Genomic DNA, 72089 nt, shown 5'->3' with positions numbered 1-72089 from the left:
ATATAATACCAAAGACCTATTTCCCATATGGACCAAAACTATCCAAAAATCAAAATACATCCCACAATCATCATTAAGCACTCATATTACCCTGATATAGGACATTGAGTCCCTCAACCCCAAGACGGTGAAATGCTTCATGTATAGGAGCCTCAATGTGTCCCATTCTCCCTTCAAAATTGTCTAGCCACTTCTGGCCTTTGCGAAGGAAGAGTAACCTTTCTAAAGTATTGCACTATTTATGTTGAATATCGTTAAGGAAACTGATGACCTCATCGCGATCATTGTGGTGATCTTTAGCCAGTTGTTTTATTACCATTTCCACTTGATGAATTTTGGCTTTGAAGGAATCGAAAGCCGGAGGCAGGGCCACAGGTCTGGAGGAAGTAGCGTGTTGCTTCTCTAGTTCCTCCCCATCGTCTTGCGGGCCCACATATGCACCACTCACTATCCACGAGGGCTTGCCCCTCTTCAAGACCAACCTCACTCATGGAGCATTGATCATCCGATGAAAGCTTCGTTAGACCCACAACATCCCGCCCGACCAAATCCCCAAGTTCCTGTACAGTTGAAACTCCCCCATGTCTAAGGGTCTATAATCAATGACATGCTTGCACCCAACTCCAAAGACCCATAAGCCAAAATTTCCCCAGCCGCCGAAGGTGTGTGCTTCATAAGCATAGGGACGATCAACTACCAACCCTATGTTCTGTGGAAATCTGTCCAGTAACTAGACCACCACTCACTCACCTATCCATAAACTTTCTCGAGGAGATAGCTATTGTCAACTGTAGCCATAGGTATAAGGATACCTTATACACCAACCTGATTCCACATCACCACTCCAAAGACAAAAGACCACCATTGGATAACTCCACCACCCCCTAAGTCTTTTACTTATGAAATTCCCTACCTCGTCCTGACCCTTGGACTCATTGCACTTCCAAAAATTCCTTCTAGGAACATAGAATTGCCGAAACCAAGGTTTAAAAATAAGACAACAAGAATATGAGACCAACAAAATTAATTGAAATGAGTCTAAAGGGACTCCTTCACACACACAAGAACTGATAGTAGGGCCCAACCCATATAGCGCAAACCAAAAAATGAAACCAACAATGCACAAACTAAACAAAAATTACCTACACAAGCGCAGGGGATGTTGTCCAAAAAATCCAGTGGATGACAATACCACCTTCAAGCACCACCACACACCTCACCCATTCATAATTGTCCATTTTTGCATCAAACCACCTCGAACTAGGGTCCCATATGGCATTTTGCATTACCTGCGGATCTTGTACCACTGCAATCTTACCCCATACATTGTTCTCATTAATCAATGTCTTGATAGGAGTAGTGATTGGCTTAACCATAAAGCCTCCTTTTGCACCTGGAAAGAATACACCCCTAACAATCCCATCCCTCACCTTCCAACACCTGCAAATGATTTCCACCATCAAGCTCACACCCATTATACCCAAGACCATCTTGAAAAGCTTCACTCATGAAGCACCAGGCGAAACTTGCCAAACACGATTTCGCTTCATTGATGATGTGTCAAAGGCCAAGATGTTTTTTAAATTTCTTTGAGGAAAAAAAGGAAAAATCCCCCGAAAAAATGGATGAGTGAAGATTAGCTGTGCAAGGTTTAAGACGTCAGGGAAGGGTAAACATAGAGATCAATGCCAAGAGCTTCCTCCTTCTAAGTTTAGTTTTGTTCATCTATTGTAGCCGAACAACAAAGATTTGGCTGCAAACTCGATTATGGATGTCGGTCGAGGGCTTGACAACTACTTGTCCCAACTTTTAGTTGTTGTACTTTTCCACGACAGGACTTCTCTCCAGTTTTCTCAAGGTATGTTCAATTTCTCTTTGTATTTTGCATTTTTTTCCTGTACACACTGAGCTTGTGGTTGGCGTTACCCTTGTTCTAAATACACACCTTTCTTCTCTCTGGAGAAGAAAACAAGATAAATTAGATTTTAGTCAGATAAATACAAGTCTCAGACCCACTTTGTTGGGGATCTTGGGCTAATAACAACAAATTATTTAGAGGGATACTTTACTTTTTTGTAGTTTGGAAAAAGTGAGTCTCATTACAAATTTCATGTTAGAAGACTAGGCACCGTAATCTGAATCATTGTTGTACTTTCCAAGATAAAGCCCTTTGCAGCTAGTTATAGTGCAAGTTTTCCCAACAAACCCATGAAACGCAAAACTTCCATACAAACACTTTAGTTACCTTTAAAGTTTACTCTTCTTTTGGAAGTGTGGCGTTTCCATATCTCTTTGGAATGGCATCTCATCATATTTTCTTGCCCTACTTTTCTGTCCTCTTCTCTTGAGGGTAAATTGTTCTTGGAGACTGAGCTTTTTAGTCTCGGAGAAGGGATTTTATACAACGACATTAGCCAAATTAAATTAGTTCTCTCCTTCCATCGATGAAATGATGTACTTTCTATGGAGAAACCCCTTAGCAACCACTTGTATTCTAATCTCACTCATTAGCCCATGGAACACAAAACTTACATAGGAACCCTTGCAATATTCAAATCTTATTTTTCTTTGGTAGTATGGCTTTGTTGGATCTCTTTGGAAGTATGATTTATCACAATCCTGTGCCTTTTTTTCTTAACTTTTTGCATGACACCCTGGAGGGAAATCCTTCTTAAAAACCTGGCTCTATGTGCAGAAATTTACCAACCCCTTTGATCGTGCTATTAATTCTGTCCTGGAGGTGGCTTATTTATCCACCAACACTGATCAATTTAAATCAATATGCTCCTTTATCAAGATGCAACAATGAATTTTTAGCAACAAAACCCTTATCAGCTACTTAAATTGCAAACTAACTTATTATCCTATGGAACACAAAACTTCCACATGAACACTTACTAACTACAAAACTCTCATATCTATTGGGAGTGTGGTTTGTTATTCAACCAATGCAATGGAATGAAATCATTGAGATTTTTTCCCAAATGCAAATATAGTATTACGTAGCTTTCTCAACAAATAGTGAAAGTCCTTAACCATTCCATTTTACCCAAACAACTACTAACTTTTTCTTATAATATTACGTGGTTCACTAAGTCAATAGTGAGAGTTCTTAACCACTATATTTATCATACCAGGCTACTTCCAAGAAATTGGATACTTGCAGCGAGATAGGAATTCAAATAAATAATTTGAGAGTTTCGATGAAACATGCAAAACAGGAATCTTACTTATTAACCGTGGAATACAACTTTGGAATGTAAGACTTCCATCTAAACACACTTGCCTCCAAAACTTCAATTTCTTTTGTATGCACACTTGCCACTTTCAAAAATTCCATATGAACACTTGCCACCTTCAAAACTTTTCTATGATCATTTCTCACCTTCAAAACTTACCTTTCTTTTGGTGGCGTGGATTTTCTAGATATATTTTGAAGGGAAACTCATTTCATTGTTGTGCGTTGCTTTTCCATCCTCTCTAGTAGGGGAAATCCTTCTTGTATACTTGGCTTATCAACCCTATATTTTTAATGGAAACTTATTGCATTGCTCTGCCTTGTTTCTCCATCCTTTGCACTAGCAGGCAATCCTTCTTTTATAATTGGCTTTATGTGTAGAAATTTATCAGCCTTGTAGGTTGTACTACTAATTCTTCCTAGGAGTTCGCATATTTATCCAACTAACCAGTTAAATTAAATAATTTTGATCCTTTATTATATGCAACATAGTATTACTTGGTACACTCGTTACTCAGTGAACAGTGCACGTCCTTAACTGAGACTTAACCGTTTGAGTTATCATAAAAATCTACTTACACAAATAAAAAAATTTACAGCTTCGGTTATCCATGCACAAGAGGAAGTATATATATTTAAACTATGGAACACAATTTTTAAAGACGATACTTCTATATGGACACTTTCTACCTTCAAAAATTCCCTTGTAGGTTTTCCATATCTCCTTGGAATTACAGGTCAACGCACTCTTCTGTCTTATTTTTCTGCTCTCTACACTTGGGTCTAATCCTTCTTGTAGAGTTGGCTTTATGTGCAGAAATTTCCAAGCCCTTTTGGATATATCACTAATTCTATCTCGGAGCAACCTTATTTATCTAGCTACACGAGCTGAGTCAAAGCATTGTGATCCTTTCTAGATGCAATATAAAATTATGTGGTTCACTCAGTGAATGATGCAAGTCCTTAATTGTTCCATTTCTCATTAGAATGTGCTTCCTAGTTTATGGATGTTGTCAATAAGACAGGAATGAAAGTAAATAATTTGAGAGTTTTGGTGAAATATAAACAAGTGGAATCTTACCCATTAGCCTATGCAGCATGACTTAGGAAGAAAAAGTTTCCATACGAGCACTTGCTACTTTCAAAAGTTTTTTTTCTCTTTTCTTTCTCTTTTGGGAGTGTGGATTTGCTAGGTATCTTTGCAAGGATAGCTCATTACACTATTATGTCTTGATTTTTCACCCTCTTCACTAGAGGGTAATCCTTCTTTGAGATTCAAATTTATGTGCAGGAAATTCCCAACCCTTCTAGTTTCACTACTAATTTTATCCTAGAGAAGGATTTTTTTTATCGAGCTACAATAATTGAATTAAATCCATGTGATCCTTTCATAGATGAAATATAGTATTATCTTGTTCACTTAGCAAACAATGAAAATCATTAAGAACTTCATTTATTACAAAAAAGTTACTTCCAAGTAGATAGATACTTAAAATCAGACAAGATTGCACCTAAATAATTTGATAGTTTGGTGAAACATGCAATAGATAAGATAAGATAATTTTATTAATGGTAACCCAATGACGACAAAAGTAGGTGAATGGGATTTAAGAGTACAGCCAATATTAATACAATGTGGTAGTGGAAGCATAACTCCTAGATAATTTTGAATATAATAGAAAGAAAGAAACATGTAGAAGTACATCGTCAAAAAACATGTAGGTAACTGTGAAAATAATGAGTGAGTTTGTCCAAGATAGTGGACAAATCAAGAGCTTGGAGAGAGAGAGAGAGAGAGAGAGAGAGAGGTATTTGATGATGAAGCCAATGAAATCAAGGTCTCCTGGGTTTGATGGCTGAGGGTGAACATTTTATTTTCATTTACCAGACCCTTGTTGTCTAGACCTTTGTATTATATTGCCACATAAGCTATTCCTTTGTCAAGGTTCCCATAGTCTTTTAATATATAACTTTCACGACGTTCTCCTCAATCGACAACCTCAATAAGTTCTTATTGTTATCTCTCCACCTTGCCTCTTCCCTAATTTGTTTTCATTTCTGACAAAGTGTCTCTATGAGAAGTCATTTAACTACCATCTTTATGATACTTGCAAACTGTGATGTTACCAAACCCTCCAAGGATCTCAAAATGGTAAAATATAATTCATGCATTCTTTGGGCATTCCAGTTATTACATTGTATCTACTAAAGGAAAATTTCATCCACAAATTTCTAGCATTTCCATTTCCCTCTTATAATCGTTGTTCTAACTAGTTTCGCCTCATGGTTTGGTGGTTGTGGTTTTAGGATTTTTCTATTTTTGTCTAAATTTTGTTGTGAGAAATATTTGTTCTTACCAAATTCTCATGATGTACAACTGCATTATTGATACAAGGATCAATGCAGATATACAACAAAAAGGTCAAATACTTGTATGCTCTTGTCCTACAGGCTTACGAGTTCATAGCCCAAAAGAAGTGGCTGGTCACTAAACTTTCAATTATTACATCTTATATGATGTGTAATGGTGATGCCCTGCAAGCTTGATATGCATGCCTTCATACCCTAGAAATATTAATTTTTTTGTTTCTAGTTGCTATTGGTTAATGTGAAATGCATCTCAGGAAAGGTTGCATACAAGGGTATATTTTGGAAGACAACAACCCAACTTTTTAGCATCTTGGTAGTTTTGAGATGAAATCTAATGGTTTTCAATGATACAGCCAAAGTGATAAGTGAACTTTTTAATAAAAATAAAAATATAATGTTTATATGAAATGCAGAAGGGTATATTTTGCAAGATCACAGACCAGCAGATAGGCCTCTAAATTAAACATAAATTGAGGCCCATGACTCTAAATTAGACATAAATGAAGGACCATATTACCATCCTTCAACACATTAAACCTCTATTTTTGCATTATATAATTTATTTTTAACTTTAATATTTTCACTAGGAAGGTTTCTGGATAATTGCATAGTTGTGCCTAATACTATTTATTTTTATGGAATATTGTGAGAATATTGAGTAGATTATGAAGATTTAGAGGAGGATATAATTTAGGAACTTTCTCCCTACTTTAGGAGGATCCATATTAAATATTAAATCAACAATATATTCTAGAATTATGGCACACATTGTTGATCTCCAATGATTGAGAAAATCTAGGAATGTGTTCCCTACCATTTAATGCAGATTCCTAGTATTGCGAACCAGATCCACTAATCAAGGTATTTTGGTGGGGAAAGCTCCATCCTTCCATGGGGAATTATTGCTAATCATTTTGTATAAGTACCATGTCGAATTTTCCTCTAAGTGTTGATTTTTATTAGTCTTCTTGTGGAGAGAACTCATATTTTTGCGGCTCCATTGTCATTTCTTGTAGGGATGTAATTGTTTTGTTGGAAATAATGAAGATTAGTGTCATGTTCATATACTAAACCTTGGTATCCTTCATATGAATCTGATTTTCCTTTTTCTTGGCCATCCCAGGAGCCTTAGAGGCCTTTTATATCATTTACTTTTCTTAATTTCACTTCTTATTCACATGCATCTATTGTTCTTGTGCTTTTTGTATTTCTACATTTAGTGTTAATTCTTCCTTATTGTAGGATTGGGTTAAATGTTTGAAGTAAATTATTTTGCAGGATCAAAAGTGTCATTTCATCCTTGGAGCAAATTTGGAAGGTCATAGTAATAATTGAACTACTTGGATTAGTTTACTTATTCTCAAATCTAGATTTATGGAAGGCTTTTGTGGCAAATAAGAGTAAATTTTTGCTATTTTTTAGAGCATGCTAACAAGCTTCAATCGAGTTGATTCCACTTGCATTAGATAAAAAAAACATCCTAGTAAATAAAAAATAACCCGATTTCATTTTCACTTGATTAGGTTAGGCACTTGATAGATTTATTAGCTCACTAGCTCTCGAATTTCTAGATTTTAGAATAGTAATTTTCTTCCATATTCTAGCATGGGTTAACAGAGGTCTCTTTTAGTGATTCTATTTGGAATGGAGACCTCAGATATGCTATTCAATAAAAAAAATTGTCCCATCCATTTTGGATTTGATTTGGTTGGTCATTCGGTGAATTATAACTCCCTATAGCAAATCTGTTGTTTTCTGTGGTAGCCTTCCAATATGCATATACTTGCCCAAACTCACTCAAGAATATTGGTTATTTCCCCTTAGGGTCGAATCAAAACTCCAGGATATAAATCAACAATTATGGAATACTGAAGACTGCTTAGGACTTTCCTCTTTACCCATGCAAAACATTTCAGCGATTTGGGTTAATGGACAAATTTATGAACTCAATAATACAGTGATGATTTTCTTGATTGCCACATCCAATGAACTCTATTAATGGATCTAAAATCTTTGAAATGTAATGGTTGACATTTATTTCATGATCTTTACTTTATGCAATTAGAATAGGTTTCTTTCTTTGTACTTCCTTATTGCAATAGGTTAAGGTTTCTATTCAAGCATTTCATTTTCTACACTTAAGTTAGGATTTGATTTCAGTACATGCACTCCATTACATCATGACAACAAAGGAAGGATGCATTGTATGTTGCACATATAGTGCCAATACCTCTTAAGTTTGTATAAGCCTCAGGTTGATAATTAAATTGGGTAGCCTTGGGATTTGCAGCATTCCTATTGACATACCAAGGCTCTTCACTTTTTGGTGTCATTTCCAGGAGGTGTCAAAGTATGCATTGTTTTCTTCCCTAGTTGATTCATTTCTTTCTACTTTCTGCAAAAACCAAAAAAATTGGATTAGGCACATTTCATTTCAAAAACATAAAATTTCATTGCATTATTGTTTTCATTCAATCATAAAAACCACCAAGAATTCTCCAACACCAAACCCCCCCATTTGATCACGTGGTGCAATAAGAGCCACATCACCATTCATTTTTGCAGGTAGAAGAAGAAGACATGACAGAGAAGGTAGAAGAAATGGATAGAGATGATGAAAATGATTCGGATATTCTCGTATTCCCCATTCAATATATTAACGCTAGTCTGCATATGAATAACATCCATCGATCTTTTCTTCAAAAATTTCATGGTCTAAGGTCAGAGGATCGAGAAAACTTTCTCTTTGAATTTGAAATCCTTTGTAGATTTTGTTGTAGCTTCAATTCAGAACAGCAACATAAGTGTTGCATAGGAGATATAAATCCTCCTAGAGACATCCTCTGGGTTGATTGTAGACCAGTGCCTAGGACATCTTAAAGATAGGAGTGCTTAAGAGATAATTTGTGAGGGGTTTTCAATGCTCCAATTGTCACGTAAAAAGGAAATAGGGTGGGCTTGGTTCAATACATGGACATGTTTCACTAAGCTAGTTTCAAGACAACACATGGATCCAAATGTTGGGGGTATATTTGGGGAAATCTCAAAGATAAATGGCCTCTTCTTCTAGTGGCCGACACACAACAATGAGAAAACTTAAAACTGAAGTTGTAGAAATGGAGGAGAGGAGGAAAGGAGAGAGGGAAGTAGATGCATAGGGCTGTAACAAATAGAATCCTAAGCAACAATATTCTAACATAAAATGGAATTCAATGTATACAGCTGCAAAACAACACAAAATCCTAAGCAAATATTTTCCAATAGAAATGTGGGAGAGGGAGGAGGTGGAGTGGTAGAAACAATGGAGTACTTATTGAGATTTCATGCCTATAACATGGGTAACTCTATCACCAAACAGTGTGAGAAAGGTTGTGCTCATAGAGGTACTGCAGGCTAATCTAATAACACAAGTGTTAACATTTGGTATGTTCTATGCTAGAGCAATTTATTTTAATTTTCCAATATCTTTTCCAGATTAGCAATAACATCAGCATTAAAGTAGATTGCAGATAGAACATAAATATAAATCACAGAAGACAAGCCAAGACAAGAGGACACAAGATGCAGCACTAGCCAGGGAAAAACCCGAATGTGGGGAAACCCTTGACCAATTCTTCTTTTATGTTCTTCAAAGTTCAACAGAGAAGGGGAGAGGGAGAGAGAGAGAGAGAGAGATAGTACATTTACAACAGAAGTCAACACTTTGACTTTCTATATCTATATGAGATCAGTTGAAGACATATTGGTTCAACTGGTTCTCCAAGGTGGCTCCACCTATTGTCGTGTTGCATCTGGTCCACTTGCGGCACCACTGCATACTGCACCATGCTACACTAATCATGATTATCATCATGCTGCCCATGTCCATGATCTTATTCATCATCATGCTTCCCTCTATGTCTGTTTTCTGCACATAACCATGTGACACCATGTTGTACAAGTCCTCCTCATTGTTGCACCAATGAAGCCATCACTAAAATATCACTGAGATCAGCCTTGACATTAAGTCAACGAGGTCTTCTTCAACATGATGGCTGTGCCTTATGCTTCACCATCATTGAGACAGTGATCCTCATTAATGTTTTTTATCAAGTAGTCCTAGTTATTATATCATTCCTCCATTACTAGTTTGCTGGAGCTTTAGGACTGTTTCTCCATATGGACTGTGATACTGCTCCTTGTGCTGAGACAGTGAGATGGTCAAACTTTTTAGATCTTAAGTATGCTGAGAATGACATGCCCAGACTTTGCTGCGGCTTCAGATCTTAAGTTTGTTGCAGAGAACTTATTCATTGCTCCATGCATCGAGGTTGTGACAACACCTAAAACCCAAACCAGGTGCAGTCAAACCCTGCGGTTCCTCTCTTCATGACTGCGTCTACTTTCTTCATGACTATGGCAAGATTGCGGCTTCATGAGTTGACTACGGCTACACCTCCTCAAGACTGTGGCTCCTCTTCTTCATGCATGTAGCTCCACGCCTTAATTGCAGCTTCACCTCCTCATGATTGCGGTTATGACTGCGGCTAGACTGCGGTTTCATGCATTGACTACGGCTACACATCCTCAAGACTGCGGCTCCTCTTTTTCATGACTCCAACTCCATGCCTTAACTGCAGCTTCACCTCCTCGTGACTGCGGTTATGACTGCGGCTGCTCCATATGACAATGGATTAGGGTTAGGGCATCACATTGACTATCTCTGCCCTGCGTATAGTTCAAGAACAACGTATTAAGTGTATAGTGTAAATGTCACCATGAACGTCATATAAGTATCTTCAAGAACTATGTATAAGTAGTCTTCAATTGCTGTGCATATAGTTGCCAATGCCCATTGTTGTGCATAGTTGCTCCATTGCCAACATTCATTGTTGTGCGTAGTTGCTCCATATCTATGTGTAAGCTAAGGCATCATACGAGGCCAATGTATCTTCATTGTGTCTCTCCTTCACCAAAAACCCAAAACATGGAGAGGAGGAGATCCTATGAAGTATGTGTGTCTCTTAAATGTCTTCAAGTCCTCTCCTAGATGATGAATAGACATGACTATTGGGCTTCTAAGCCTACATAAGATTCTGGTTGACATGACAATTTGTCTTATAATACAAATAAATTCATAACTCCATAAATACTTATTGGAATTGGATGATCTTTAGATCAATCCTACACCTCTCAATGAGAGGGATCTAATAAAAATATTAGCTACCATAAATAAGATGACCCACTTGGAGTTTGGCCTTAGTTTCCAATTTTAAAGCTCCCTCTCAACTAGGGAGAACTCCATCCATTGATCCGTATATCCAACTGTACTATTTCTTCCATCAATGTCTTGCACTGCTCTGCTCAGCTCTTCTATGCTCAGCTCTGCTTTGCTCAGCTGTGCTCTGCTAAGCTCAGCTAAGCTTAGCTCTGCTCTGCTCAGCTTAGGTATGCTCAGCTCTTCTCTGGTCAGCTTTGCTGCATCTGCTCTGCTATGGTTTGCTCTACTTAGCTCTACTCTATGAAGAAGAATAATTGATCGAGAATGTGTCATACCATTCTCCATTGACCCAAAGTTAGTCTCAGAGTGTGTACCACTGGTCCCAAACCAGTCCTCAACCGACTCGAAGTCAGTGTCATAGTGGCTACAACTCCTACCACTGGTCCCAGACCAGTACTTTACTGACTCGAAGTAAGTCTCAGACTATGTACCACTGGTCCTAGACGAGTCTCAACCGACCCGAAGTCATCGTCATAGTAGGTACCACTCCTACCACTGGTCCCATACTAGTATCATTGATCCCAGATCAATGAAGGTCATCCTAGCGTAGGGAGTACAATAGATACAGTGATGCATCCATCGGTACTACTATGGTCCCTATCTTCATTTCCCTACTCATTGATCAGATGAGAGGTACTTCCCATGAGTCCCTAACTTCATGGGTAGGATGCCTCGACAGGAGAACTTAATCAATCCCATTCTGATAGGAGAACCAATCATCCTGCTACAATTGTCATGGAGAACGCATCATCCAGACCTCACAGGAGAGCTAATCATCCTGCTACATTTTGTCATGGAGAACACATCATCGAGACCTCATAGGAGAACTAATCGTCCTGCTACACAGGAGAGAAAATCATCCTATCCCACAAGAGAGTGAATCATCTTGTCCCACAAGAAAGTGAATCATCTTGTTCCAGTGCGCATCACCAGGGGAGGGTGAGTCACCTTATGGCCGTATGTTTCTCCAATAAGAACCACAAGCCCCCAGAGCTCTCAAAGCTCAATGTATGCAACATTCAGGACCCTTTTACAAGGGTCTATCGACGACTCCAAGTTGTTTGGGAAAATCACAAATTTGATCTTTCCTCGGGGCTCTGACAAAGTGTAGTGACCCGTACATCATCTCATTGTGATGGAGCCTCCTTTCTCATCGACTTACCATATCCTAGATAAGGTAGCATCTGATGTCCAGCTGCTGGAGCAATCATTGAATACAGGATTCCTCAATAATCGAATCCCACCTCTAGTTGGCATAAAGAATCACAATGGTATTCATCATGTGTACTCACTGAAGAGTTTCTACAACCAGGCAACTTCATATGAGGTCATACTTGTAGTTAGATATCCGGTCTCAGCGATACTTATAACAATCAACTTCTGCTTCCAGCTCATCCATGATATCGAAGCAAAATCCAAAGAGAACCAGCACTAAAAAGTGCTCTAGTGATCCTCCACACTGCCTGCCCCAGTCAACATTCGAATAATCATGCGGTTTTCATATTTCCAGCACTGTATCTCAATCCATGAGAGATTGTGCCCCAAATATATCTCAGAATATTTTAGGCACCAATCCAGTGAAGCTCAACCAAATATGAGCTCACCATTTCCCAAATCTGGTTTGACATCACTACCATGTAACTTCTGAAAGTTAAGATCCTCAAGGTAGTCACAGGCTTGTAGTTTATCATTCCACATCTGGAATCGAACTCCCTCTTACTTCTACAAATGAGAGGTTCTACACCTGTTATACGTAGGTCATCCTCATAAGGTGCCAGTATGAGAGGTCTATCATCCACAACCTTCGGGTAATGGTTTGGATCAGTTTCACTCCTAGTGAATCTCAGCTTCATCTGACATCTATCAATCCTCTCATAATACGCCTGGGGAGTTTTGCTTGAAGCCATAGAGGGATTTCTTCCACCTGCATACATGATATTCCTCATCATCAATCTCAAATCCCTCGGGTTGTTTCAAACCTGTGGACCTTTCCATCAATGAGTGCCACCTTGTAACATTAGACTTCCATTGCTGAAATGGACACCAGGTTCTCCTTGCGATCATGTACATAAAAGAGATTCTGTAAATGAATCAAGTTACCCTAATTCACTTGAGGGGTAACATTCCCTTAACCCTTTCCGGGATAGGTTGCATTGGCTCCAAGTATACTTCCACGGTTTTTTCCATCTCTACCAAATTAGAGAGTGCACCCATTTATCCGATGAAGTGCCTTGAGGCACTACAATCAATAAGCCAGATTCCCAAAGAATCTGAAGGAGAGGGAAAATACAAGATAACACTTCTTTATCATAAAAAACAATTGATCTTTCATACCTGGGGTTCCTTGTTTTCTCTAAAGAGTGGACCATTTCCTTGATGACTTGCATTACTTGTCATTCCTTTGATCATTGAAGCTGTCCCTGGAATGATTGTCATCTTCATCAAGAGATGTGTCTCTGCCATTCAGAAACTCCTTCGCATAATGGCCAAACTTCTTGCCACCAAGGCATCCGCCTTTCCTTCTACCCTTAGATCCAAACTTCCCAATGAAGTGATATTTTAGGTAGGCCATCAGAAACTTCCACTGCACCATTCTGATAATATACTCGGCTTTGGCTTCACCCTTGGTGAATTAGAAGAGGGATGAGGAACCCATTGATCCTTTTGTTCTGTCCCAACTTTCCTCCGTGATTTCTCTTTCACTCTTGCTTGGGCACTGTCCTCACCTCAGCTCTAATACCATGTTAACATTTGGTATGTTCTATGCTAGAGCAATTTATTTTAATTTTCCAATATCTTTTATAGATTAGCAATGACATCAGCATTAAAGTAAACTATAGATAGAACATAAATATAAATCATAGAAGAAAAGCCAAGACAAGAGGAAACAGGATGTGGCACTAGTGAGGGACAGACCCCAATGTGGGGAAACCCTTGATCAATTCTTATTTTATGTTCTTCAAAGTTCAACAGAGAAAGAGTGAGAGAGAGAGATAGTACATTTACAACAGAAGTCAACACTTTGACTTTCTATATCTATATGAGATCAGTTGAAGACATATTGCTTCAACTGATTCTCCAAGGTGACTCCTTCACCTATTGTCGTGTTGCATCTGATGCACTTGCTGCACCACTTAATACTGCACCATGCTGCACTAATCATGATTATCATCATGCTGCCCATGTCCATGAACTTATTCATCATCATGCTACCCTTTATGTCCATTTGTTGCACTTAACCATGTGACACCATGCTGTACAGGTCCTCCTCATTGTTGCACCAATGAAGCCATCACTACAATATCACTGAGATCAGCCTTGACATTAAGTCAACAAGGTCTTCTTCAACATGATGACTGTACCTTATACTTCATCATCATTGAGACAGTGATCCTCAATAATGCTTTTCATCAATTATTCCTAGTTATTATGTCATTCATCCATTATTAGTTTGCTGGAGGTTTAGGACCGTTTCTCCATATAGACTGTGATATTGCTCCTTATGCCAAGACAGTGAGATGGTCAAACTTTTCAGATATTAAGTATGCTGAGTGCCCAAACTTTGTTGCGGCTTCAGATCTTATGTTTGTTGCATAGAAATTATTCATTGCTCCATGCATCGAGGTTGTGACAACACCTAAAACCCAAACTAGGGGCAGTCAAACCCTGTGGTTCCTCTCCTCATGACTGCGTCTGCTTTCTTCATGACTACGGCAAGACTGTGGCTTCATGCATTGGCTGCAGCTACACCTCCTCAATACTACGACTCCTCTTCTTCGTGACTGCAGCTCCACGCCTTAACTATGGCTTCACCTCCTCATGATTGCGGTTATGACTGCGGCTAAACTACGACTTCATGCATTGACTGCAGCTACACCTCCTCAAGACGGTGGCTTCTCTTCTTAGTGACTGCAGCTCCACGCCTTAACTACGGCTTTACCTTCTTGTGACTACGGTTATGACTGTGGCTACTCCATATGACACTGGATTAGGGTTAGAGCATCATGTTGACTATCTTTGCCCTACGTATAGTTCAAGAACAACGTATTAAGTGTACAGTGTAAATGTCACCATGAACATTGTATAAGTATCTTCATGAACTGCGTATAAGTAGTCTTCAATTGTTATGCATATAGTTGCCGACGTTCATTGCTGTGCGTAGTTGCTCCATTGCCAACGTTCATTTTTGTGCGTAGTTGCTCCATATCTGCGTGTAAGCTAGGGCATCATACAAGGCCAGTGTATCTTCATTGTGTCTCTCCTTCACCAAAAACCCAAAACGTGGAGAGGAGGAGATCACGTGAAGAGTGAGTGTCTCTTAAATGACTTCAAGTCCTCTCCTATTTATACTAAAACGTAGATGATGAATAGACATGACTATTGGGCTTCCAAGCCTACATAAGATGCTGGCCGACATGACAATTTGTCTTATAATACAAATAAATTCATAACTCCATAAATACTTATTGGAATCGGATGATCTTTAGATCAATCCTACACCTCTCGATGAGAGGGATCCAATAAAAATATTAGCTACCATAAATAAGATGACCCACATGGAGTTTGGCCCTAGTTGACAATTTGAACAACAAATAAATCTACAATTACTACAAGTACTGTAGGCTATTAAAAAAAACAAATAAATATGTAATACACACAAGAACTTTTCTCTATTTAGTAGCCAAGGTAAATCCATAAACCAAGGAGAAACCAACAATCTCATTACACTATTTCAAATAAGGAAGAAACACAAATCAAAATTAGATTACCGAGAGGACCATGGAGCACATTAATCATGCTTGGAATTAACAGGGAAATGTCATTTATCTTAATGAGTCCAAATAACTAGTACATACATTCGACATGATATCAGTGAAAACCCCATACAAAAAAAATTGAACCAAAATGGCTTCTAAGAACTCAGTCCTTGCGCGTGAGAAATTCTGGAACCAGCCAATGCCCATTTAAGTTTTGCTTCCCCCTTTTTATAAGAAGAGGGAGAGCTGAAATTATTGTTTACAAAATATCTAAGCCAGAGCTCTAGCTGTCTGCTAGACTAGATATCTCAACCCATGTGAGGCATTGTTGCGAAAATATTACAATCATGATCTACTCCCTTTCTGGAAATAAGAAACTACAAAAAATAATAAGAAACGAGAGAAATATGGAGGAAGAGGTCCTTTGCAATTCTTGTGAAGGCTTCTGATCAAGCCACATCTCTATCATCATGCTATTTCCTACTTTTGAGGTGGTTCACTATCCATTCTGCCTTTACTACATGAATGACCAGTTCTGTGGAATTGGGAGTGTTTCGCTACAAGTGCCTGCCTTGGCGGTCCTTTGCTATGTAGAGGAGTGAGGCTGCATGCCGAGTCATTAAGTTTTTGTGAGCCTCCCATACTGGTTTAATGCTACCCATACTCTATTTAATATCCCAGTTGCTGACCCATCTGCCTTTTAAAGCTCTGCACAATCCTTTTCGGCACTCTGATACAAATGGGGATGCCTTTTATGATGTAACAAGTAGTATGTCGGGTCCAGGCCTTTAACACAGAAATAATATGAAACAAGCAAGTTCCGACTTCCCTTTAAGCCCTCATGCTTTTAGTCCCTTTCTACGACTTCCTTCATATCAATGGGGGCTTGAACCAAGTGCTTAGCCCCTTAGGGGCTAAGGCTTTCCACTACTATCCGAGGGACGCTTTCCTTTGTAACATGGAGTGCCTTTGATAACTCTTTATACTACATCGACTGATATCTCAGACGCAAAATCCTTATAAAATATAACCTATGAAACATTGCATCTGGGGACCCTTTTTCTTATCTCAATCGCAGCCGGGGAGGAGTATCAGCTGGGGAAAGAATCTTACACTTTGTGCGATCATTGATCGCCGATCTGCGGGATGACGTTATCACTACCACGTGTCACCCGGTTATTGGTGATACATGTCACTTGGAAATGGTCCCATAAGACCCCCCAAAATTTCAAATTTGAGTGACATGTTTCCACCTGTATTGCCATGCCATCGTTCATTTTCCACATCAGTAATGACATCAGCTGCAATGTCAGCCCTGAGGACCAATCATAGGCCACCACATGGCATGCTAGATGAGAGAGAAAATGGCCTGCCTTATCCTGTTTTCGTAGGAATTTCCTTTGTAAGATGATATAGGCCTTCCCCAGTGATTTAACACTGCAGGGCCCAAATTATCAATGATTTTCATTATCGGCGTGTTCCAGCCCCTGCAATTCCTTAAGGGGGCCCTTCGCACGACTGCGGGACTGCAGGCTCGCGATGTCACCAATATGTGGGATGCAGGACTGCAAGGTCAACGATATGAGGGATGTGGGATATGGGACCTATGGGATACGGGATGCGATATGGCCGATATGAGGGCTTGCGGGAATGTGGGATTTGTTGTGGCCGGGGCCCTCCAATGAGCTCCTCTCTTTCATTCTAAGGCCATAGATCCCCCATATTCAAACTGCCCTAACTTCTGATCTAGAATTCCATTTTGGGACTTCTATATATAATTGGAAATATCATCACAAGAACTATGCGGTGGAGAGGGTTTGATTTGACTTTGAGAGCTTTAGTGTCTTTGGAAATGGCTTCAAGCGTGACTTATTTTTTGCATTCTTGTCATTTGATAACCTTATAAAGCAGTGAGTGACAACATTGGCTCCAAATGGGGATAGTGCCTTACGTGAAAGGTGCTGAGAACATCTAGGCTGGTATCCTTCATCATTAGGCATGGTGTTAGAAATACATAAATTTTGTAGCTATAAAAATCCCCATGGGACTTTCCTCATCAATCTAAAAATGTAGAAATTAAAATTTTAACAACTGAAAAGAAAATGCTCAACTAGTGAGCTTATTTGTGTACATTCCTACTTATGCACCAAAGCTTAATCCACCTAAGTGAGTTCAACCATCCAACGGATCAAGGCTAGCATTAGAGTACTAGGCCTTATACCTTCGCACTACTAAAAAATAAAAATTAAAACAAGAATGCACCATGAAAAGTCTTGAAATAAAGAACCTGATACATGTTGATGATACAACCTCTATTGTTGGCTTAAGAATAGGATCATGTACTTAGCCACAGGGTCATGGAACTCACAAGGAAATCTTGTAGCTGCCACTTTTTCATGAGCAGTCTACTGACCACTATCCCCTAGGCTAGGGAAACCACAAACACTGCTTGGATCTTATCCTTCTTCACAGATGAGCCAGGAAGGGGAGGGTGACCACTCTTCTTTGAGGACTTTGGGCTTAAGGCAATTTCGATCTAAAAGTCCCTTCCCCTTGTCAGCTGGCCCAAGAGGCTCTTCGGAGGAAGTGCCTTTGTTTTGGTCGTGTCCCATTGATGTCTTTCCAGATGAATGAAGAACATTTCTCTTGTGCAACTCAGCCATTATGAATTCGAAAAACTGCTTGCAGAAATCATCCATCTCATCATCATTTAGCATTACATCAAGCTCATCCTCCTCTTCTTCATGCATCCTGACTTCTTGCTCTTCATCTGAGGAAGAGGAATACTGTCATTGAAGGTTTATATTTTCTAAATCCATTTTTATCAGTCTATATAAGAAGTTCTTTATTGATCTTTCCATCTCTTCCATTTTATCTTCCATTTATTGAGAAATTGTTGTAGTGGCTACAACCACACTCCAAAATTTTCTCTTAGCTTTGTTTTGGAGCCTCCCTACCAACCTTCCACTTCAGCATGTCTTTCCTTGTCAAGTAAACAAGCTTTAGCGATTGTTTTGCAGATTGCCAGCCTGTGCATGATCGCTTGTTACACCCCAGTCATAGGTTGTTTCTCTAGACTTGGTCCAGTTGTAGGCTGAACAACTCCCTCAAGAAATTGTGCAATTCTAGAGGGGAACCAACCTTCCCACCAAAAATTGCACAATTTTGTCTGGCAGTTTGCTAGGTTCCAAAATTGCACAAATCTTCCTGTCACCCTTCACTGAAAAATTTGTGAAATTCCTCCCAGCAAGGCTGCTCAGCCTAGAAATTGTGCAATTCTAGGTAGCAGTCCACTACTCAACACAGAAATTGCACAATCCTTCTGGGCAGTCAGCCCAGCTCTCTCCTAGAAATGCACAAATTTTCCCCTCAGCTGAGAAGGTTGTTGCATGCGCCATTGAGTTGACCTATTCCACCCGAGACTGAGAAAAATTGACTTGCATGATTGGGTTGATTTTCCTTGAATAGCAAAAGCAACATGAAAAAATCATCCCTAGTTTTTAGGGATCTATTTTTAGTAGCTGCAGGTTACATGCAAAGATTGTTTCTGAATCTTTCATACAAGTGCCATTTTTTCCTAGATTTGTGGCATGCACATCATGAGCCTCAAAGTTATTTATTCGCTGCATTAGAGCTCATTTCTTCACATCAATCTTGGAGCTCTGACATCCCACAACACATCCAGGATTCTTTGAAACATCCAGCTCAACTATTCACAGGTAAGTCCTCTTAACTTGTCTTTTGCATCATTTTTGTCGCATTTTTTGTTTTCGCTTGGGTGAGTGTTGTTTCCTTGATTCTTATGAATGCTTGCTGTCGTTTACATGCACTGTTTTAGTTATAATTAGCATGTCACTGCTATCACATGCATGAAACTATTTTTCCTGAATGGTTGTCGATCAACTCGCTTCACCCACATGCATGTTCTTCCACTTTCTAAATCTTTCATTTGCTTTTTTAATGCATGATCATTCACTTCTTCTTACACTTAGTATCACCATGCATTCACATCAACATTTCCTTTCAGTTTCCCGTCGATGGGTTTGGGCAGCCTTGGCCTGAACTCTACATCACCAAGACAGAATTGCGCAATCCTAAGAGGGAAGGCTCTATCCTCCTCTCAGAAAATGTGCATTTTTGCGTAGTGACTATCCTCCAATCTTGCATAGCACAATTATGAGGGACAGTGACTGTTGGCCCAAAAAATTGTGTAATGCATTCCTTGGGCCTACAATCATTGCCGATCGAAATTGCTTATTGCATAGTTCCAGCAGCCAGCAGACTAGCCTGGATTGCGCATTGCATAATTCCAGTAGCCAGTCAACCTCCCTAGATAGCCCTAAGTTCTTTTTGAGTAGTTCTGGTAGCTAGTCTATTGCCTCCCAGGAAAATTGGCACAATCCTTACCAGTCAATCCCCATGTATGTTGCATGTCATTCCTTAGTTTTCTTTGGTTTAAGCTGACAGATTTCTTTCCATGGATGTCATTTTGTCTCCAAATCTAGGAGGTATCAATCCACCTCTTACCAGTTCAAGATCAATGGCCTCCAAGAGATCAGGATCAAAGGACACTGACAGAAGTGAAACTAGAGTAGCAGTTGAGTGAGTGTCTACAAGTTGCCAATCTATGAAGACACCAAGATGATTGTATACAAGGACATCAAGATGAAATGGAAAGAGGTCAATGATGCATTTGCAGGCACATTTGGGGAAGACATTGAAGACCACCAAGTCTATGTGAACATCCACAAGTCTGGCTTATACGCGATTTCATGCAGGGATCTCTTGCTCCCATGCGCATACATCATAGATTGGATCATCTCGCACACTGATCCTAAGAGGATGACATGGAGAAATCTCAACGGGATGGAGATTGCTACCCTCAGGGTGTAGGATTTTGATGAGATGTATCATATGTCAAGGCCCATGATCACCATGGAGACACCCTTCATCATACCAAGCAACAATGCCAACTCCAGAGATATCTTGAAGAACTGGGTGAAGGAGTAGGCTAAATTCAGGATGACGCCCAACTAGGTCTACAAGATGAAGATACTGCGAAAATCATATCAATACTTGGTCATCTTTGCATGTCATCTGTATGGCCAAGAAAGCATGGAAACCTTCCCACAGAGTTGGGTGATTGTGTTGGATCAATTGGCTAGAGCAGGAAAAGCATGCAACTGGTCTAACATGTTGGCTCACTAGTTGAAGGAATAGTTAACAAGGGCTCGACAAGCGCCCAATGTTATTCAAGAAAAAATCTTGGACGCAATCTGTGGCCATGAGGAGTTCCCGAGCTTTAAGTGGGCATGGACACCGGTGGAGACCTCTGTGAACACTTATTGTAAGATGTTGTCTGAATGTAGCCTAAGAGGAGTTATCACACAGATGTCCAATCATTTTCTCACCCTGGTTTACAACATGATATTCGAACAGGATCCACCCTACATGTCAAAGGAAACAATGAAGGCACTGATTGATATAGTAGATTGGTATGCCTCACCATCCAACACCTTCATATGGATGTACAATGTGGAGAAGCCTCTATATGTTCTACCAAATTTTTCCTTAGAAAAACTCGTCATGCAGGAAGTAGCATATCACATCTTGACACGGTTATTAGCTAGGCTACACTGGAAGAAGAAGGTACCTTGGCCCGCTCTTCCGTTGCAGATCGTGTTTTACGAGATATGGACTTTCAAGCATGTGGATGTCGATGCAGAGGAGATGAATAAATATCCATTCAATGCCCGAAGTTACAATCTGTATGACCCGCATTGTCTTGTAAAAGGCCACTACATGAGAGTACAGTTTAACTGGATCCACGGGTCATTTCATTGGGCAGAGGAGGACCCATGGAGATATTGTTACAACTCCTCCAGACTCAATGAACTAGTCGGCCTCGTTGTGGAATGGATAGAGAAGTAGTGTGAAGAAACATGTTGGAGAGCACTAGAAGCAGCAATAGCAGAGGTAAACATACCAGTGCATGACAAGGGAAAGAGGAAGATTGTAAACAACATGGAGGAAGAGCAAAGCTTCAAGTTTTGAGAAAACCCACTTGTGAAGAAAGAAACTTTGGCAATAGAGGTAAAGAGGCAATAGCGCAACAAGAGAAATGCACAAAGGTAGAGAGAAAAATGGAGAACGGAGGTAACGAAGAAGGACTTGAATGAGTTGAAGGAGAAACTATGGAAGGAACAAGGGTTGCATAGACAGGAGAAGGAAGCGCAGTAAGAATAGGTATAGCAGGGGGCACAACTTTTACGGATAGATGAAACTATGCCCACACAGGTAGTAGACTCATCAGAATAACTAGCATCAGGAAAACAAGGTGAACCATTGGAGGAGTAGGACTTCGCTAAGGATATAGAGAAAGCACTTGAACAAATGGATATGGATATGGAACAATAAGAGTTAGAGCAAGACATCAACCACATTCCTCACCACCAAGAGTTGGATCCACCAGCTTCAGTGCATCTAGAAGAGGAGCAAGTCCCAAGTGACCAAGGAGACACTGAGATCCTTGGAGATCAGCCAAAAGGAGAGATACACAACATCTCATTTGACAAGTCTCAACATAGAGTTGTGAAATCTTGCAGAGTGTTGACTCTAGAGGATGATACATCTCTTGTGAAGTTTGAGGAACGAGTGATCATTTCTGACGTGTGCAAACGTCTAGTAGTATTGGCTAATGCTAAAAGAGCATATGCCGAAGCCACTAGCGCGAGCATTCGCTTCCTGATAGCTGAGAACGAGTGAATGGCTAAGAAGCTACAGACGACAAAGCAGGGAGGATAATTCATTATAGCAACCACTTGAGATGAATTAAAGAAGGAAATACTAGATGAAGTATTGTCCCTTGGCACAGTCCTGCGGGCATTGTATTCCAAGTTTGGTAATGTGCATAAGGTAGTTTTCCATCTCAACGGTTGGCAACAATGATGTGCTAGGAGAGCATGTATCTTGTCAAACATGCATGTTGTTGTTGATTACATGCAAACGTGGATGATAAGATACAATGGAGCCCTATTATAGTTGCCTAAGATGATGAAACCTAGAGCGATCAAGTCAAAGGCACGCATCCAGAGCTATGAAGATCTTCCACCGCTCATCACTAGTCTACAAGCTTCCCATGCACGTGTATTCAAGAGTGCGGAAGTTTTTCTGCATGCACATGTCATCCCATCAATTGGGACACCCACCTAGGTGAAGAAAACGACATAGGTCCAACTAGAGCTTGACTCGTACTTTGACGAGTTGATGCACATAGCCACCTGTTACACAATATTTTGTCATGCCTCCTCCACTTCCCTATGACATATCCTAAAGTGCCTGAAACATGATCATTATATAATATACTCATTAATGTATGCAACTTAGATCCCTCCTTTAACTTTGCCTGGAAAATATCTAGAGCTTTCCCTAAAGAAATAGCTCATGAAACCCTAAAATGAGAATCATCACCCCTATGGCCACCTGTTGCACCTTTTTAATATAGCGATGGCATCACTTTATTCTCTCTCATACTTGTGATGGTCTCAAAAATGAAGTTTTCCCAAAGAATATGAGAAGCTTCGTGATCTAGAAGCTTCCAAAGCAATGAACTGTAGGTTGTTTCACATATATGAGGTTGAATCCTCCTAATTTGACCTCTTGGTCTCATCCCTATGAGATACCTCCTTAAGATGTGGGAATAATCCTATATTTGGACGACGTATAACTCCCTCTCCCAGCGTATGAATTTTCCCTCTACCATTCCCAAATGGTTGATCTATGTCCATTTGCACCCCTATGCTGAGATTGTGCTTAGAGGTTATTCGTTAAACTTGGAGAAGGAGTGTTAGAGAGTTTCTTAGCTTGGACTTCGATTACCACTCAAGGAGAGCCTTTCAACATCAACGTTATGGTTGTAAGCCTCCCCTTTATTCTTTAAATAATAATACAATTGCTGCTTCATCTTCCTAATATATATGTTCATGTATGTATTTGTTTGGCATTCCTTGATCAACTAAATATATTATTATTGGATTTTCTATTGGTTTTGGCATGCTTTGTTGTCTCTTGGTTGTTTGTGCAAGTACATAAGAACTGGAAGAAGCAGGAACAAGATCTTGACACAAGCAGTTCGAGGATTTCAACGAAGGAAATCGGATTAGCATCAGAACAAGGTAGGCCTTCTCTGTTCTATTTTTCAACCATAATCTAGGGATATGTCTAGTTGATTATCCTCTCAAGTTGTTACACCCACTCATTGGGCTGGATGGATGATATTTGTCTGTAGAGAGGATTAACCTTGTCAAAAAAATGGTGACTCCACTAGGGAGCCTATGACCCTTTCCTTCCTTTCCTTCACCTTGTCTTTTGACAAGTTTGGTCAACCATTGATTTTTAGATTTCATTGCTTGGTTGCAGTCAGTGTCATTGTCTGGAAAATTTTTGAAGATTGTTAACTTGAGCTATTTTTGAAGATTTTAGATCTCTTTGTCCTTTTCCTCAACCATCATAGATATGAGCCTGACAGTCGCAATGATATTCCGAGTTTTTTTGTCACAGTAGTGATGATCACTACTTTACTTCTGATAGGTGTGATTATTGCAGAAAACTTACAAATTTAGGGTTTCTCTTTGATTTTTGGTTTCAGTTGTCTTCTCCTTGATATTTACCATTGTGTTTTTTCATTGACTCTCTCAGTGTCTGCTTGCAATTTATTTTTGAATTGTCTTGAGTGTTCTTGAAGTTTGATTAGCCCTTTAGGGTTTTAGGTATTCTAGGTCAACCTTAGTACACTCGTCGGTTTTCCAATCAGAGATTGATTTCCTACGTTAAAAAGTCTTTGTGTGTTTAGAATTGCTTGCAAATTACTTTTGGTTATTGTGCCTTAAGTTGTTTTCATTAGTGTATATAATGAAAGTTTCTTAGGCATCATTTGACAAGCGATAGATTATAAATTGATTGTCTCTTTGGAATCAAAAGAAAGTGTTTCCTTTGAAGTTGTTTATGTTTCGAACTAAAAGTGAAAATGCAATTATTTTCCTAGTTTTTGAAACATTTTGCATTGCATTTGAGTCATTGATGTGAAAGTGATTTTCATACTTCTTGAATTGCTTACATTGTCTTGCCCTTTACACTAGATTGTGTTTGTTGCATTTTGAAAATAGAAGGAAAAAAATCATCATTATGTCTTAGATATTTTGCTTTAAGATTTTTTCTGACATTGCATTTTCTTATCATATGAAAGATTATATTTCATATTTTTGCATTTGAAGATGGTCATAGATGTGTATTGCATTCGGTTTGATGCATGATTTGAGTGATTTTATTCCCTACATATCTAGCCTTCATCGAATTGAAGATTTCATTTCATCATCTTGTTTGCATTTTAGGAAGAAGAAACATTGTTAGGGCTTTGAAATTGAGACATAATTACAAGCTAAACTTGAAAATCTATCAATTAACCTATGGAGCATTTGAAACATTAGCGATCATATCTAGTGGTCTAGGTTAGAGACATGTTCCAACATCTTTAAAATTTAACAGTTGTCGTTAGCTTTGGTATTAGACAGCGCTAGCACAGACTTGTGCTTCTCATACTGTTGCATATATAAAGGGAGACCCCTCTACATTGCAATCCTTTATCTATAGGAAGTCGAGTTTGCCACCCTATACATTGTGATAAACGGAACAAAACATTCGGGGAGATTTCCTGCATGTACATCAAGTCCTTGGTCAATTTATTGGTTGAGGTGTATATTGTAGTTCACGGTTACTTGGTACTCCTTTTACCTAGATTCACCTGAGCAGTCATTTGATCTTTTCTGACTCTTTAAATTTGAAAAGATCATCAAGAAACTTGTCCTTTCACACTCGCAAAACCATTGAAAGCGACTAGAGTCACCTTTTCACCCTTTTCTCAACTCTTAAAAGATGAAAAGGCAATGTTTTTGTTTCTAAAATATAATTGGCCATGGTAAACATGTCATCCCAAGCAGTTGCTTCTTAGACCAAATTAAGTAAATCCCTCTTAATTTCAATATTGTTAAAGCCTTAATCAAATTGTTTGCTTTCCTTTATTTCTGTTGAGGGGAAGCCATCATGGCCGAACCATTAAGTCCATATCATAGTTCCCATTCATTGTCTGATACTGAAGGGTCCTCCCAAGGAGTTCCTTTGGAACTTCCTTAGTCACTTGAGGATCAAGGTGTTGAACTTAGAATTGTTTTAAGTATTCGACCTTTGTCTTCCCATCCGCCTCCATCAGATTCCTGGTCACCATAAGAATTTGACCTAGATTCCTTAGATAATCCCATCCGAACACTCGAGAGTCCGAAGACTCTAGAAAGTCCGCAAAGACTAGTTGTTTATCCATCGAACCCATTATTTGATTTTGTTATGATATCTCCATAGTGTTCGTACAGTCTGTACGATAGGCTTGGTATTCCTTCGTATTTTTATCTCCTCATACATCTTTAGTTCCTCGTCGCCAGTTATTTCCACCTATGGAGTCAGAAGGCGAGATCCCAGTCTCCTCTCCAGGTCATTCAGAAGTTTCTGCTACCCACACTCATCTCATAGATGATGAGCATGGATATGAGTTCCCTCTAGAAGGTTTCTCTTCTATGGGAAGAGTCTTGTCTCTCTCTTATCCTGAGTTAAGTGAGCGCACATTGTAGCATGGTTATACCTATCTAGCTCAGTTGGTTTCGATCACTCCTAGTGCCTCATCATTGTATTAGAACCCCATCTGGTCTTCTAGTTCTATGCCTACATTAGGTCCATTCGTTCATAACATGACCTCTCGACTGATTGTGCAAACTGAAGTCACTTGATTTCTGGTTCAACATACCATTCTATCTCAACCTATCTTGTCATTTCAACTGACTCTTCCGGTTCAACTGATAGTCTCAAGTCAAGTCTCGATAAGTTATTCTATCTCTCCAACAAGTGGATAGACTGTGCCACCACTTGGGGGGAGAGATCTGAATATCCCCATGATGTCTGGTGAAACCAGTGTGAGTGGGTTACAAACTCACATGGATGGAATGAATCAACCCTTTTACAGTGATATCCCTAACCTTGTTGTTCCATTTGGGTCAGGTAACATCCAATACCAGTAGCCATATATGGCTCATGTCCCATTCCAACTGGCTTATGTCCCATATGTTTCACAAGCTATTATAAATCTACCTTACATTCCTCAAGTTGGGCCTTATGTTCAGCCTGGTCAATCCATTGTTCCTGGTGGATATGGCGAGATCCAATTCCAGAACTATCAATACCCTAAGGGTATCACCCCTGGAACTATCCAGATACCCTTGTAGTAACAAGGACAACCTTCACAGTAGCAAGGGTAACATTCACATCAGCAAGGGAAATCTTTGCAGCAACAAGGGCAATCTTTGCAGTAGAAAGGGTAAGCATTGCAGTAGCAAGGATAGCTACTACAACCACAAGGGAAACCTTTACAACAGTCACATCAAAATTTTCAGCCGTAGACACAGTTTTTTTTGCAGTCCTCCCAACCTTTTTCCTCGCAAGGCCAACCTATCCAAGGCGAGCCTTTATAGCAGCAAAGTCAACCTTTGCAGCAACAAGGTCAGCCTTGGTAGTAGCAAGTCTTATATGTGTATCAACAAGGTTAGCCTTTGCAAGGTAAAGATCAACTCCTCCATTAGGAGGTTCAAAACCCTTACATACAAGGTCAACAGGTTCAACAACCTTATAACCCATATGCCGCGTACAATTCTCATTAGCAACCTATGGTAGAGCAATATCAAACATGCCCAGGACCAAATCCTCCTTATGGGTAAGGCAACCCTTAGTGGGGACAAAATCATATTCCATATGGACAAAATATGCCACTTTGGGGGTAGAATCCTTACCAACAAGGATGGACTCCATAGTTTGGGTCTCCTCAAAGGCCCTATATACCATCTAATATGCAACTTCCTTTCTTGGCTATGTTGGAACTTCCCAATGTTTCTAGGCTCATGAATGATCCCATTCTTAATTCACCATACTAGCCTCCAGTTCCATCGAATATTCCAAGCGATTACCCAAAATTTGAGGGAAAAGCGAAGGAGGATCCACAAGCCCATGTGATGACATATCACTTCTGGTGATCCTCCAATTCGTACGTCGATGATTCTATCCATCTTTGATTTTTCGAAAGGACTCTGATAGTTATTTCTGGCAAGTGGTACATCAAATTTCCTTGAGGTACCTACAGTGACTTCAACTCTCTCGTTATGGATTTTCTTACTCATTTCTAGTAGCTAGTTCGCTATGAAACAAGAACCCATTTACTTACATCACTAAGGTAAGAAATCGCGACCCACATCTCCGATCATATCCATCAATGGAGACGTTGGTGTCACCCCATGAAGTTTGAGATTGTTGATGATTTGTTGACAGAATGGTTCACAAAATCATTCGTCAGCAAAATTGCTAAGGACATAGCCATGGGTGGATGTCTTACTGAAGAGAAAGCTATCGCCCATGCTCAGTATTTAGACATAGTATATTCATAATCTAGCACATTATATGAGATGTTACCTGATGCTCCGAGATCATCATCATATATGAGAGCATCGAAGTCTCTGGATACACCACACGTTGATGGTGTGATTGGTTCTGTGTCTCAGACTCCTTCAAAAGCTTCTTTGAAGCAGAAATCAGTCTCGAAAACTGGTTCCAATAATCCCTCTAAGATGGGAAAGATTTATAGAAGACTCGTCTATCCTTCATATCAATAAATAGATGTTTGAGATGCAAAAATGACATTAATTTTAAGTAGTATTAATCAAAATGACATTTTGGTAAGTTTTGATGTTACCTCTCTATATACCAACATCCCTATTAACGATGCCATGGAAGTTAAATGCAAACTAATGGACCCTGATACATCAAAGCTAATTGAAATGGCTGATGTTTATGAACAAATGTGTGGAGTTGACATGGGGTCTCCTTTGTCCCCTATTATTGCCAATTTATTCATGGAAGACTTTGAAGCCAAAGCCCTCATGACTTCAAACCTGAAACCTAAATTGTGGAAAAGATATGTTGATGACACATTTGTCATATGGCCTCATGGAAGAGAAACCCTAGAATCCTTCAAACAACACCTAAATAGTCTATCCCCTTCCATTAAATTCACTATGGAAGTTGAAGTCAATAATAGCCTCCCAAATTAAAAAGAAAATATTGGGTTTGCGGGCACAATCAAGGCTCTAGGGTTCAACAAAGAGTGTGGCAGAGGGTAACAAGCACCCGTGGAAGCACATGGAGGAGGGAGCTCCACTCCATCCTACAATAATGTGGTTGCAAGCAAGGGAAGAGTAAGGAACAAGAACATGCCTCCACAACCTTTGGAGGTTAAGAAAAAAAACACAGACACTAGAAGGCGAAAGGAAGCAAAACCCATGTAGAACAAGGGAACCACGAAGAGAATCGATAGGAGGAGAAAGTGGAAGACATATGTTAGGATATAGGGAAAAAAACCAAGATGGGGCCCTGTAAACCCAAGACCATAACTAAACCGCGGGTTATTTTAAATGATCTAGCTCTGCAAGAGCACAGGGATCACATGGCAAACTATGCCATCATATGCAAATTTATGGGTATCTACCCATCAGGAGAAAGAGTTTTACAGTTGGATAAAATACAACTGGAAACCAAAGGGGGAGTTAAATATACATCTTTGATCCAAGGGTTTTTTACAGTGGTATTCATGAACATGGAGGATAGAGACAAGATTTTTGAAGGAGGACCATATTTCTTTGCAGCTGCTAGACTCTATATGTGGCCATGGACGATGAACTTTGTGCCAGAATGAGAAACCTTCACTTTGGTACCGGTATGGATTAGACTCTACTCCTTACCTTTAGATTACTGGATGCCAGAATTTTTAAAAGCTATAGACAATAAATTAGATCGTTTCTTAAAGATTTCAGAGGCAACTCTACGAGGAAAATATACCTCCTATGCTCAGATCTGTGGGGAGATGGACCTATCAGGAGCCATTCCAAATGAGATCATTCTAGAAGTCTCTGATGAGGAATGGGTTCAAACAGTTGACTATGAACATATCACGTTTAGTTGTCACAAATGTCACGAACATGGACACCTATCTAGATACTGTCCTCTTAATAGAAGGAAGGAAGATCTAAACACTAATAAAAGGAAATATCAGATAGGTTTCACCAAAGTCAGAGGAAAAGGAGAAGTAGGGGGAAGGAAGACACAAAATAACCCTATTGACAAGGATAACAAAATGAGAAAGCAGAATAGTTTTGAGATCTTAGGAGAAGAAAATATAGATGGAGGTGATCAAAAGAGGATAGAGAATCAGACAGCAAGGGGGAAAGGAAAAGATACCAGCATGGAGTTACTCAGGAATAGAATGAACACGCGATGGACCCTTTGAGTAACATGGAAATAGAAAAATACCATGATACGACTCAAAGTGAAAGTGGCACAGAGGACCAAGACTTACAGGAGATCCTGGAAAGGGAGAACCTAGAGCTGGAAAAGTTTCTTGAACAGGGAGGAAACCTGGGAATAAACTCCATACCTCAGGAGGACATTGACAAGGTACAACAACTATTCCTTAACAAGTCACATCAAATAGCTACAGGAGTCAAAAGGGGAGATGATAACAAGGAAAATAAAGGGACTTCCTCAATAGGATCAATAACAAGAAAATTAACAAAAAACCCAGGAAAGAGGAGGGGAAGAAAAAAACAGAAAGAACTACTGCTGGAGTGTGGAAAACTCATGATTGACTCAGGAAGGATGAAATACCTTTCCAGTTACTCCTTTAAATCCCCACCTCAATGAAAATCATAACATGGAACATTAGAGGACTAGGGAGTAGGAGAAAACAGAGGAATCTAGGTAATAGAATCAAAGAGGAAAAACATGACATAGTATTCATACAGGAAACAAAATGCCTAGTGGAGAAGATCATAGAAAAACATAGCAAATGGTTAAATAGATATGAATACCTTGAAGTTAAAGCAAATAAAACCACTGGTGGCATTCTCACTCTATGGGATCCACAGAAATTTGGTGTGATTGATGCAGAGGCTTCCAGACGTCACCTCTCTTTGATTTTCCAACCGGTGGGTGATAGGCAATGTTACATGATCACCAATTTCTATGTTCCTGAACCAATGGAGGACAAACTTTGACTCCTCAACACACTGGAGGATATGAAAAAAAGATACCCAGCTCTACCCTGGATTCTAGGAGGGGATTTTAACATGGCAAAATCACTCACGGAGAAGAAAGGAGGTACTAGAACTCTTGGTAGGGATTCAGTTGCCTTCCAGAAATTCATCACCAATATGAAATTGGTTGACATGGAAACCAGCAATGGAATCTTCACTTGGAATAATAAAAGGGGCGGCCCCACCCATGTAGCTTCAAAATTAGACAGATTCATTATCTCAGAGGAACTTCTTCTCATGGGAAGTAGCCTGAATGCGCTCATCCTACCTTTTGGAGGTTCAAACCACTGGCCTATCCAATTGGAAGCTTCTCTATTTGGTAAACCGAGGAACTCCCCATTCAGGTTTGAGAATGATTGGCTCACACACTCAAATTTCCTCACAAACATTGAAATGTGGTGGAAGGAAGAGCTACCCCTTCAAGGTAGAAATATGTTCCTTCTACACAGTAGGCTCAAGCACATCAAAGGCAAGCTCAAAGAGTGGAATAAAAAGGAATTTGGAAATATCTTCAAAGCTAAAGGAGATGTGAAAAAGAAACTAAAGGAAATAAACCAAATTTTTATCATAGAAGGATATACAGATGAAAGGAAAGAGATTGTAGAGTCACTCCAACATGATTGGGAAAATAGATGTCTACAAGAGGAAATATTCTGGAGATAGAAATCCAAAGTACAATGGATTAAGGAAGGGGAGAGAAAAACCAAATTCTTCCATAGATCCACCATATCTCACAGAAACAACAACAAAATTGTGAGACTCACAAATTAGCATGGAATAGAAAGAAGCACTCATGAAGAGATGAAAGAGGTTCTAGTCTAGCATTTTCAGAGAATTGCAAAGGAAACCTTGGAAGATAGATATCAGTTTACGAAAATATTTACTCAATACATTCCTAAATTCGTTTCTAGATATGACAATTAGAATCTCAAGAGACTAGTAACAGAGGAAGAGATTGAGGAAGTCATTACAGAGATGCAAAATGGGAAAGCACCAAGCCCAGATGGCTTCAATGTGGACCTTTTCAAAGCTTGTTGGAGGATAGTAAAACAAGATATTCTGGAGGTTGTGGAAGACTCTCGGAGATTTAATGTGGTCTTGAAGGCGCTCAATGAATATTTCATAGCCTTAATCCCCAAACAGGAAAGGGCCACCTCTCCAAACGGATTTAGACCTATAGCTTTATGCAATGTGGTGTATAAAATAATATCCAAAGTAATTGCCAACTATCTCAAACCAATCCTCCCTACCCTAGTGTCAGAGGTGCAAATGGGCTATGTGGAAGGAAGACAAATTCTTAATAACATAATTCAAGCACATGAAGTGGTTCATTCATTCAATTCCAATAAATAGGCAGGGATGATAATTCAGCTGGACATAGCAAAGTCTTATGATAAACTTAGCTGGTCGTACATAAGAGCAGTTCTAAAAGCCTATGGCTTTGATCACAATTGGATTAAGTGGGTCATGGCGCTAGTAACCATTGCCAGCTGTTCAATTCTTCTCAATGTATCTCCCTCCAAAACCTTCAAGCCTACAAGAGGACTCAGGAAAGGGGATCCTCTCTCTCCTTTCCTTTTCATTCTAATGATGGAAGGGTTAGGAAGAGCAATCAGAGCTTCTAAGGAGGAAGGAAGAATGCAGAGTCTGAGACTCAATCAAGGTGGGGACATGGTGACACATCGGAAATTTGTAGATGACACTATGCTTTAAGGCACACCCACAGTCAAGGAAGGTAGAGCATTTAAGCAGATTCTGAGTGAGTTTGCAATGGCAGTAGGCATAGAGGTAAGTCTCACTAAATCAAAGATTTTCTTTTTCAACCCAGATATTTCGATTTAGAGAAATATTTCCAGGATTTTGGGCTTTCAAAGAGAGTCATTGCCCATGAAGTACCTAGGAGTTCCCCTCACTGACAAACTGTTACACAAGGAAATCTGGGAGCCTGTTCTAAATAAGCTAAAAGATAATATTAGCAAATGGAAAAATAGAGCCCTAAATCTAGCAGGGAGGCTAATTCTAACTAAATCTATCCTCCAAAGTATCCCTATCTATATGCTATCAACCATTCTGGCACCAATTGGTGTAATTTCTAATATAAGAAACATTCAAAGAGACTTTCTCTGGGGGAAAGGTGAAGAAAAGAAAAAATGGGCCATAGTGGCATGGGACAGGGTATGCAAACCAAAATCCCATGGTGGCTTGGGTCTTCATGACCCACGAATTCTTAACAGAGTGCTAGGAGCCAAAATCTAGTGGAGATGGCTAAAGGAAATTCAAGCCCCCTGGGCAAAACTACGCAAGCAAAAGTATGCAAGAGATTGGTAGGAGAAGAACCTCATAAGAATGATAGGACAAGTAAAAGGTTATTCAATTTGGAATAGAGCTTGGGAGAATAGGGCCCTAGTCCAAAACCATAGTTTTTGGGAGATCAGAAATGGAAATCTTGCTTAGTTCTGGGAGGACAATTGGCAACAGGAGGAAAATCGTTGCAGTGAAGATTTAGCAGACATTCGCACAGATGCCATCAAGAAAGGATCAAGGAAGGTAAGGGACTATTGGGATCACTCAAGGAAAAATGAGAAATGGAGAATATGGAAACTTCCAGATTACAAAGAAAGGGGCAGGATGCATACTCAAACTATAGCCCTCAATGGTCTTTTGGAGAAGAGGCAAATATTAACCTCAACCTTGGAAGATCAATTAATATGGGGAAATAATAAGAAAGGTCTCTTCACCCTTAAGGAGGCCAAAAGGATAGACAAGGGACTTAACTATCCAAACATTGATAAAAAGTGGAAAGAACTCTGGGATAATCCTCATTGGACGAAAGTCAAACTGTTCAAGTGGCTGGTTCTACAGGGAAAGATTCTGACATGGGATAACCTAAGGAAAAGAGGCTTTATTGGCCCCTCATGATGTCACCTATGTGGACAACAGGAAGAAACCACAAATCATCTCCTGAATAGATGCTTATTCACCATAATACTTTGGCACTGGGTTGGTGATGTCTTTGAGTAGACAGACAGAAATGTAAATGACATCATTGCTACATTGATAAATGCGAGGAAATTTTTTTCGGAGAATGAGATAATAACCTCCACCTGGGTGCTGACCCTAGGGTTCTTAATCTGTAATGTTTTGAAGGAGCACAATAAAAGGATTTTCAAGGATAAGGCGAACCTAGTGAGCAACATTCTAAAGCTAATCCTTAAACAACTCAAAGAGTCTGTGCATACCTCGGAAGTGTTGATACTGGAAAACTCATAGGACAAAGAGAGGCTAGAATCCTGGAAAAGTTAGAGCTTAAGGTCCATCTCCCTCAGTGTTCCATGCAAATCAACAAGAATACCTTTGTTGGAAAAGCTTCCGGGCATCCACCTTCTCATGGTTTTTTAAAATTTAACATTGATGGGGCCTCTAAAGGAAATCCGGGTGAAGCAGGTTATGGAGGGGTCTTGAGGGATGAAGAAGGAAACATTCTGGTCATGTTCCATAGCTATCTACGAAAATCAACCAACAATATGGCTGAGCTCATGGCGATGGAACTATGCTTGGAAATACTGCTCAAGCACAACATTCACAATGTCATCATTGAGGATGACTCGGAATTAGTAAAAAATTCTGTGAAGAGGGTTAATGATGGCACTGCACCTGAGAAAATCTCACGTCACTGGTGGCTTCCGCAAGTCTACCAAAGAATCCAATCACACCTAAGGGTGTTACGAACTCTTAGGCTGGTGCATGTCCACAAGGAAGCCAACAAAGTTTCAGATTGGCTTTCCAATGAGGGGGTTCGAAACAAACATATTGACTTGTGCTACTGGTGGGAGGAGGTAACAGATGACAGGATGAAGAAGGAATGCTCATCCCGAGCCCTCAGTGTCAGACAACAGTTTCAGGAAAATTCAAGAGACAAAATGTTATCTCATGTCAACGATGAATAAGTTCACTTCAAACAGTCTTTCAGAGGATTTGCATTGTTGGTTCTCTAAGGGTTCTTCTAGAAACAAAGGTAGAAATCGAGACAGTAGTTATCTACTCACAGGAGAGGGGATTCTAGGTGACATTCCATGTAGGAGGCCATCCTTCTTGCCTGGTTTTCCTCATACAAGGCGGCGGAGGTCAAAGGAAGATATTACCGGGGTCAATTACTGCCCTCTGAGGTTTTCTCGAATGAAAAGCTATGCCATTCAGCTTATGACGCATGGAGGGGGGAGAATAGGGTTTACCACCTTCTTTGTTGGGTATTACACGAGCAGTTGTGAGGTCCAATTTGTTTTGTGGCCGTCGGATCCGAAGAAGGAAGATCTATGGCCACCTTTTGGTGTGCATTGTAGTGGGCCGACAGGACAAACTACGAATGGTTTACCACCCACATCGGGCACTATCTAAACCAAAGTCGTTTTTTTCCAAAAGCTAGCATTTCCAATTAGGATGCAACACATGGTGGAGGTTGGGAAAAGTAAACCGCCTTCATCACGTGTTATTCTACGGGCTTTTAAGCCACACGATATGGATACTAGCCATTGGATCTGAAGTATCAGATCAACGGTCAGCGTTGATCGTGCTACTTGGGGTTTTACCATGGGATTGGCCTCCACGCGAGTTCTTTTTTGACCCTTGGATTGCTAGTTGTCAGATGTTCGGTGGGTTTTGGGGAGTGGACTTTGTTTCCACTTGCCCGATTTTGGTTCCAAGGCAGTCCCGACTTGGTTCCTCTTTGTGTTTTGGAAGTTTTGTCGGAACTTGGAGTTTTTTCACTCTCCCTTTGTGGGAGTCTGAGCCTCTATGTTTTCACTCTTCCTTTGTGGGAGTTTGTTGTATCCTGTGTAGAATCTATAATTTTTTCCTAAGTGAATAGAAGGACCATCTCTTGCTTTAGCAAGAAACAACAGCCTGCCCTTCCTTGATATCCTCATCACCAGGAATGATGATGGATCCATATCTCACCAGGTGTATCGCAAAAAGACTGACACCGAACAGTATTTACATGCCTTCTCATATCATCATCCCACCCATAAGTTTGGGGTCCTCAACACCTTAGCCACCAAGTCTCTAAGAATATCTAACAAAGAACACCTTGAAAAAGAAAAAGAACATCTTATAGAAGTTTTCCTAAAAAATGGATACAATAAATGTCAAGCTGTTAAAGCCATAAACAAAGCAAACACTGGACCTAAGAATAATAAAAATTTTGACAACATTGTAGGTAAAGTTAACCTCCCTTACATTCGTGGAACTACTAATAAAATCTCCTGCATCCTAAAAAAGAACATGATTTTGACCACCTTCAAACCTTTAAACACCATCCGAAGTTGCCTCAATCCGGTAAAAGACAGAATTGATCCTAAGTGTCATAAGGGTGTCTATTTAATTCCTTGCTCATGTGGCAAGCCCTATGTAGGTGAAACAGGCAGATCCTTTAACACCAGAATCCAAGAACACTCAGCTGATATTAAACATAATAGATCCAAAACATCAGCTTTAGCAGAACATTCTAATAAAACCAAACATCAAATTTGTATTGAAAATACCCACATCTTAGCCAGAAGTGATCACTACTTCATAAGAAAATTCAGAGAAGCAATAGAAATCAGCAAGCATCCTAATAACCTCAACAGAGACGATAGATGGACCATAAGTGAGAATTGGATTCCCACTTTATCATCCACTCTAACCCCTCCCTAAACATCTTTGGAAATAATAATAAAAATTTAAGTATAATTAAAATTAATTAATCAAAATTAATTAATCATAATGAATTATAAGTTAATAACAAGAGTTTCAACTTAATAATTACATTTATAATTAAAAATAAAAACTAATTATGACTTATTGAATTAATTATAATTTAATATGAAATTGTAATAATTAAACATTATTTAATATAAATAAATTAATAAATTAAGTATAATTAAATTTAATTACTAAATTAAGTATAATTAAAATTTAATTATTAAATTAAGTATAATTAAAATTTAATTATTAAATTACGTATAATTATAATTTAATTATTAAATTAAGTATAATTAAAATTTAATCATTAAATTAAGTATAATTAAAATTTAAGAATAATAAAAATTTAAGTATCATAATGAATTATAAGTTAATAACAAGAGTTTCAACTTAATAATTACATTTATATTTAAGAATAAAAACTAATTACAACTTATTGAATTAATTATAATTTAATATGAAATTTTTATAATTAAACATTATTTAATATAAATAAATTAATAAATTCAAATATGTCAAAATAAATAATTAAATTCTTAATGAATTATAAACAGTAAAATTCGAATTTAAATTAATACTACTTGAAATTAATGTCGGTTGTGCATCTCACACATATATTTATTGATATGAAGGATAGATCAGTCTTCCATAAATCTTTCTCATCCTGATGATGAACCATCATTGATGGTTCAAAATGTCGATCACAACTACAAACCTAATGCGAGATGAATTCGGAAGAAGATGTACACAAACCTGAAGATCGCAGAAACCTAAAATCTGAAATCCCTCTAAGAATTCATCCAGTCTTGGTAAAACCTATGAGGTTCATGTTGTCCAGTCTACCACAGCCGATAAATCCTCTAAAGGAAAAAGGAAAGGCAAAGGTAAAGCCAAAGTCGATGCCCCAAAATAGGACCCTCCTAAATCTTTTGTCGATGACTCTTCTTGACGAAAGCCGAAATATCCTTACCTCATCTATGAGGAGGATCATTATACTAAATATTGTCCCTGATGCTCTGAAGTTAGTAACTTGTTAAAGGGACTCTGGTTGTCTTAAAAGAACCCTTTCCATCACAGCAGACCCAATTGGTGGAATAGCCTCAATCTTCTGCTTCCTCAGGTTCCCAAATGTTCATGATGCAAGGTTCGTCACCTATCTCGACTATTACTCATACCATGGACTATCAAGCTACATCTAAACAGACCACAGAGAAAGAAGCCCATGATGTTCCTTCTACTTCTACTCTATCCTCTTCTGGTTTTCTTTGTATTGAGCGCCGTAATAGTGAGTCCATCATTTGACCTTCCCCTAAGGGTGTTCTTCGGAAGTCATCTTTCAATTTGAATTCTAGAGCTACGCAACATTATAATATTGTTGATAATTTAGCTTAGGCGCCTTCGGTGATGTCTTCCTTGGAGGTTCTTCAAGCCTGTCCAGCGTAGAGGAAGTCACTGTAGTATGCTATAGGCACTACCAATCCTTCTTATTCGAGTATGATTACTTTCTATCTATAGAATCATGTGCCTCCTCTTCCTCATCATATCACATTTCTAATCTAGGTCCTTATCAAAGGAAACATGATTCATCGCACGGTTATTGATGAAGGTTCCTTGACCTACATCCTCCTATTAACCAATTTTCAAACACCTTGGAAGCCTTTGATGGCAGAGGTTCATGACCATACAGTATTCTCACGAACTTACCAATTACATTAGAAGGCAAGACTATTGAATTAGAAGTAGAAGTTATAGATTCCAATCTCAACTACAACCTTCTTCTCGGGCGAAGCTGGACTCACACCATGTTTTGTGTGGTGTCTTCTTTGTTCCACATACATGTTTTTCCTCATGAAGGAAAAATAGTCGTGATTGATGAACTATGTTTCTTTTCTTCTGGTTCATCCAACAGTAATGTTCCTTATGTGGGCAATACTCAGATTCCCTACAAGAGCATGGGCACAAGTCTCTTAAAAGACTTTGCTTTAATGGGTACTTTTATCCTTCCACCTCCACATGTTCATTTAGTCAATATGATCTCAGATTCCATGGATCCTTGGGTTATCCCTTCCAACAATCAAATTGACTCATTTGAAGATGCTATGCCTTTAAGTCCATTGGAGATAAATTATCAAGAAATTGTTGTAGCTTCGATGGATGCTTCCGAAAGTTGCGTTGTCTTCAGTATGAACCAGGACACTTATGTGCCATCCCCTTGGCTTGGTTCTTGGGATTCTATGGATCCCTTGAATGAGACATTCCCCACTGATGAGAGTATCATGGAAGTCATGTCTCTGGAGGAATTTCCATGGAATGGTCTACATCATCGTTCTTCTTATTAGCTCTGCTATTTTCTTTAGCAGTTGATGGATCAAGTATAGGTGTTGAGTAGTGCTGGTTTGGTTGAAAAGGTTGGCAGCAGCTTTTATTACTTTCTCCTTCATTTTCCCTCTTCACCTTATAGCTCCCACATCCTCATGTCCTCTTTCCCCTTGAGTCCCCCTTATTCTCCTTTAAGCCCCTTTTTCCTTGTTTTCCTCCCGTAGCCCCGCATAAACTGTTAAATCGGCTTTTGCGCGCTTTGTGTGTTATAATTTTATTAAATCCCTGATAATTTCATAAACCCCATATTAATCTATTTCTTGCTTTACCTCGGCACTATAGCCCTAACCCTTTATAACACGCAGATGTAATAAAAACATAACCTAGCAGGACCCTTACCTGTGTTTTCACCTGTCACATCAACCCCAGAGCACATGTTCGTTACCTCGACCGTTCGATCACACTCGCTTCATCATCCGACGATGTTTGCAAGCCTTCACCCTGTTAACTGCTCGTCCGTTAGGCAGCGGGGAAGGTGGTTTCCCGCCAGACCTGTCTGCCACGCAGCGGAATATAACTTGATCGCACGCCCTCATACGGAACCCACCATCGCCCGATAAGCGGTGTGGGGAAACCGCCCGCCCGCTATACCGCCAAACCCTCGATCGTTAATAACCGTGCATCTTTGGCCTCCGATCACCGTCGGATTTGCCCGACGGTGATCCAACGGTTCTCATTGCATATTCTTTTCCACCTCCCAATAGCTCCTCCCGCGCAATCTCCGCCGTTGATTCTTATGATCCAATGGCTGGGATTCATTCTGCCATCTGTTCTGCCTCTATGTCTTCCATTGCCTCCCACTAGTTTCCTGTGTAGTCTTCGTGTTTATGGAAATCCCGTGCACCCAAATAAAAGGAGCTCATGGTTCAATTCTCATCGCATTCAATCTCCAACCACTGCATTCAAGAGACAGCATACCTCCGAAGGACAAGAAGGACCACCTTGATTAGATAAAGGACTGCAGCAATTATGGAAATGCATTCAAATCAAATTTTACCTGTTCAGGAATACATCAAAGTACAGAAAGAGCCATTCTGTTTCATTTAAAAATTTAGATTGTAGCAGAAGACCCATATCTAACTGTAAATGCGGTTGGTGGCCAACTAAGACACCTCCATGCATAGCCTAGCAGAGTAATTTTGTAAACAAATTCTATATATACCCAGAAAAATGATGTAATCAGGTTGATGAGTGTTATTCTGTTGTAAGCTTCAACTTCTGGAGAATGTAACTACCGTGTAACATGTACCTTCTGGTCTGCATTTCCAGCTAATACAAACTTCTTTTGCTATTGATTGCTCACTTTCCACTTCCTCTTCTTGTTCCAAGCTGTGCCTGTTTTGCATTTATTCATGTGTTGTTAATGCTTAGCATTAGAGGGGTTGTCATCCCACCTATGTGTTAGGATTTAGCATGTATCATTGAATTTTTTTACAGGTTTCTGTTATTTTAATACTAGCGAGTTGTCACCCTGTTTGTGTGTTAAAAGACAGATTTACAGACATTTTAATTGGTTGCAGCTGGCCATCATAGGGTCCTGTGCATCTACTGGTGTGATCAGTCTTCTCCATCATCACATTTTCTTTAAACTGTGAGTAATTGGTGGTCTAAAGCCTTGTAGTCTGGGGGTGTTCACCCATGTCTAGGGTCAATCAAAGTAGAAGTGGTTATCTGGCCTGAATATGCAGCATTTCTTTCATTCATCCACCATTTATCCAACATTTTGTTGAGTTTGTAATGTTCCCGAGCATCTCTGAGATACAACCTAGGAGAGTTTCTTGGGGTGATAACATTAATTGGTGCCATTGCCGGGGAGAGGAAAATCGAAGCTCAGCTTCCCTGGGAGAACGACACAGCTTCAAGCTTTGATGATAGACAAGGTTTGAACACAGTTTCTAGTTGTAATCAGCTGTCTAGCGACTCCATTGGAGGAAGACCATCATTTGGTGACTCCACATTGAAGCTTTGGCTCAGTTTGTGAGACACACTCGTAGAAATCCTCAGAAATCTCCAGCTGAATCATTGCTTGACCCTGAGAGGATTGTTAAAACGAAGAAAGCTTCACAGAAAGGGGCATTAGGATCAGGTAAGCCTAAGAAGTCTCATTCATGTCTGAAAGATAAAGTTATTGCTGAAGATTTATAGTTTGAAGATTTAGAGCACAACACCGTTAATAAGGGAAAATCTGCAGAGATTAGTTTAGCCCCTTATGCAGCTAGCTCCCTTTTGAATCTTAGTCCAAAGAAAGCATCCCATTCAGTCCAAAATATATCTTTATCTCTACCATCCATCACATTACTCTCTACCATTCAATCTACTAGTATTCTTCCAAATATTCCCATCATGGCAGGACAGCAAGCACCTACGAGGATTGAAAGAATTGTAGCTGCTAGATATGGACCATTGGTGTTTCCTGTGCCTTTAAATCCTATGCTTGTGGGAGAATATAAAAATTACATACCTAGATTCACTGGAACAGAGGGAGTGACAGCAGAAGAACACCTTGAAGCTTTTTACAGTTATGCTGATAATTTAGATATAACTGAAAATGATGTGTGGATGAGAGTTTTTGTTCAGAGCCTTGATGGAGAGGCTAGGAAGTGGTTCAGAGAATTACCCCAGAGATCTATAACAGATATTGAAGCATTAGATGATGCATTTTTGAAGCAATGGGGAGATAAAAAGGATTTTCTGTATTACCATACTGAGTTTGGTAATCTAAAGAGGGAAAACCCACTTATGCAAATGCTTTTGACTCTGATTTCTGCCTGTTATTGAGAGAAAGGAGATGTGCTACGCTGGCAGACATGCAGGATGCAGCCTTAGAAGTAGAGTCCAATATTATGGTAGTGTAAAAGCTCAAAACTCAAGCTGACAGGAGAAGGCAGAGAAATCAGGCTTCTACTTCATCTGCATCATCTTTAGAACGTAAATTAGATAAAATGACCAAGATGATAGAGTCATTGGCTGCTGCAATTTCTAAGCTAAAGGTTGAGCAGAATTCAGGGAAAACAAGGCAGCAGAACACATTTGCTCCAAGAAACCCCAATCTATTCAGAAGAGCAAATGAGCAGTTACAGATTATGCAAAGGGGTGATGAATCAAAGGAAGATCAGAAAGTTAAAGCTCCTTTCCAAAATGTAGTTATGGAGGAGGAACAATTTGAGGAAGATGAGGATGAAATTCACTGCATGGAAGATAAAGGCAGCGCTGCATTTTTGACATTGGCTAAGTATGAACAATCATTGTTGCAGGAACAAGATAGTCAAGAGTGGGATAGAGAAGCTGTCCTACAAGCTGAGCAGCAACAGAGATATAACCTAAGATCAAATGCAAAGAATGTCAAAGAAAATTCTGCCCAAAGAGCTGCTGTCCAAATAGAACCACAGAATATCAAGCAGAGAAGACCAGCAACTAATTCAGTCATCCTCAAAGCTCCAATTCAAGAGGTAAAAAGTTCTGATAAATCATCTTCTTCTTTCAGCTTTGAGTCAGAAGTTCAGAAATTGAAAATATCTGTCCCTCTTGTTGAGTTGGTGAAGAGTGAAGTGTTTAGAAAGCCCATCCTTGAAGCCCTTGAGCTAGGAACCACACAAACCTCCACCGACTCTGTTAATTTGCAAGATGACAAACCTGCCATTGTGCTTAGCCCCATGATTGAACCTGCTAATAATAATTCTCCATCTTTTTATGTCTCATTGACCATTCATGACAAAATCCTCCACAATTTCCTGCTAGACACAGGGGCTAGCCACAATTTGATGACTAAAGCTATCATGGAAGAGTTAGGCCTCGATATCACCAAACCCTATCATGATTTATTTTCTTTTGATTCAAGGAAGGTGAAATGTCTTGGATTGATTAAATATCTGGCCATTACCTTAACTTAGCTACCCATGAAGAGTATGATGATGGATATTGTGGTAGCAGATGTCCCTCCTAAGTTTGGCATGCTACTGTCCAGAGGGTGGATTAAGAGACTAGGTGGGACATTACAAAATGATCTATCTTATGCCACTGTCCCAGTGTTTGGAGGAGAAAGCAAGAGGTTGTATAGAGAAGCACAGTCGGCATACATCATTAGTGATGAGAATAATCCTACAAATTATCCAATATATGCAGTGGACATTGATTTTGGAGCATGTATTCTCCAGATAGAAGAATCTCAGAAGGCCACATTGTAGCTCAGGAAATCAACCGTTTAGGTCGAGAAAGAGCAAGGAGGTCAGGTTTAGGAGATGTTCTTTGATGGGGCGTGTTCCAGGGAGACTGCAGGAGCAGGGGTGGTGCTAGTATCTCCACAACAAAAAAGGATTCAGCTGTCTTTGAAGCTCGCTTTTCAAGTCACAAACAACATAGCAGAATATGAAGCACTGTTATTGGGCCTTAATGTAGCAAAATACAGAGGATTCAAGAAATTAAAGGTGTTTGGAGATGTTGATTTGATCATTCAGCAAGTTAATAAAACATTTCAGGCTAAGCACCCAAGGTTGAAGGCATATAGAGATGAGGTATGGAGAATCAGGGATTCCTTTGATTTTTTCTGTATTTCATACATTCCTAGAGCCCAAAATCAACTTGTTGATTCCCTTGCTATTTCTGCTAGTCTATTTATACCTCCCATGCCTCCCAGACTAGTTTATGAAGTTCAAATGAAATATAGACCTTCCTTGCCTGATAATGTCCACCATTGGAAAGTTTTTGAAGATGATGATGAGTTAAATAGGTTCCTTCAAGTCATTGATGAGTTTTCAGAAATGCAAATTGACCAAGAGAACGATGCCTTGGAAGAAAAACCCCAGTCCCAGCTTAGAAATAAAATTGGTAAAGACAGCATAGTCCAGCTTCCTAGTAACCATATTCCTAAGGGCCTAATCCCTCTCGAAAGACTGTTTGACCAGAATGATGTGCCTTACAAGGCTGCCCAAAAAGAAGACCAATCTGTAGTCTGTAAGCATGATATAGGAAGTCCAGGTTAGCCTAAGTATGTGAATTTGTCCACTCATTTGTCTGCTGATCAAAGTGCTGAATACTGCAATTTAATGAGGTAATTTGCTGATGTGTTTGCTTGGGAATATAGTGACCTGAAAACTTATGATAAGAATATAATTCAGCATAAAATCCCTCTGGAAAAAGACACTATTCCTTTCAAACAGAAGCTGAGACCAATAAACCCTATGCTTCTTCCACTGATTGAGAAAGAAATTAAAAAGTTGTTGGCTGCCAAGATCATTGTTCCTCTTAGATATTCAAAATGGGTGGCCAACCTAGTGGTGGTGAGGAAGAAGAGTGGAGAAATCAGACTGTGTGTTGATTTCAGAAATCTAAACAAATGCTCAAAGAAAGATAATTACCCCTTACCCAAGATGGAGCATTTGTTGCAGAAGGTCTCAGGTGCCAAAGTGATGTCATTTTTGGATGGATTTTCAGGCTTTAATCAGATTGTTGTGCACCTAGATGATCAAGAAAAGACTGCATTTACCACTCCTTGGAGCACTTTTATGTATGCCAAAATGCCATTAGGATTGATGAATGCTGGAGCCACCTTTCAGAGAGCTATGGATATAGCATTTATGGGAGAGAAGGACAAATTTGTGCTTATCTACCTCGATGATATAACAGTTTAGTCTAGCAGCCATCAAAATCATTTGCAGCATTTGAAAAAGGTGTTTTTGAAGTGTAGAAGGTTTGGAATTTCAGTCAATCCCAAAAAATCTCAATTTGCTTTAAATGAAGGTGAGTTGTTAGGACATATTGTGTCTACTGCAGGTGTTCAAATTGACCAAAAAGAGGCAAAGCAATTCAAAATTTGTCTGTCCCTAGATCAAAGAAGGATATCCAATCCTTTCTGGGCAAAATTAATTTTGTCGGGAGGTTTATTCCGAATTTTTCAGAATTGGTGAAGCATGTAACCTCCATGTTGAAGAAAGGGTCAGAGGTAAGATGGACTGATGCAACAAGAAAATCATTTGATTCCATAAAAAAAGCTATTATGGGGGCTCCTACTTTAATAAGTCCTGATTACAGCAAGGAGTTCCATATAGTTTCATTTGCCTCTGAAGATACTATTGCAGCAGTCTTATTGCAGGTAGATGAAGAAGGTTCAAAACATCCAGTGGAATTTTTCAGCAAGAACATGAGGGATGCTGAACTGAGGTATGATATTATAAAGAAGTAGGCATATGCTCTTATTAAATCCCTAAAGGCTTTCAGAGTTTATATCTTGCATTTAAAAATAATTGCATATGTGCCTTCTGTTGCAATAAAAGATGTCCTAACACAACCTGATTCTGATGGAAGAAGGGCAAAATGGATTGCAAAAATGATAGAATTTAACATTGAGCTGAAGCCCACCAAGCTAGTCAGAGGTCAGGGTCTTGCCAAGTTATTGGCTGAAGAAAATTGCAGGTCTTTGGACATTGATCTCCTATATGCAAATGCAACAGATGGTCAGGAAGAAGAGGAAAAAATAACTGAAACAAAGAAAAAACAGTCTGTGGCCAAGAATCTAGCTTTGTGTGGTTGGTATTCCAAAATAATTAATTTTTTGCTGAAGCTAGAGATCCCTTCAGAATTTACTCAAAGTCGGGCCAGAACTTTAAAACTTAGAGCAGAAAAGTATTGCATTATGGAGAATCTGCTCTACTGGAGGGATCCATTTGGAATATTTTAAAGGTGTTTGGACAAAGAAAAATCAAAAGAAGTTATGCAGTAGTTTCATAATAGCATGTGTGGAGGGCACCATTATTGGAAAACTATAGCCCATAAAATTCTCAGAGACGGGTACTATTGGCCCACTTTATTTTCTGATGTGTTTTCTTTTGTTAAATCTTGTGACAGGTGCCAAAGATTTAAAGGGAAACAACAGTTGAAATCTCTGCCCCTAAAACCAATTCAGCCAAAAGGACCTTTTCAGTAGTGGGGTTTGGATTTCATTGGGGAAATTAATCCACATTCCAGTGGCTAGCACAGGTGGATATTAATAGCCACTGATTATTTCACAAAGTGGATTGAAGAAGTCCCTGCAAGGAAGGCTGATCATAATGTGGTCGGGAAGTTTTTGACAAAAAATATCTTCAGCAGATTTGGTTGTCCACATAAACTAATCACAGATAATGCAGCAGCCTTCAGGGAAAAAGAGTTGGTGGAAATGTGTGATTCAATTGGTATTAAATTGGTTCATTCCACCTCTTATTATCCTCAAGGAAATGGTCTAGCAGAATCCTCTAATAAAAGTATAATCAGGATAATTAGAAAACTGTTAGAGGACAATAAAAAGAATTGGGATTCAAAGCTCAGGTATGCACTGTGGGCTGATAGAGTGACCATTAAAAAATCCACAGGTAATTCTCCATTCAAGCTGGTATATGGCACTGATGCTGTATTCCTAATTTAGCTAATTATCCCTGTGGAAAATTTCCTTCAAGAAGAGCAGGATGAGGAAGAATGCATGGCAAAGAGGATCATTGATCTAGCAGAAATACATCAGATTAGAGAACAGCTGGTTGAAAAATTTGTAGCGCATCAGAGAAGGATCAAGGAAGCCTTTGACAAAAAGGCAAAAACAAATAATTTTCAGATTCGTGACTTGGTTTTGAAATGGGATGCACTTAAGGAGAAGAAAGGTAATCATGGGAAATTTGATGCTTTCTGGACATGGCCTTTCATCATTTCATAGGTTCAAGGGAATAACACCTTCATACTGAAAAGTATGGGAGGAGAAGCAGTTTTTGATGGCCCAGTTAATGGGCGGTTTTTGAAATTTTATGTTGTTTAAGGTCTTTGGCCTTAAAGGTTGTAAATATTGTGTTTTTATCAGCTTTGATTCAGATACAGTAGACTCCATGCCCAATGGAACACTAGGAATTTTGGCTAATTTGTTTTCAGTTGGAAAGGCATTGATCTGCAGGTTCTTGAGACCTCGCAGGGAGGATCTCATCCCCAGAAGGAGCCAGTGTTAGCACTGCTATGTTCTTCAATAGTTGATGGATCAAGTATAGGTGTTGCGCAGTGTTGGTTTGGTTGAAAAGGCTGGCAGCAACTTTTATTACTTTCTCCTTCATTTTCCCTCTTCACCTTATAGCTCCCACATCCTCATGTCTTCTTTCCCCTTGAGTCCTCCTTATTCTTCTTTAAGCCCCTTTGTCCTTGTTTTCCTCCCGTAACCCTGCATAAACTGTTAAATCGGCTTTTGGGTGCTTTGTGTGTTATAATTTTATTAAATCCCTGATAATTTTATAAACCCCATATTAATCTATTTCTTTCTTTACCCCGGCACTATAACCCTAACCCTTTATAACGCCCGGATGTAATAAAAACATAACCTGGCGGGACCCTTACCTGTCTTTTCACCTGTCACATCAACCCTGAAGCACATGTTCATTACCTCGACCGTCCGATAGCGCTCGCTTCATCATCCAACGGTGTTCGCAAGCCTTCACGCCATTAACTTCTTGTCCGTTAGGTAGTGGGGAAGGTGGTTTCCCGCCAAACCTCTCTGCCACACGGCGCAATATAACTTGATCGCACGCTCTCATACGGAACCCGGCATTTCCCGATAAGCGGTGAGGGGAAAACGCCCGCCTGCTATATCGCTGAACCCCTGATCGTTAATAACCATGCATCTTTGGCCCCCGATCATCATCGGATCTACCCGATAGTGTTCCAACGGTCCTCATTGCATATTCTTTGCCACCTCCCGATAGCTCCTCCCGTGCAATCTCCGTCATTGATTTTTATGATCCGATGGCTGGGATTGATTCCTTTGTCTGTTCTACCTCTATGTCTTCCATTCCCTCCTGCCAATTTCCTGTGTAGTCTTCGTGTTTATGGCAATCCCGTGCACCCAAATAAAATGAGCTCATGGTTCAATTCTTAGCGCATTCAATCTCCAACCACTGCATTCAAGAGATAGCATACCTTCGAAGGACAAGAAGGACCACCTTGAGCAGATAAAGGACTGCAGCAATTATGGAAACGCATTCAAATCAAATTTTACCTGTTTAGGAGTACATCAAAGTACAGAAAGAGCCATTCTATTTCATTAAAACATTCAGATTGTAGCAGAATACTCATACGTAACTACAAATGCGGTTGGTGGCCAACTAAGACACCTCCACGCATAGCCTAGCAGAGTAATTTTGTAAACAAATTCTATATATACCCAGAAAAATGATGTAATCAGGTTGATGAGTGTTATTCTGTTGTAAGCTTCAACTTCTGGAGACTGTAACCACTGTGTAACCTGCAGCTTCAGGTTTGCATTTCTAGCTAATACAAGCTTCTTTTGCTGTTGATTGCTCACTTTCCACTTCTTCTTCTTGTTCCAGGCTATGTCCATTTTGCATTTATTCATGTGTTGTTAATGCTTAGCATTAGAGGGGTTGTCATCCCACCTCTGTGTTAGGATTTAGCATGTATCATTGAATTTGTTTGCAGGTTTTCGTTATTTCAATACCAAAGAGCTGTCATATTTTCTATGTGTTAAAAGATAGATTTAAAGACCTTTTAACTGCTTGCAGATGGCCATCACAGGGTCCTGTGCATCTACTGGTGTGATCAGTTTTCTCCATCATCACATTTTCTTTAAACTGTGAGTAATTGGTGGTCTAAAGCCTTGTAGTCTGGGGGTGTTCACCCATGTATGGGGTCAATCATAGTAGAAGTGGTTATCTGGCTTGAATATGCAACATTTCTTTCATTCATCCACCATTTATCCAACATTTTATTGAGTTTGTAATGTTCCCGAGCATCTCTGAGATACAACCTAGGAGAGTTTCTTGGGGTGATAACACTTCCTTTCTCCATTGCCTTGATGAAATTCCTTCTTTTCATGAAGCATATGTTTTTCATCCTTTTACGCCTTGATTTCAAACACCTATTGGGGTACATGAAATTTTGTTAGAGGTTAATGTGGGAAACATCACTACTATGATACCTATTGACATTTCCATTAAACTGGTAATTGTCGAGAACATCCATGTAGGTGTTTCTTGTTCTACATTTGAGATCAAGATCTATACTCAGGTTTTTAAATAATTCCAAGACATTTTCGCTTGGTCATACAAGGAGATGTCTGGTATTCATCCAGCCATAGTGGTGCATGAGATCATGACATATCCTAGTGCTAGGCCTATTTGACAGTGGCTTCACCCTATGCACCCTTGCAAGGCTTCTGCTATCAAAGTAGAAGTAGAAAATATTTTGAAATCAGGTTTCATTTATGCTATTCCATTGATGGATTGGGTATCCAATATCATCCATGTTGCCAAAACATAGGGTACGATACATGTCTATGTTGATTACTATTATATCAATCACGTGTGTCCTTAAGACAATTATACTACTCCCTTTATCAACCAGAGCATTGACAAATGCGCAAGGAGTGAGTTTTTTTCTTTCATAGATGGCTTCTCTAGCTACAACCAAATTAACATTTCACCCGCCAATTAGCACAAAATAGCCTTTATTTGTCCTTGGGGTACCTTCGCATACAAAAAGCTTCCTTTCAGTCTGAAGATTGCTAGTGCCACTTTTCAGTGAGCTATGTCCTATGCATTCCATGACATTTGACATATTTTTCAGCCAAACCTCGATGACTTTCCTTCTCATTTGGCTAAACGTCATGACCATCCAGATCACTTAAGAGAAATCTTTTTACGATGTTGATGCTATAATATCCGTCTCAACCCACACAAGTGTGTGTTTTGTGTCAATTCTCGCTGACTCTTTAGTTTTACCGTGTCTCATGAAGGGATCAGAATTGATCCTTTCAAAGTTGAGGCCATAGTCAATCTACCCCCTCCAACATCACTACTACAATTGCAGAGCTTGTAGGGAAAAACTAATTTCCTCCATCAATTTTTCCCGAATTATGCTGAAGTTTCCAAAGGTTATACTTGCCTACTTAAGAATGGGATTCATTTTATTTGGGATGAACTTTCTCAAGAATCCTTCAATGCTTTAAAGAAAGCCCTGATTAGTGCTCCTTTACTCCATCCTCCCTAATTACCGTCGCGATTACTTCTGGTATTTTGTTCCAATTGTTAACACCATTGTGATGGTGTTAGTTCAGGACAACGATAAGGGCAATGAGCACGTGGTTTATTATTTGCTCTGGAATCTTCTTGATAATGAGTCCCGCTATGCTCATGTCGATAAGATTTCGTTGGGAGCAGTTCATGTCATCCAAAGGTTTTGATACTATATCCTTTTAAGGAAAATGACCGTAATTTCTGATTGCAACCCCATGACATATATACTGACTTGTCAATTGCTAGGGGGTAAATACTCCAAATGTATCGTCATCCTATAGGAGTTTGATTTGGAATTCACTGTTGCCAAATCAAAGAAATCAGTCATCTTTGCGAAGTTAATGTATTCTCTTCCATATGCAAGCACACTAACCGATTTTACTGGGAAGATACCTGATGAAACACTATTTCTGATCAACACTCTTGACCCCTGGTATGGAGACATTATTATTTATCTCCAAACCTATACCTTTTGATCTTAATTGTCTCGATCGGACCAACGTCAGATTCAGCATTAGTACCAACCCTTTTAGATCCTCATTAATTCTTTGTATTAACTAGGTGTGGACCCTGTCCTTCATAGATGTCTCACCCTTGAAGAAGTGGAGCGGGTCCTAAATGATTGCCATTTTGGTGCTTGTGGTAGTCATATGTATGGATATACCACTGCTCAGAAGATCCTTTGCACTAGTTATTGCTCACCTTCTATCTTCAAGTATTTCATTCTAGCTACTCAAAAATGCCATATTTTCAACCGTAAACAGCACACTACACCTACACCCCTACACATGGTAATTACCATGTAGAAATTTTGAATAATTTAACACATATTCACAGAGATTATCCTGATCATACGATTATAAGCAGAACATGTATAATACATAATCTCCTCTACGTTGATCATCAATTTACAGAAGCAGAAACGTTCACAGGCACACATAGAAGCATCAATCAAACTCATAAACACAGTATGTATCCCGGGGAAAGCATCTCGCTAAAAACCCCACACTATCTGTATATTATATTGATTGAATCATGTAACAATACACAGCATAATACTTCTCACAAGTATCTACACCTGTTACACACAATACAACTCAGATCTGATCTCCAAATCTATTCCACTGCTTGCCTGCCTCCACTGCTCAATACCTACTCAAGAACTGATGAGAATGGCTTCCCAAACTCGTATTTCACCTGCAAAATAGTCACTCACACTTTGTTGGACATGAGCACAAGCTATAATGTGGGAAAATACGTGAGCAAACTCATTGGCATACTCAATCCCGTTATTGTGCAAGATCTGGTGCACAACTATAGTCACAACTGATAGCAATCTGATTCTCTACCACCTGTCCCTATTGAACTGAACATGCACTGACATGCAACTTAGTTAACTGATGTATTCTATAGTTGTATTATGAGTTAATAAATTGTGAATTAATTAATAACTAATTCACCCAACTCATCTCTAGTCTATTGATCAGTTAGACTAAATACAACGAGTTTAACAAAGCTAAACTGAACACAACTCCATCAACTCCACCAAACTCAACTGATTGAGTTCTAACTGAAGTCATGCATGCAAATATTAGTCATCCCATAGGTAACCACGTATTTCCCTCTGGGATCTGCATGTACCACATCCGTAGCTCATCCTGAAGTGCTCCAAGAGAATAAGATTAAGTTTATAGTCCAAATATTATTGTGAGATAATAATATTTGACTTTTCTATTTTTGACTTTGATCACTCACTCTGTGATCACTCACACTGTGATCACTCACACTTTCATCAAAAATAGAAGTCCATCTATCTTTTTCCCAACTTGATCAATCATCCATAAACAGCAACCTGCAATCCATAGACATGATCCATATGTCTAAAAATAGACATAGTCTAAAAATAGACTTACACCAAAAATAGCCTGCGGGCCCACTTAGTGAAGGCGACTCTTTTCACTAAGCTCCATCATCTTGTTGCACTCTCAACAAGCATTTCTTGTTGCACACTTTTCAACACTCCCTCTCAACAAGAAAGGCTTCCTCTCAAACCCGATCCTATAACTCTGGAATGTTCTCCATGCAACACATCTGGCCGGTCCACTTGCTCTGTGATCAAAGTCTCTGACTGCTATTGCCTCTGTCGACTGAAACTCTGCATCTCTGTGCTCTTCAGTATCTGACTGCTCTAGCCTCTGTCACTTTGATCTCTGACTGCATCCGTGCTGCTGCTGGTTTTATCTCCCAGCATTGCATCCACACTGCACCTCCCAACTGACCTCCCCGTTGGGATAGAAACACCCTCTGATGCTGAAGCTCTACCTGCTGCTGACAAGTGCTCCCTCTCTGACATCTGCGCTACTGCAACATCTCCATGCATCTCACACCATTGCACACCTCTCTGTGCCACCTAGCACTGTGCAAAACACTTGTGCCTCTCGCATTGCTATAGCTTGCTAGCTATGCGCTGTCTTGAGATTCCCTGCACTGTCGCTCTCTCTGCTGCTCCCTCCGCATCTGTCTCTACCTAATCAGTCAGTTCCTGCTACTACACATCGGGGCTCCCGTAGCAAGGTCTCATCCAAGAGGTTGGGTACCTCAAGGATCCTGCCCCTCCTCCTTGGGACAATCAATCCACATCACCCCACCTCCTACCTGGAGGTATGGCTGCATGCGATCCCTCAGCCCACCTGGCTTGAAGTTTCCCCCTACTGGAGGTCTCTGGATGTGTAGATGTCTCTACTTGATCTCCTCTCAGCTTCCCTTGTTGTGGCTCCTCCACAACCTCCTGAAGCTGCTGCACCAATCGTGGCTCCTCCACAATCGTCTGAGACTTCTTCTGGATCTGCATGTTGAGAGGTAATATACGCTCCCTCTCAACCACCAATTCTCCATCAGTTGCCTCGCTGCTCAAGGCTTTGCATGCATCTTGAACCTCAAGAGCATACAGGTTTTTGACCCGTGAACCAATCTGCTTCACCTGTCTAGTGATGATGTGTCTAAGGAAAACCTTTCCCTTAATAAAGACCACATCATAGCCTCTGTCTTCCAACATCGCGATCGACACCAAGTTTCTCTTTAGTCCTGGTACATACTTGACATCGGTCAAGGTAAGGCGAGCTCCATTCTCCCTCTGAAAAATAACCGTGCCTACACCTGAGACACTATACTTCTCATCATTACCCATCCCTATGAGTATCTGGAGATCTCTCTCCTCCAAAGTACTGAACAAACTTTTGTCACCGGTCATGTGGAAAGAAGCTCCACTGTCAAGAAACCAACCACTTCCCACCATGGATGAAACCATGCATGCGAAGAGTGTGAAGTCCAACTCAAACTGTGAAGCAAGTGAGGCTGCCTCACCTTCAGATCCTTCACCGGATCCCTTCTTGGACTTCTTCTTTGGGCAATTAGTAGCATAATGACCCAACTCATGACAACGAAAGCATCTCACCTTCGCCTTGTCAACCTTCTTCCCATCATTGGAAGAACTGGATTCAGAAAGAGAAACCTTCCCCTTCCCCTTCTTCGCCTTACTCGCTAAGGCACAGTTCTCCTCATCCTACATGGATGAAGAACCGTCTCTGGTGCTCCGTCTAATCTCCTCTTGCACAAGATCTGACCACAGTCTTTCCCATCCTGGCAATTTCTCCCGACCATTGACAGAGTCCTGATAGGAATGCCAACTCTTCGGAAGACCAAGGAGAGCCAAGCTCACCAAGTCCTCATCATTGACACTAACCCCCACACTTCCCAGCTCATCTCGACACTGAGTGAACTTCGTGAGATACTTGGGAATACTGTCACCCTTCTCGCATTTGATGTTTCTGAGTTTATCTTTGAGCGCCAGCTTCCTCTGATCGCTCTTGCTTTGGAATAATTCTGTTAATGATTTCCACATCAAATATGGAGTAGCCTTTCCATGGAGGCTGGACACAATGTGATCCTTCACACCCTCCAACAGAATCCTTCGACATTTTGCGGTCTTCTTTTGCCAAACTTCCGCCTCAGCAGCATCAGTAGGCTTTGGGATATCCGTATCTATGAACTCCTTCAGCCCGTTATCATCTAATACTGCCTCCATCCTGTCCTTCCATGCAATATAGTTTGAGTTGCCCTCAAGAGCATACTCCAATCGCAATCCATTGAAAGACATTGTTGCGTTGTCACCAAGAAAACACTGCTGCAAATTCGAATTCCACCAGCAACCAACTCAACCGCCTCGGATCTAAGATTCGTGAGAACACAATATTTCTCGTACGGAGATTGACTGTATGGGCATTCACCAGCTCACCTTCCAAAGGAAGGATGAATCCAGAGGCTACCTGGCCCGATTACAGACTCTGCCTGAAGAAATAGAATGTAGACACTTCCTGAATAGTAGATCTGATGATCAACAGCTCTGATACCATGTAGAAATTTTGAATATTTTAACACATATTCACAGAGATTATCCTGATCATACAATTATAAGTGGAACATGTATAATACATAATCTCCTCTACGTTGATCATCAATTTACAGAAGCAGAAACATTCACAGGCACACATAGAAGCATCAATCAAACTCATAAACACAGTATGTATCCCGGGGAAAGCATCTCGCTAAAAACCCCACACTATCTGTATATTATATTGATTGAATCATGTAACAATACACAACATAATACTTCTCACAAGTATCTACACCTGCTACACACAATACAGCTCAGATCTGATCTCCAAATCTATTCCACTGCTTGCCTGCCTCCACTGCTCAATACCTGCTCAAGAACTGATGAGAATGGCTTCCCAAACTCGTATTTCACCTGCAAAATAGTCACTCACACTTTTTTGGACATGAGCACAAGCTATAATGTGGGAAAATACGTGAGCAAACTCATTTTCATACTCAATCCCTTTATTGTGCAAGATCTGGTGCACAACTATAGTCACAACTGATAGCAATTTGATTCTCTACCACCTGTCCCTGTTGAACTGAACATGCACTGACATGCAACTGAGTTAACTGATGTATTCTATAGTTGTATTATGAGTTAATAACTTGTGAATTAATTAATAACTAATTCACCCAACTCATCTCTAGTCTATTGATCAGTTAGACTAAATACAACCAGTTTAACAAAGCTAAACTGAACACAACTCCATCAACTCCACCAAACTCAACTGATTGAGTTCTAACTGAAGTCATGCATGCAAATATTAGTCATCCCATAGGTAACCACGTATTTCCCTCTGGGATCTACATGTACCACATCTGTAGCTCATCCTGAAGTGCTCCAAGAGAATAAGATTAAGTTTATAGTCCAAATATTATTGTGAGATAATAATATTTGACTTTTCTATTTTTGACTTTGATCACTCACACTGTGATCACTCACAATTTCATCAAAAATAGAAGTCCATCTATTTTTTTCCCAACTTGATCAATCATCCATAAACAACAACCTGCAATCCATAGACATGATCCATATGTCTAAAAATAGACATAGTCTAAAAATAGACTTGCGCCAAAAATAGCCTGCGGGCCCACTTAGTGAAGGCGACTCTTTTCACTAAGCTCCATCATCTTGTTGCACTCTCAACAAGCATTTCTTGTTGCACACTTTTCAACATACCATTGGTCCATTTTCCAAATGGGGAATTGATTTCATGACATGTAACCCTTGCTCGGTCGGGGGGCATGGTTATATCATCGTCGTCATCAACTATTTTACAAAATAGGGAGAGGTGATGCCTACATACAATGTTGATGTTATCACCGCCTCACAGTTCCTTTTTAACCATGTAATAGCAAGTTTTGATGTCCCTCAAGCTATCGTGACTAACCATGGATCACATTTTCGTCAGCACATGATGGCAGAGTTAATTGCTCAATTGGGCCTTTGCCATAATAGCTAAAATCCATATTATCCATAGGGAAATGGCTAATTTGAGGTAGTCAATAAGGTTTTAATTACAATTCTTCAGCATACCAATGGTAAGCACAGAAAAGATTGGAATTTAGTGGTTTTCTCAGCTCTTTAGGCTTACCAAACCTTTGCTAAGACGACCACTAGATTCACTCCATTCCAGCTGGTGTATAGTTTAGAGGCAACTCTTCCAATCAAATGAAAAATCCCTTCGCTTAAGCTAGCTATCAAAATATTTCAAATACCTCGCCTGAAGAGGAGTAGCTACTATATCTTAAGAGACTTGACAAAAATTGTCGCATCACTGCGATGATTATCGAAGCTCAAAAGAAGCAAGTCAAATATCATTTTGACCAAACTGTTTCTCCTCGCACTTTCGCAGAAGGTGACTGGGTCCTTCTTTATGATCAAGCCAACGATAAGTTGGGGGAAGGCATGTTCAAACCTATGTGGCATGGGCCCTACATTGTCAAATGTGTTTTATAGAAAGGTTCCTACGAGCTATGTGATTATCAGGGGAATGCATTGTCACATCACCATAATGGGTTGTATCTCAAAAAGTAATACGTGTGAAATCCATATGATAACTTTTGTACATTAGTGTGTTCATAGCTTAGTGTCTGTTTTGATTTTTGGTGTGCTTGTTTTCTTTTCATGCATATGTTTTCCTTCTTATCCCGTGTTCCACTTAGTTTGCAGATGTCATCAGGTCATTACATTAGTTTTGCTGATGGTGCTTGTCATAGCACATGGAACCTCTCTTCTACAGCATGGGTACTCTACGACCCTAATGGAGAGTTGATTAACTTACAAGGTATCTTCCTTGGTCGAACAAATAATAATATCGTTGAGTATAGTGTAGTTATTGAACACTTGTCAAAAGCAGTTGATATTGGCATTAGGAATTTAGCTGCTAAGTTGGATTCCTAGCTCGTTGTGTTACAATTAAACAAGCATTATTCAGTAAGAAATCCACAAATATTTCATATGTATCTATGTGTTAGATTGCTGGAAAGAAATTTTGATTACATTACATATTAACATATTCCACGTAATTTAAATACATTAACTGATACCTTAGCAAATTTTGTTCGTGATAGGAATTTGCGTCATTTATAAAACTAAGTCATGTTATGAACACATAACTAGAAATAAAACATGCATGCATATCTATATCTATATATATATATATTGCGTCTGTCAGAGTGTTTACATCAAAATGTCAAAAAGCACAGTTTTCTGAGACACTTGGCTTTCAAATCCTGCAAAATGTGTAAAAGACTAGAAGGGCTATCAAACTGTGCAGTGCTCATGGAAGCACACAACTACTCTTATCACTAGGCCTAACAGAGGATGCAGTCTCGCAGAGACTCTGAATGTATGTCTCTGCCAACAAAGTAGAACATCGTCTATGGTCGAATAATATGAAAGCCAAATATTTTAAAAACAGTGTTTTACTTCCTGTATGCTACTTTGCCCTGTGATAAAAGCCTGTACATGCGGGGTAGTCTATACCCAACTCGCTTATATGTGTTAAAACACTTGAAAAAAAATAAATTTCCTTAATTATGGGTGGAGATCATGGGTTTTACCTGTTGATTACCTCCTAGTGCCTGTGGCCCAACTGTTCCCAACTATTTCCCAACCAAAAAACTAATTTGGGAGAAGTATAAAAGGACTTCAATGGGAAGGCCTTCAGGAGAGAGAAATGATAACATTACTATATTGAGATTATCCCTTGTTCAAGTCTGAAGTATCCCTATGCTTCAAGCACTTCCCCAAGTTCAGGAAACCCTTGTTTCCATGAGTGTTGATATTCTATTACTTGTTTGAGATATCATGGTATTGGCTATGGAAGGAGGTTGTTGAATATTAACACTGGACGGACCTGGAGGGCGGTTCCACTTGGAGCCGGAAGAGGAAGACTCGGGTGAACTCTTTCCATGTTTATTATAGTTTTCTACAATAAAAAGAAACGTTGTCTTGTTCCTGAGATCGACTTTGTTTATGCATCAGATGTTATTGTTATGGTTTATATATGAATGACTATTTTGATGTGTAACTAACCATCTACTTATATGATATAAAGTTTATTTCACTAAAATGCTTTATCTATATACTGCTATGTGTATTCAAATTGGTTGATGCGTTGATTCAAAGATCATCAGGAGTTGCAGTGTCTGAACCCTGGCTAGAGCTACCCAAATTAAGGACATCCGGGTATGTTCATCCTCACATAGTTAGTTTATTTAAGCATGTTTCCTAAGTTGTATGCATGTTTCTTGTTGTAGATTACTCCTGCTCTAATATGGTTCTGACCCAAAGCCCTAGGGGACTTATTCCCTTAACAGAATTGGCGAATCTGCTAGGGATAACAATCTTGTTATTCCTAGTTTGGGTTGTTATGTGTTAATCAGGGCTCAGTTCTTAGTTTTCTTGCTGCGATAGTATTGCCTACTCCTGTAGGAACTCAGAATTCAAGTCTTATCTTTTTCATTAGGCCTCATTTTTTATTTTTCTTGTAAAACTTCATATACACATCTTTTTTTGTTTACAGAAGCGTACACATGCTTCTTTCTGTGAACTGAAACTGCATATATGCGAGTTTCTTTTGGCAGAAGCACATGTACATGCTCCTATGTAGGGACACAGTCGCATATACAATTTTTTGCATGCTTTTTTCAAATCTTTCTACCCAAAAAGATTTGTTTCTTGGTCTGTGTGGTTTCTGAGTGGTTAGTTTCTGTCTTCAGAATTTAATTATTCAGTGAGCTTACTGTTTCGAATTCTCTCCTGCTTTGAAAAGTTTTGGCCTCGGTTTGCATTAGAGTGAGTTTTATGATTTGTGTTTGAACACACAAGGCTTCTTATAGAGGTTCTTGATTGTTCTGGTCTTCCGGAACAGAAGATTGTTTGCAATCTTTGTGTCAAACTTCATTATTGGTCTGCTTGCTTTGCTTCCTATCATTTTTGTGGCCATACACTTTTTCTTGCTTTTCAAAAGTTTCTTGTTGATGAATTTGAAAGTTTGTCTTTCCTGATTTCTTGATTAGTTTCTCAAAGCTCTTTTTTCTGCTTTTGGATCATTTAGTGCAAGTTGAAACACCCTTTTTGTTCAAGTTTTCATTCGTGTTGAATTGGTAACTTACAAAGTTTCGTTGTGATTTGCTTTCAGTCTTTGAGTCTTTGGTGGCATTTTGAGTGATTTTTAAAATTTGTTTTCATTGCTTCTTGAAAAAGAAAAGCTCTTCAAAAACATTGTTTTTTCTTTCTTGTGCCAAATTTGATTTTGGTTTCTTTGGTTTTGTGAATGCAAATTGTGATTTTTCGAGATTTGGTTTGCTTATTTGGAGGAAAATTTGTATTTGAAACTTGCATTCTCTTCAAACATTTAAGAAGTCTTATTAAAAAGTTTTAAACAATTGCTTTCATCTCTTTTTAGAGAAATCTAGTATTTTTCATTATCATGTACACCTTGCATTAGGGTAGTTTTGCATTATTAAAGCATCAATAGTCTTTTAGTTTTTGTGACTGTGAAGTCTGATATAAGAAAATAAAAGGAAATTTTTTTTGCTTTATAGAAGTTTCTTAGAATCCAAGTAGAAGTTGCTTTTCATCGATGAACAAACAAGTGCATTGCATATAAGTTAGTTTTTCATCAATTTCTTTTACGTCATAAAAAAGGAGAGTAAACTCTCCAAGGCCATTCTAAATTGTAAAACATAGAAGTTTGATTAAACAGTGAAATCCAATAGTGTTAGGGAGATCGGGAAAGCTCCGTGACTAGGAGTTAAGCTCGAGGGTTTGTGAAGATAAGGACGACAGATACCCCCTCTCTTACCTGTTGAATCTTACCTCACGACTGTTCTGCCTAGATTCTGATTGAAGTTGGTATCATTAGTTGCCTATCCTAGGGATCTACATAGGTGGCTGTAGAGGGGAATCCTATGGCACCTGAGGTTGACGTTGCATCATGGTCAACAATACTTCTGGAGGGCACCCTTACGAAGCTTGGGGGCTTGCACTGGCAAAGGCTGTTGTCTGGAGGTCATCGTAACTACCTCTGATACCTTATCTAATATATCTGGGGCATAATTACCCTAGTCTGCTTTCAGAAGGACCTTATTATGAACTTTCTTGTATTTTGGTGTCCGGTCCTAATCATTCGGAGTGGAAATACTTGGAAGTTATTTGATTGCTGAATTCTTTAGGGACATTTTTAGTGTGTGTTTTGTGCTCCTAGTCGGCCTAGATTTCATTTTTTTTGAGTCTTTAAGTAGATATTATAAAAATAATTCAAAGTAGCTGACCGACCACCTCGACGGTCCCGTAGACTTCGTGGGCTTTCACCTGTGAGTCTAGAGCCTTCTCCTGGAAGGCGTAGGAGCACTTCTACCTGTGGTTTTCAACTAGTGGCAGCAGGCACATTGGAGATTGATCCTCTGCTTGGGGGCATCAGTTTGTAAGATAGACCTGGTACTAATACAGAGCTAGAGAGAAACACACTAGTTCTTTCTCGAGTACTCTTCCAGTCGGAAGATAATATTGAATTGGAAGAGCTTTCAGAGTCGGTGGCAGCTCTGAATTCTCCTTTGCCTCTCGATCATCTAGATGTATTGTTATACATTGGAACTTCGACTCACAGGCCTTCAAGCCCGGATCCACACACATCTATCCCTTCGATGACCACTACTGGAAGCATGGCATCCACCACGAGTGCTGCGAGTATGCAGACTCCCATGTCAATGCAAGGGGGAGGAACTATTTCCATCCCCTCTACATCCTTATTTGGGTATACTACTAGCACATCCTTATTTGGGCCTACTTCCATTCCGTCGATGAGTGAAAGTTCTCAAACCAATGCATCCATGACCTCTCAAGGTATTCCTTCAGTTCCATTAAATGTACCACTAACCGCCTCCATGTCCATGATGAGTGGATCGGCTTCTTTTTAGGGCTTCCCATTTGGAAGTGGTCATATACCACATTCCAATCTGACAGTAGGGTCTATGCCTTTTCCTTTCACAGGTCAAGGTAGTAATCCCTTCCAGAATTGGACAAACCCTGCGGTTAGGGGGATAGGAACTGGGAATCAGTATTTCGGCCAACAAGGGAATGTGCCATATTCCTCAGTCAATTCATTTCAAAGTTTTCCACCCTTAGCTAATGCTTGGAACCCTTACTAGGGGTTGTCAGCCCCTTACAATAATTCCTTAGGGGGGAACTTTACCGGTTACGGATTTTTTCCAGCTGGAGTTGGACAAACTCCGAGTTTTTCTAGACAACAAGGGTCACCTTTTGGTTCAGTAGGTTCTACCAGTTACTTTGGGCAACCTGGTGCCTTTCAAAATACAAGTCATTCTTTTCAGACTTTTGGGAACCCTGCCCAATCTGGGTGGAATCCCCAAGGTCCTCTATGACTTCCTTTTCTGGCCACGCTTAATCTACCAGACTTGACTAAGTTGACGAACAATCCAATCAAATATAATCTAGCTTGGCCTTCGGTCCCAACCAAACTTCCATTGGAAATTCCAAAATTCGAAGGGAAGAGTGGTGAAGACCCAAGCGACCATGTAACCACCTTCCATTTATGGTGCTCATCTAACTCCCTAATTGATGATTCAATCAGGTTGAGATTATTTCAGTGCACCTTAACTGGGAATGTGGCTAAGTGGTATATAGAGTTACCAGGGGGCACCTTTACATCTTTCGCTGATTTGGATAACCTTTTCCTAAACCATTTTCAGTTCCCTGTCTGTTACGAAGCAAGAACTGAGCTTCTGGCCAATTTTCATCAGGACACGGCTACTCACATTTTGGATCATATCCAGGAATGGATACGAAGAAAGAGGCTCATCAAAGCCAAAATTCCACCTGAATTCCATCTAGAATGGTTTTTAAAATCATTACAACCCGAGATCTCCAAGGATGTTTCTATTGTTGGAATTATGATACAGGTATTACTCAAGTGTTGTCCTTGATGGCAACTCACTCAGATGTCAGATCATAGATCAGACTCACAGAATGAAGAAAGAAAGGTATACGTAGGTTCACTATATACCAAGTCACGTATATACGCAGGTTCACTATATACCAAGTCGTGTACACACGCAGGTTCACTAAGTACCAAGTCACATATATACGCAGGTTCACTATATACCAAGTAGTGTTTACACATAGGTTCACTATATACAAAGGCACGTATAATGTACACAGACACTTTCACAGAAGGAAAGGGGCGTACATGTCGGAAAACTAAGTTTCGGTTCGTGGTATTTGGTCCATGGCATTTTGGTATTTGGTCCGAGGTATTGACCCCAGCTATTGGGTCCAAGGTATTGGTACTACATGGTTTTGGACCATGGTATTGAGAGAGGCCTAAACCTATATAAGGAGAAGAAGATCATTAGGCCAAAGAGCAAGTATTCAAATAATGAATATCTGATGAAGTGTGAGATCTAGTATGCTGGTTATGGATTTGTGATGCTTTGCTTGATCTGAACCAAGGGTGCACCTATGCGGTTGATGAAAGTTGATGGATTGGGATCATGAAGACTAATATGCATTATAATTATATGGTATGATCATGAATAGATCTGAATATTGATGCATGTCTTATCCTTTATATCTTATGTTCTGGGTATATCTGAAGTTGAAAATTGCAGCGAAGGTATAAGTAATTATTTTTAGATCTGTACGTGGGTTCCCTTTGTTGAAAGAGCATATACACGTTAGTCTGACATAGTCAAGTAGTGTATACTTTATGAGATTTGATATTTGAGGTTGCTATTGGTTCTAGTGGTTGTTGTAGAGTTTTGTGCTCTGCTTTGTGTTATGGTGACTGTGTTTTGTTGACAGGTTTTCAGTGATTCAGTTGTAGGGTGATTCAAAGTTGATGGTTATATTGCAGTAATGATTGTTTTGTATTGATGGATCCAGTCTAAAAATTTATGAAACGTGGTCCCTGGAAGAAAAGAGAAGGTTTTAGCCTTCTATAGGTCAGCACCTACGTACTAGTACATCAGTTAGTACAAGAGCTAAGGGGTTGTAGCTCCCTTCCAGTAGTAACTGGAAAATGAGAGAAGGTTGTAGCCTTCTACAAGTGGGTACCTGTGTACTGGTATGAGTCTGCGTCAATACAAAATTGTAAAAAGAATTCTCTTATTAAAAGAAAGATAGAGACAATTGCAGCAGGTGGTTTTCACCCACATTGGGTTTCCACCTTATATCATGTTGTTCATGTGTGCTTCTTATGTGTGATGATGTGTCGTGTTTTACTGCACATGTTTATTGTTTATATGGTTAATAATGTTCTAAAGCACTCATTAAGGATTAACTAACTAAATCATAAGTTTACTGGATATATGCTAGTTGCATTAAACATAGTTGTGTATACACGTGGGTTTCCTTGACTGAAGTAGCGTATATGAATCTGATAATGGAAATGAAAATATTATTGATTTGCTAATACTGATTCACCCCCTCCCCCCCGTCTCAGTATTATTTCCAACAATTGCTATTAGAGCAGGTCCTTCAGAAGAAGCTTGATTGCTTGAAGGAAGATCCATCAGGATGAGTAATCAAGAAAGAGAGGGATCCATCAGACCACCAATCTTTGATGGGAGAAATTTTGTCTACTGGAAGATAAGAACCACACCACATCTACAATCACTTGGAATAGATGTTTCGGTAATCGTGGAAGGATGATATACATATCCATCAGTAATTCCTATAGATACGACAGATAGAAAGCAATATGAACTCAATGCCAAAGCTATTACTATCTTATTGGGAAGTTTGTCAAAATCAAAGTTTGTCAAGGTCATGCAGCTCAAATCAACCAAAGAAATATGGGAAAAAATCATTCTAAGCTACGAAGGAGATGATCAGGTAAAACGTGCTAAGCTTCAAACTCTCAGAATATGGTATGAAACTCTTAAGATGCATAGTAATGAAAGCATAGCTAATTACTTCCTACATATAGATGATATTGTCAATTGTATGAAGAATTTGGGTGAAGAAATTAAGGAAGTTGTCTTAGTTGAGAAAGTTTTGAGATCCTTGTTTGCTAAATTTGAATCCAAAGTGTCTGCCATAGAAGAAAAGGAGGATCTGCAGAAAATCACTATGACGCAGCTTCACAGAATCCTAACTACTTTTGAAATGAGAAAAGGAGGACCATTAGATATGAGAGAAGCTGCATTTAAAGTATTAGCAAAGGGAAAAGAAAAACTCAGTGAATCAGGATACATTTCAGAAGAAGAATATGAGCTAAATTTTGTCAAGAATCTTCAACGGGGATCTGGAAGGTTCGAAGGTAAGCTACCTTTCAAATGTTTTTCTTGTGGTAGAGTTGGTCACTACGCTGCTAGATGCCCTCATAACAAAGGAAAGATGTCTGAAGAAGGTAATAGAAGTTATTATTGTTGATATTGCAATAAGATGATGGAGCTTAGTGAAAAGAGTCGCCTTCACTAAGTGGGCCCGCAGGCAAATTATGGGGCAAGTTCTATTTTTGATCACAGTGTGGATGATCACAGTGTGGGTGATCACAGTGTGAGTGATCACAGTGTGGGTGAAGACAGTGTGGGTGACCACAGTGTGAGTGATCACAGTGTGGGTGATCAAAGTCTATTTTTAGACTGACTGTCAAAAATAGAAAAGTCAAATATTATTGTCTCATAATAATATTTGGACTATAAACTTGATCTTATTCTCTTGGAGCACTTTAGTTTGAGCTACAGATGTGGCCCATGCAACTGTCAGAAGGAAGTATGATTTTCTTATGAGTCAGTTGAGTTGTTGCATGCATGACTTTAGTTAGAACTCAATCAGTTGAGTTTGGTGGACTTGATTGTGGAGTTGATGGAGTTGTGTTCAGTTTGAGTTGGTTAAACTAGTTTTAGTTAGTCTAACTACAAATAGACTAATGATGAGTTGTTAAACTAATTATTAACTCATAATACAACTATAGAATACATCAGTTAACTCAGTTGCATGTCAGTGCATGTTCAGTTCAGCAGGGACAGGTGTTAGAGAATCAGATTGCTATCAATTGTGACTATAGTTGTGCATCAGATCTTGCACAATCAAGGGATTAAGTATGCCAATGAGTTTGCTCATGTATTTGCCCAGTTTGTAGTTTCTTCTCACGTCTTACACATTTTGAGTGATTCTTTGGAGGTGAAATACGAGTTTGGTAGACCATTCTCATTCATTCTTGAGCAGGTATTGAGCAGTGGAGGCAGGCAAGCAGTGGAATAGATTTGGAGATCAGATCTTAGCTGTATTGTGTGTAACAGGTGGAGCTGGTACTGGATTGCTTGTGATAAGCATTGTACTTTGTAATGTTATATGGTCTCAATCATTAATATACAGATAGTGTGGGCTTTTTAGCAAGATGCTTTCCCCGGGTTACATACTGTGTTAATGTGTGAATGCTCTTGATGTTGTATTGTTATTAATGTTGTTATATTGATGATCAATGTAGAGGAGCTTATGTATTATATATGTATTCCGCAATAGTACATGATCAGGATAATCTCTGTTGAATATGTGTTAAATTATTCAAAATTTCTACATGGTATCAGAGCTGTTGATCATCAAATCTACTATTCAGAAAGTGTTTACATTCTATTTCTTCAGGCAGAGTCTGTAATCGGGCCAGGTAGCCTCTGGATTCATCCTTCCTTTGGAAGGTGAGATATCCGGTGAATTCCCATACAGTCAATCTCTATACGAGAAATATTGTGTTCTCACAAATTTTAGATCGGAGGCGGTTGAGTTTGGAGCTGGTGGAAAATCGAATTTGCAGCAGTGTTGTTGAAATGTCTTTCAACGGATTTCAAATGTTATTCCAAAGCAAGAGCGACCTGGCGCTCAAGGATAAACTCAAAAACAATAAAGGTGAGAATGGATCTTCATCAAAGGTCTGATGAAGAGAATTGTGCTTTGGCTGCCAAAGCAAAGAAAGGGAAGAGCAAGAAAGCTTCTCAGTCTGGTGTGAAAGGCAAGAAGTAGGATATGTCCAAGGTGAAGTGCTTTCACTGTCACCAGCGTGGACACTATGCCACTAATTGTCCGTAGAAGAAGAAGAACAAGCAGGCTGCTGGATCTTCAGCAGGAGAGGCTCTAGCCTCACAGTTTGAGCTTTATTTTTCAATGATCGCATGCTTGGTTTCAAGTGTGATGGGATCGGTGTGGTTCTTGGATAGTGGTGCGTCTTTTCACATGACGGGAGATAGAGATTTGTTCTCTGATCTGGAGGACAAAGATATTGGAGTGCACATCGAGATGGGTGATGATGGTAGATACAGTGCGACCGGTATCGGTACCATTTCCTTTGAGAGGGAGTCTGGTAAACCCTTTGTATTGAAGGAAGTCATGCATGTTCCAGGATTGACGAAGAATCTCATCTTAGTGGCGATGTTAGAAGACAAGGGGTATGATGTTGTTTTCAGCGAGGGAAAGGCTTTCCTGCACAGCAAGACAACTGGTGAGACCTGGAAGATAGGGGTTCGAGTGAGGAACCTTTATCAGTTGCATGTAGATGGATGCGCAATAATGGCGGGCAAGACAGAAGGATTGGTGAGCCAGGACGATGGCGAGTTGTGGCACAGGAGATTGGGTCACCTTCACCATGGAGCCTTGAAGATACTGCAGCAGATCACTACAGGGCTTCCTAAAGGCACACTTGCGCAGTCAGATCAGTGCAAGGGGTGTACTTTGGGGAAGTTTGTGAAAGCCACCTTTCACGAGAAGGATAGTCACGCCACAACGATCCTTGAGAGAATTCACATAGACGTGTGTGGACCTTTCTCAGTTTCTTCGACAGCAAAACACAGGTATTATGTGATTTTTGTTGATGATTTCTCTCGTAAGTGCTGGATCTTCTTCATGCAGAAGAAGAGCAAGACATATTCAAAGTTCTGTGAATTCAAAGCGCTGGTCGAGAAGGAGTTGGGGAAGAAGGTGAAAGCTCTTAGGAGTGATAATGGTGGTGAATACATCTCGGATGAGTTCAAGGATTTCTGCAAGGCAGAAGGGATTCAAAGAGAGCTCATAGCTCCCCATAACCCACAGCAGAACGGGGTAGCTGAGCGGAAGAACAGAACGATTGTGGGTGCTGCATGGGAAATGTTGCATGATCAGGGCCTACCCCTTCACTTGTGGGCGGAAGCATGAAATACAATAGTTTATGTGCAGAACCATTGTCCTCATAGGATACTTGGCATGAGTACACCTGAGGAGACTTATTCTGGTAAGAAGCCTGATCTTTCTCATTTGAGGATTTTTGGTGCTAACGTTTACATGCATGTGACAAAGGATGCCAGGAAGAAGTTGGAGCCGACCGCAGAGGTTGGGATATTTGTGGGGTACACTAATACGCCCCACAACTATCGTGTGTATTTTCCAGACAGTGGTAAACCTGTTGTGCGACGGGATATAAAATTTCAGGAGGAGAAAGCCATGAAGTGTTCGCTTGAGAGGGAGCTACACTTGCATCCAGATGAGGAGCTATTAGTTCCTAAGGATGAGCTTCAGGACGTGGATCAGCCACAGGATGAGGTTCATGGAGTGGAAGAGACCACTCATGCAGCGCCAACCATCAGAGGGCGAAAGCGCTTGACAAAAGCTTAGCAACTGGCTCAAGATGTAGAGAAAGTTGTAGGACCACCTATAGCCCAACGTAGGCAGAGATAGTCACCTGATCGGTACACTGGATACATGGCTCTGATGAGCAAGTGTGTTGTGACTGAGCCATTCTCTTTCGAGGAAGCTGTGGAGGATCCCGCATGGGTAGACGCCATGGTGGAAGAGTATGATTCTATTGTCAGAAACAGTGCATGGGAGATTGTTCCTAGACCGGAAGGGAAATTAGTGGTGGGTTCAAGATGGATCTACAAGGTCAAGCAGGTAGTTGACGGGAGTGTGGAGAAGTACAAGGCAAGATTTGTTGCTCGAGGCTTTTCACAGATAGAGGGGATCGATTATGAGGAGACCTTTGCACCTGTCGCAAGGTATTCTTCCATACAGACGATTCTTGCTCTCTCAGCACAGATGGGATGGCACATTCATCAGATGGATGTGAAGACTGCGTTCCTCAATGGAGTCATTGAGGAGGAGGTGTACATTGAGCAACCCGAAGGCTTTGAGGTCTTCAGCAGCGAGTCGCATGTGTGCAGGCTCAAGAGAGCGCTGTATGGGTTGAAGCAAGCACCACGTGCTTGGTACACACGGATAGACAGCTATTTCACAGGACTTGGATTCTCCAAGAGCGAGGCGGATCCTAACCTATACCAGATTGTGGTGGAGGGTAAGTTGCTTATCATTGTACTGTATGTTGATGATTTGATTCTAACAGGTGATGAGCTGTTGATACTGTCATGCAAGAAGGATCTTGCTACAGAGTTTGAGATGAAGGACTTGGGCCTCCTTCACTATTTCCTAGGATTGGAAATATGGTAGCGCAGTGGTGGACTATTTGTTTCTCAGGGCAAGTATGCTCGGGAGATACTGGAGAAGTTCAACATGCATGGCTGCAAGCCTGTTGATACTCCTCTTCCTGGAGGTTGGAGGAAGGAGGATGCCACTTCGAGAGAAGAAGTGGATGCCACTCTTTATCGATAGTTGGTGGGGTCGCTGATGTATTTGGTCAATACACGACTTGATATATGTTATTCAGTTAACCAGCTTTCACAAGCTATGGTTAAGCCTACCAAGCTCTTCTGGAAGGCGAGCAAGCATGTATTGCGCTACTTGAGAGGCACATCGGGATATGGTTTGTGGTACAGACAGGAGGATGAGGTGAAGCTATGTGGCTTCACGGATGCAGATTGGGTAGGGAGCCCAACGGACAGAAAGAGCACATCAAGAGGGGTCTTCAGTATTGGATCGACAACAGTTTCTTGGTACAGGAGGAAGCAGAGATCCGTGGCACTTAGTTCAGCGGAGGCCGAGTATATGGCAGCAAGTTTGGCTACATGCGAGGCTATATGGATGAGGAAGATCCTGGTTGGTTTGTTCGGTTCTCATTTGGATCCTACTGTGATTTACTGTGATAACCAGAGTTGCATTAAACTCTCGGCTAATCCTGTATTTCATGATAGATCTAAGCATATTGACATCTGGTACCATCATATCAGAGATTGTGTGTAGCGGAGGATCATGTTGCTTCCATACATTCCAACGAAGGATCAGGATGTTGATATTCTGGCGAAGGCTCTCACCAGGAGCAAATTCGAGTACTACCGAGGCAGGATAGGGGTTTCTAATAATCCATATCTTGTCGAGAGTGAGTGTTGAGATTGCAACAAGATGATGGAGCTTAGTGAAAAGAGTCACCTTCACTAAGTGGGCCCACAGGCAAATTATGGCGCAACTTCTATTTTTTATCACAGTGTGGATGATCACAGTGTGGGTGATCACAGTGTGAGTGATCACAGTGTGGGTGACCCTAGTGTGGGTGACCATAGTGTGAGTGATCACAGTGTGGGTGATCAAAGTCTATTTTTAGACTGGCTGTCAAACATAGAAAAGTCAAATATTATTGTCTCATAATAATATTTGGACTATAAAATTGATCTTATTCTCTTGGAGCACTTCAGTTTGAGCTACATATGTGGCCCATGCAAATTTCAGAAGGAAGTATGATTTTCTTATGAGTCAGTTGAGTTTTTGCATGCATGACTTCAGTTAGAACTCAATCAGTTGAGTTTGGTGGAGTTGATTGTGGAGTTGATGGAGTTGTGTTCAGTTTGACTTGGTTAAACTAGTTGTAGTTAGTCTAACTACAAATAGACTAATGATGAGTTGTTAAAGTAATTATTAACTCATAATACAACTATAGAATACATCAGTTAACTCAGTTGCATGTCAGTGCATGTTCAGTTCAGCAGGGACAGGTGTTAGAGAATCAGATTGCTATCAGTTGTGACTATAGTTGTGCATCAGATCTTGCACAATCAAGGGATTGAGTATGCCAATAAGTTTGCTCATGTATTTGCCCAGTTTGTAGCTTCTGCTCACGTCTTACACATTGTGAGTGTTTCTTTGGAGGTGAAATACGAGTTTTGTAGACCATTCTCATTCATTCTTGAGCAGGTATTGAGCAGTGGAGGCAGGCAAGAAGTGGAATAGATTTGGAGATCATATCTTAGCTGTATTGTGTGTAACAGGTGGAGCTGGTACTGGATTGCTTTTGATAAGCATTGTACTTTGTAATGTTACATGGTCTCAATCATTAATATACAGATAGTGTGGGGTTTTTAGTGAGATGCTTTCTCCGGGTTACATACTGTGTTAATGTGTGAATGCTCTTGATGTTTTATTGTTATTGATGCTGCTATATTGATGATCAACGTAGAGGAGCTTATGTATTGTGTATGTATTCCGCAATAGTACATGATCAGGATAATCTCTATTGAATATGTGTTAAATTATTCAAAATTTCTACAATTATACTCATGATAAAAGTAATGACTCATCCAATAGTGATAAAGACATTAGACTTCTCATGGCATATGAAAATAAGGACATAGAAACAGATGAAGTTACCAGATTAAAAGATCAGCTCAAGACAGTAACCAGAGTAAGGGAGCAGCCGTAGGATGTAGTAAAAGTTTAGAGCATAACAATTCAAAGACTTGAATCTAAGATCCTCTCTCTAAAAGAAGATCTTAAAGAATCAAAGAAGCATAATAAAGAAGCTCTTGAAGAACAAGAACATGAAGTGCTCGAATTAAGGCAACAAGTGGAAGAAGGAAGAAAAGTTGAAGAAAACATAAAGAAGCAATATCTGGAAAAGGAAGAACAACATCAGGTTGAGGTAAATATCTTAAAAGGTAAATTAGAAGAAAAGGATAAATTGTTGTGATTTCAAGAGAGTACTAAAATTTTGGATGATATTCTTAGTAGTCAAAGATCCCCTACTATCAAAACTGGTATTGGCTTTTATGAAACTGTCGAAGGGGAATCTAGCTCACAAGGTGAGGAAAGGAATTGTAATGCAAAATCTGAAATGATCAACAAAGACATAAGTGGTCAACCCCAGCAACAGCCAAGGAAAGAAATTCTTCAAAGAAGATCGTTTGCTCCTAACTATGGAAGTGATAGTTGGTTATTTCCTCAAATGAATAATTTTGAATGTTATGTATGTCATAATTTTGGACATATTGCAGCCCTGATGTAGAAAAAGAACGGTTCAAGACCATCACACAGAAAGATCGTCACGTTCCAGGTACTTTAAGGCATATTTTTTTTCTTGTAGTATGTTTGGTCACAAAGCTATTGCTTGCAATAAAAGGAATATGAAACATGTAAGATGTTATGCATGTAACAAGTTTGGACATAAAGTAAAGGAATGCAGGAGAAAAATTCGGACACCAAAGCAAAAGGATCATACATCATCACAATTCCAAGCATTGAAGAAGACAAAATTAAAATAAAAAAAAATTGGCATAATTCAGTTAGCAAACATAACAGACACAGGGGAACTGAAAGAGTAGACCTTCAGTATTCCAATTTAAATACGCAGATATTATAAAGAGAAATCGTGTATATACGCGAGTTAAAGGCTGTAGAGTTGCGTATATGGAGCTCTAAAGAAAAAGAAGTAGGACAGACTTAGGGAAAGAAGTCTGATATGGTTTAGTCATGGTATGTGTTGGTTGGCACAGGTTCAAGGGGAGCATATACATCGAATAATTGTTGGCATTGTTGGCATTATGGTTAGAAGACTTTGGTGATAATGCTTATGTGGCTAAATGATACATCTTGCTACTTACTGTTGGTTGGTCAAGAGAATGATATTGTAGGTTACAGGTTGTTGATGTTGATGAGAGATGCTTATAGTGCATATCATATGGTGTATGATAGTTGTTGATGACTATCATGGTCTTGTTTAGACTCGGCATGTGCTCAGGGGGAGCATGGACGGATTGATACATTTGAGAATATACAAAGTGGGAGCTCAATTAGAGATTTTAGCATGTACTCAGGGGGAGTATGGATAGCAGAGTGTATGTCAAGGGAAAAAATATCTTGGTCTGCCCTTTACCCTTGATGTTAAAGGGGGAGAGTGACTTGGTGTGGTTGTTGCCATCAAGTCCAAAGGGGGAGATGTTGGCATTATGATACAAGTATGACTCAAGTGTTGTCCTTTATGGCAA

The sequence above is a fragment of the Pinus tabuliformis genome, chromosome 9 (genome assembly GCF_031772625.1).
Source record: "Pinus tabuliformis cultivar Carrire ecotype Pingquan chromosome 9, CPIR1, whole genome shotgun sequence".
Lineage (NCBI taxonomy): Eukaryota > Viridiplantae > Streptophyta > Pinopsida > Pinales > Pinaceae > Pinus > Pinus tabuliformis.
Note: the sequence above shows the minus strand (reverse complement) of the source record.